This window comes from Melampsora larici-populina (assembly GCF_000204055.1).
Source record: "Melampsora larici-populina 98AG31 unplaced genomic scaffold MELLAscaffold_13, whole genome shotgun sequence".
Lineage (NCBI taxonomy): Eukaryota > Fungi > Basidiomycota > Pucciniomycetes > Pucciniales > Melampsoraceae > Melampsora > Melampsora laricis-populina.
In genome coordinates, this window is record NW_006768777.1 from 182,432 (window position 1) to 252,354 (window position 69,923).

The 69,923-nt window shown below is 40.9% G+C and overlaps 14 protein-coding genes across 14 annotated transcripts; 5 read left to right on the top strand and 9 right to left on the bottom strand.

Moving 5' to 3' along the window:
- Positions 1 to 910: 910 nt before the first annotated feature.
- Positions 911 to 1,520, bottom strand: MELLADRAFT_105301 (uncharacterized protein; the record flags this gene model as incomplete). The annotated part of the gene is made up of 2 exons (XM_007408805.1): positions 911 to 1,187; positions 1,243 to 1,520. 2 exons carry the CDS (start codon positions 1,518 to 1,520, stop codon positions 911 to 913), a joined length of 555 nt encoding a protein of 184 aa, XP_007408867.1.
- A 3,866-nt stretch (positions 1,521 to 5,386) lies between these two features.
- Positions 5,387 to 7,190, bottom strand: MELLADRAFT_71545 (uncharacterized protein; the record flags this gene model as incomplete). Its single annotated transcript, XM_007408804.1, has 7 exons — positions 5,387 to 5,822; positions 5,910 to 5,990; positions 6,089 to 6,265; positions 6,323 to 6,392; positions 6,470 to 6,579; positions 6,661 to 7,056; positions 7,134 to 7,190. 6 exons carry the CDS (start codon positions 7,033 to 7,035, stop codon positions 5,739 to 5,741), a joined length of 897 nt encoding a protein of 298 aa, XP_007408866.1.
- Positions 7,191 to 8,782: 1,592 nt separating this feature from the next.
- On the bottom strand, positions 8,783 to 9,955 carry MELLADRAFT_62125 (uncharacterized protein; the record flags this gene model as incomplete). The annotated part of the gene is made up of 1 exon (XM_007408803.1): positions 8,783 to 9,955. The coding sequence occupies one exon, from the start codon at positions 9,953 to 9,955 to the stop codon at positions 8,783 to 8,785; it is 1,173 nt and encodes a 390-aa protein (XP_007408865.1).
- Positions 9,956 to 12,289: 2,334 nt separating this feature from the next.
- Positions 12,290 to 14,861, bottom strand: MELLADRAFT_35211 (uncharacterized protein; the record flags this gene model as incomplete). The annotated part of the gene is made up of 9 exons (XM_007408802.1): positions 12,290 to 12,423; positions 12,517 to 12,706; positions 12,772 to 12,848; positions 12,928 to 13,002; positions 13,225 to 13,456; positions 13,530 to 13,597; positions 13,688 to 13,896; positions 13,983 to 14,154; positions 14,492 to 14,861. Coding segments are annotated over 9 exons (1,527 nt in total), but the record flags the coding sequence as incomplete, so codon positions are not given.
- Positions 14,862 to 16,099: 1,238 nt separating this feature from the next.
- Positions 16,100 to 18,321, bottom strand: MELLADRAFT_85148 (uncharacterized protein; the record flags this gene model as incomplete). Its single annotated transcript, XM_007408801.1, has 5 exons — positions 16,100 to 16,547; positions 16,630 to 17,051; positions 17,126 to 17,716; positions 17,824 to 17,894; positions 17,970 to 18,321. 5 exons carry the CDS (start codon positions 18,319 to 18,321, stop codon positions 16,100 to 16,102), a joined length of 1,884 nt encoding a protein of 627 aa, XP_007408863.1.
- Positions 18,322 to 19,109: 788 nt separating this feature from the next.
- MELLADRAFT_105306 (uncharacterized protein) lies at positions 19,110 to 20,053 on the bottom strand (the record flags this gene model as incomplete). The annotated part of the gene is made up of 4 exons (XM_007408800.1): positions 19,110 to 19,426; positions 19,465 to 19,583; positions 19,673 to 19,841; positions 19,942 to 20,053. The coding sequence occupies 4 exons, from the start codon at positions 20,051 to 20,053 to the stop codon at positions 19,110 to 19,112; spliced, it is 717 nt and encodes a 238-aa protein (XP_007408862.1).
- Positions 20,054 to 24,552: 4,499 nt separating this feature from the next.
- Positions 24,553 to 24,954, bottom strand: MELLADRAFT_105307 (uncharacterized protein; the record flags this gene model as incomplete). The annotated part of the gene is made up of 2 exons (XM_007408799.1): positions 24,553 to 24,659; positions 24,759 to 24,954. The coding sequence occupies 2 exons, from the start codon at positions 24,952 to 24,954 to the stop codon at positions 24,553 to 24,555; spliced, it is 303 nt and encodes a 100-aa protein (XP_007408861.1).
- Positions 24,955 to 29,217: 4,263 nt separating this feature from the next.
- On the top strand, positions 29,218 to 29,821 carry MELLADRAFT_85149 (uncharacterized protein; the record flags this gene model as incomplete). The annotated part of the gene is made up of 3 exons (XM_007408560.1): positions 29,218 to 29,527; positions 29,632 to 29,689; positions 29,794 to 29,821. The coding sequence occupies 3 exons, from the start codon at positions 29,218 to 29,220 to the stop codon at positions 29,819 to 29,821; spliced, it is 396 nt and encodes a 131-aa protein (XP_007408622.1).
- Positions 29,822 to 40,100: 10,279 nt separating this feature from the next.
- On the bottom strand, positions 40,101 to 41,898 carry MELLADRAFT_62129 (uncharacterized protein; the record flags this gene model as incomplete). The annotated part of the gene is made up of 6 exons (XM_007408798.1): positions 40,101 to 40,411; positions 40,487 to 40,605; positions 40,687 to 41,076; positions 41,154 to 41,451; positions 41,533 to 41,685; positions 41,775 to 41,898. The coding sequence occupies 6 exons, from the start codon at positions 41,896 to 41,898 to the stop codon at positions 40,101 to 40,103; spliced, it is 1,395 nt and encodes a 464-aa protein (XP_007408860.1).
- A 1,394-nt stretch (positions 41,899 to 43,292) lies between these two features.
- On the top strand, positions 43,293 to 44,569 carry MELLADRAFT_74588 (uncharacterized protein; the record flags this gene model as incomplete). The annotated part of the gene is made up of 7 exons (XM_007408561.1): positions 43,293 to 43,507; positions 43,578 to 43,706; positions 43,790 to 43,824; positions 43,916 to 44,002; positions 44,082 to 44,150; positions 44,221 to 44,273; positions 44,367 to 44,569. 7 exons carry the CDS (start codon positions 43,370 to 43,372, stop codon positions 44,387 to 44,389), a joined length of 534 nt encoding a protein of 177 aa, XP_007408623.1.
- Positions 44,570 to 53,219: 8,650 nt separating this feature from the next.
- Positions 53,220 to 54,345, top strand: MELLADRAFT_123513 (uncharacterized protein; the record flags this gene model as incomplete). Its single annotated transcript, XM_007408562.1, has 7 exons — positions 53,220 to 53,357; positions 53,432 to 53,554; positions 53,636 to 53,670; positions 53,754 to 53,840; positions 53,908 to 53,976; positions 54,043 to 54,095; positions 54,180 to 54,345. The coding sequence occupies 7 exons, from the start codon at positions 53,220 to 53,222 to the stop codon at positions 54,200 to 54,202; spliced, it is 528 nt and encodes a 175-aa protein (XP_007408624.1).
- A 623-nt stretch (positions 54,346 to 54,968) lies between these two features.
- Positions 54,969 to 56,129, bottom strand: MELLADRAFT_35280 (uncharacterized protein; the record flags this gene model as incomplete). Its single annotated transcript, XM_007408797.1, has 5 exons — positions 54,969 to 55,216; positions 55,294 to 55,481; positions 55,614 to 55,703; positions 55,781 to 55,941; positions 56,064 to 56,129. Coding segments are annotated over 5 exons (753 nt in total), but the record flags the coding sequence as incomplete, so codon positions are not given.
- A 6,159-nt stretch (positions 56,130 to 62,288) lies between these two features.
- On the top strand, positions 62,289 to 64,005 carry MELLADRAFT_85153 (uncharacterized protein; the record flags this gene model as incomplete). The annotated part of the gene is made up of 8 exons (XM_007408563.1): positions 62,289 to 62,316; positions 62,404 to 62,549; positions 62,634 to 62,788; positions 62,852 to 62,925; positions 63,013 to 63,145; positions 63,212 to 63,322; positions 63,407 to 63,651; positions 63,725 to 64,005. 8 exons carry the CDS (start codon positions 62,289 to 62,291, stop codon positions 64,003 to 64,005), a joined length of 1,173 nt encoding a protein of 390 aa, XP_007408625.1.
- A 1,746-nt stretch (positions 64,006 to 65,751) lies between these two features.
- MELLADRAFT_105313 (uncharacterized protein) lies at positions 65,752 to 67,399 on the top strand (the record flags this gene model as incomplete). Its single annotated transcript, XM_007408564.1, has 8 exons — positions 65,752 to 65,957; positions 65,979 to 66,059; positions 66,169 to 66,178; positions 66,250 to 66,271; positions 66,391 to 66,523; positions 66,598 to 66,708; positions 66,792 to 67,036; positions 67,122 to 67,399. The coding sequence occupies 8 exons, from the start codon at positions 65,752 to 65,754 to the stop codon at positions 67,397 to 67,399; spliced, it is 1,086 nt and encodes a 361-aa protein (XP_007408626.1).
- Positions 67,400 to 69,923: the final 2,524 nt, after the last annotated feature.

The window sequence follows — 69,923 nt, forward strand, 5'->3', positions numbered from 1 at the left end:
CCACGAAAATTTTTCCAGATCCGAGATCCGTGGATGTCCTGGATATCTTTGCTGGCATCAAAAGGACGTCTTGATTCGACCAATGATTTGTCAAGCCATTCCTCAAAGAGTGGTCGTGAGTATTGACGTGCAATCCACTCAGAAAGGTCTTGAAAAGCGTAGCGTCGGACTGGAACTTGTTCACCTCGGACGAAGCGTAGTAGACACTGCAAAAATAATGTATTTTTCCAAGGTGAAAAATGATTGACATTAATGCACAAAATGATTAATAATGCAGAATTAATGCAGAAAAATGCAGAATTAATGCAGAATTAATGCATTTTTAATCATTTTGTGAAATAAATGTAATCATTTTTCACCTGGGAAAAATACATTATATTTGCAGTGAGAGGCTCTCCGCAGGTCTCTTCTTTATGATCTTGCTCTTGCGTGTCCGACGCCTCTCCGATTTCAGTGGTAATTTCGATGTTTGCGTCAGATGAATCAGCAGGTCCTCCAGGAACATTTTGAATTCGATGATTACACCAGGTTGGTGTTTTGGCCAGGGAATAAAGGGCAAAGCAGCTTCTACAGCAATTCATATAAATCAGGGATGGATCAATATGAAGCCATCTAATCGCAGTGGTGATAGTACGAGGAAACCTTTGAAACATTGGAATTTCTGCAAGAGTGAGTGGAGTGGCGTCTTTTTTGGTTACTAGACCGTACATTATCGAAAGTTCCACTGATATGCGCATCATGTCCATCAGCCAGGCCGATGTTAACATTGAGGCATGATCAAATACACTCATGATGACAGCAGTGAGTACAATATGAAGGCACACTGGATTGAAAGATGATAAGTTAAAGACATGAAAGCGGTCTTCAAGAGGCAAGAATTAAAATCAGTGAGTTGGTCAAATAGTACGATTCAATTAGGAACATACTTACTGGTGTCATATTCTTGTAATCCGTTTTTTCTTGCTGAATCTGCAGCATTGCATACATCTTGATCCACAGATTGTGTTTCGTTGCGCAAGGGAGCCACGGGAGTGTCGTCAGATCGTATATGGATTGATGGTGACGATTTTTCTGTAGTCTGAATGTTTTCCCGTTCCTTGGAATTGGACGTGGATGGTTCACACGATGAAATGATTTGAGGGTGACTGAGAGATCGATTATGGGCATGGCTCGGTGCGGAGACAGATCTATTTATAATTGTATTCATCCCGAGATTGCGTTCTGTCGACTTCTTAGATGAACCCAAACCCAGACGGCTTAGAGGCGCTAGAAGCTGATCTCTCTGATCCACCGAGGGTGATTCGGTTGAGCTTGATTGATTTCCCATCACGTCCCGCGGATGTTGACTCAATTCGTGATCGCAAGTCGGCACGAGAATGTGCTTCTTTACTCGCTGGACAAACCTCCACACCTCGCTGAGAGTTTCCATGGGCGTCGACGAAGATGCCTTTGTAACAGCCGTGACTCTGGCACTTACAGACAACTCTTCTCGGATCGATTTTCGATTTTGGTGAGATCATGGTATGATTTGACTGTACTAGAGCCCAGATTGAAAATGTATAAAGTGGATGGGCGGGTTGATTTCGAGTAAGACGTTCTGATTCAAACCAGCCTGCAAAAGCCAAATCGAGCGTGCTAAGAGTGGTGGATGTTCGCGTCCCACTTCTTGGTTCTTGGGTACTCAGCAAACTCTTCTGATTCGAGAACACTTTGGAATAGGATGTAGAGGTTGTCAGGCTGATGTATGTAGGTCTGATGACAGTTCCAATTGGCTCATATCGAACGGAAGAAGTGTATTTACATACATTAATTGAATCATTTAAGTTACGGTACAAGATACATCTATGTAATGAACAAGCTCATCCACGCAAATGAATTTCATGGGCTGCAGAAGGTGGCTGCAGCAATCAGAGTGCAAGAGATTGCGAGAGATTGTTAGGATAATCTGAGCAAGATATCTTTGAGCTGCAGCCTGGCAACGGAAAAGATAATTCCACCTATTTTTCTTTTCCCCTTGGAAAATATTAATTTTCGTGTAGTGAGAGTAGCAGCATAACCCACCTCAGGCCTAGACAAAATCTCTCTATCCTTCCAATCTGGAGCCACTTCTTCCAGATGCAGTTGATGATAACTTGAATGAAAACGTCCAATCCCTTGGAAATATCAAACAGAGGAATCCAAATATCATTTTCCTTCTGTGTCCTACCATCAGTCCACACCTATTATTCATTCCCTCTCAAGGTAACCCTATGAGACAAAATCAACATAACAGAAATCCACCCTGCTATAAATTCTGGTGAAACAAAGTCATTTTCAGCTGAGGGATATCTGGGCACCAGAGGTTGCACAACTGCCTGTGTGCTATTGTTGGCTGTCACTCTCATGAACAGTGGAGCATTGAACAAGGGATGAAAGTGACTGTACTCATCAGGTAACTCCGACTGTGCTGTGTTCTGAAAATGTGTACCATGGCACAGTTTGTTGATGCATTTTTGCCTTCAACAAAGAAGTGATGCTGTAAGATACCTTGTTCTTGCAAGATGTCCCAATAACTATTGGAACGCTTCTCCGCAGCATGTTGACCTTCTAGGTCCTATATAATAGATTAGCTTCAGTGCTAGAAGAAACAAAGATGAAAAAAGGAATCAAAAGAATAACCTAGAATGAAGAATGAATTGAAAGAAATGTCATAATCAGCTTAGTTTGAAACCACAGTAGTTGGCAACAAAAGGAGCCCTGCACATCAAAATAAAATCCATTGATGGTCATGTAGGTATGCTGGAAGTCCTGAGAAGTTCAGCCGTCAGTGGCAGCTAAGATTCACCCTGGAACTGCTGCAAGATTGTCCATGAGCTTTTGTTCCAAGTTGTGACATAAAATTTCAGCATTATTTTTCTTTCTTGTGCAACCTGACAAGTGAAAAGATGGGCCAATTGATCCCAAAGCATGTTGGATTTCTTCACCTTCAAAGATTGAGAAGGAGACACTTTTTGAAATGACTGCTCTGACAAGCAAGCTTCAAATATTCTTCTTTTGGGTGGCCATGTCAGCAGGATCTGAATTGGGAGGAATTGCACCTAGGGCTCCATTGATATAAGCTTCCTTCAAGCCTGGGCATTGTCTTTGGTGTTTGTGCAGTTTGTGGTTTGGAAGTGTGTTTAAACCTGGGGTAGAAATTATCAAGAGAGCCAAGATGAGATTACACAATTCTTTCAGTATTGGCATGGCAACTGATAAACAAGTTCAGCAATACTCACGGGCAGTGGAGGCAGCAATACATGATGGGAATAGGGCCATGCTGACCCCTGAGGCACTTCACCAGAAATGATGGTAAACTTGGGCTCCTGTATCAAAAACTCATTGTTAGTGAATGTCAATACTTGATGCAATGGAAAAACCAAAAAGAGCACATCAAATTAATAGTAGATATCATATTGTATCCTTGCATCCTTTGAGACCGAGTTATTCCCTCCATCTTTAGTGTCCTTTTGAGCAGTTGTTGATTGCTTCAAGGTGTGGATGGCCTGACGGGAGGATCAAGACCCTAATGTGACCCTGCAAGCATATGGGGAGGTCCTGTTTTCCAAATGTGAAGTACTACCGCTGGCTGGAGATTTGCCCATGATGTAATTCAGCAAAGTAGATAAAATTAGAGAGTAGATTAATTGTGTGGGTCAGAAGAAAAACAAGGTAGTAAGTTTATCTCACAAGAGAAATTTGACAAAGCTCTGGGAGAGATTTCTTGTTGAGAGATAGTGAAGCTTACTTATAATTACCATGGGTCTGAGTCCCAAAAAATTTGCTTCAAGCACATGCAATCCGATCTTGACCCATATCATGTAGATCTAGTGGAGTTTAGCCACACCCAAAGCAAACTCTAGTTGTTCAAGTTTTCACTGTTTATCAATCCAGTGGTCAAATTGGTAGAAAGAGGTCAGTTTAGATAACTATGGCTTGGACTGTATGGGGCTTTAGCTTTGGTAATGGGTTGCTTGGATGAGTAATACTGATACAAGCAAGGCTAAAGTTGGGAAGACAGTATGAGTACAACTGCCTTTTCATGCAGTTCAAAGACAGTACATGTACTTGTCCTCATTCTGCATGAGAGTACAATATCACGTGGTACTCTTAGTTGAAGTACCTGTATGATTACAGGTACTCCATTGGGTCACAAACAACTTGAACTACTAGTAATCATGAATCTAAGTAGAGTCCCATGATACTCAAAGTGGAACCTCTGTTCATGACTTACAAGGCTCAAGAGCTTCATTGGCTTTTTTTCTAAAAATGATTCCTCAAGCTGTTAGAAACACTCAAATGACAAAGTGAGATATGTTTGAGGTCCTCTCATTGAGGGTGATTCAAAATGATCACCAGCAGACCACATCTCAAAGTTTATGTTTCTTTTTGACTTTCATAAGACCGATTCATTTGGGTTTTCTGTGTTTGTAATTACAAAATGAAAAGACCTGGTACACGGCTTTGTGCTTCTTGCTGTCATCCACCATATTCATGTGAGTACTGGTCACTTTAAGCTGGCCAGTACAGCTCAAAACAATAAGATGACTCACCAAAGAAAAAATTACTTCCATTGAAAGAACCACAAAGCACACATTGGTTCAAATGCCCAAGGTGGCTTGGTGCATGTGCACATCATCATGTGCGCACAGTACCTGGTACTGTGTGGAAATTGGGTTTGGAAATTACAGCCATTCCAATATTGCTGATTGCACCCTTTAAGCTTTATTAAAGAAAAAAAAATGAGTTCCAGACCCAAGTCCTTTACTAGAGAAAACCTTGAATTGGGCTGTGATACAACCAAATAAAAGGGTTTATCCAGTAACAACCTGGATTTTGAGCTCAAAACCTTTTTTGTCATTAAAAGGGTGTAAGAATCAATATTGGAATGGTTATAAGTTTTCACTGGATAAGATGACTGATCTTGTGTACCAAAATCTGAACATCACACAAGTCCTTTGTCGGAGCAGGCTGGTACATCTCAAATCAATACAATTGTTCTAACCAAACCTCTCTGAGAGATCTGCCCCAAGATGGCCCCAGTCCAACTGATTGAGGGGTACAAATAATGCCAATTTCCACCAAAAGAAATTGAAAAGTCAAGAATTTTTGCCAAATTGAATCCAAATTTTGACCCTTTGACAATGTGCCAACATGGCTTCACGAGTATGTGCCTTTCTTGGGTTCCCATTTGTTCAAACTGTCCAAAACAATTCATGTTTGTGAAATAACATACCATAAAAAGTACCCAAGTAGTAAGTAACCGGTCAACTTTGGTGATGTCAACTGTAGGGACTTATACAAGTTGGACAGATAGAGGGCAAAACCAGACAGTGGAGCAGACTGAGAATGCTCCGAAATGTGTTTTCTCTGGGATAAAAATCTCAAACTCCATCAATATTCTTCTGTACCATTGTATCATAATCACATGTACTGTTTTCTTCGAGGGATTCTTGCCTCATGGTTTGTGGAATTCAAATCAAGTCAACATGTTTCATCTATGACCAAACATGACCAAAGAAAATGTCAAAGTGCATATGGGTCCACCCACGTTATGTTTAGCGTGCATGGACCAAACCAATGAGATCTCTCCTCATATAAACAAGAGTATAAGTGAGTGAGCCGAAAAGAAATTAGTACGTGCGAAAAAATACTCAAGGATGGCTCTGTTAAGCATGAAAGTGTGAAAGGAAAGAAAGAATGAGGGAAAGAGTGTGAGATCAAGACAAGATGCCCATCGTCTTCCAAGCGTCTAATAAATCTCCTACTACAAAAGGAACACCTTCCTTGGGAGCGCGTAACTCCTAGGATAAGTTTAACAAAACCGATTCTTTTTAGTGTTTGCTGGTCTTGGCATGTTCGAGAAGGGGTGAGCAAAAAAAGAAATCTACCTTGGGTTCAATCAGGTCAAACTCCCCACCAAATTGCAAAAAGTGGGCAAAGAGAGAATTCAGATGACCCTCAGAAGATAACTGCGATCGTGGATATGATCCCAATGATATCATCAGTACTTTGGGTCTATTCAAGGAGTACAGGCACGATAGGAGGTAGCAAGATTCAAACGACGCACGTGTAGAAAGTGATCAAAATGAGCATGATAGAGGTGAGCAAAGATTCTCAGGAATTGGGTGTATAAATGACGAGCACAAGATGGAAATGTGTTGGAGTTGAATTCACGACCAGCCTTGGTCGGAAAGGTACCCTCGTCTGCTAATAGCTTCTCAGCCCATGTCATCACGTAATCAATCTATTTAAATAGATGGTCAGTGATTGATGATGGGAACGATATAGGAACTACTCTTACATATTGAGGAGCAGGAACTTTGACTTGTTTTTTCGTACCGCTAGTCGCACTGGTCCAAGTATAATCCATTCTGGGAAGTAGATGATGATAATACAATATTTAAGAAGACGAAGGATGATGGATTCTTGTATCAGAAACGCAACCTACCCTGGACCGGCAGACATAGTAGGGCAAGAAGTTCCAGTGCAACATTCGGGGGTCACGGATAAAAACAAATTGAGCGAGTTGAAAAAGTCGACCAAGTTGACTGCAACCCACTGGATATTAGTTGAAATCATTAAAATCAGCCCTCGCAATCCGATTGGAACCTTCAAAGGCTAGGCAGCAAGCAGACTGACCTCATTGACGTCACAGTATCTCGGTAAAGAGACAATGGTCCGAAAACTACCTTTCACGAGGGCCGCCTTAACAAATGGGTTGCACAAATAGAGAGCTTTTCCACTAGGACCACAAGAGGTGACAGCTCGTTGAGGAGAGCCATTGCCGGTCAAGGAAAGATTGCTTAAGCTATTTGGAAGTCCACTAGCGTATTGGTTAGGATCAAAAGTGGCGGCAGCTGGTGAAGGGGGAGATCGATGAGAAGAAGCCGAAGAGGTTGGGGGTTGTTGAGATACTGTAGAAGAGGCTGGTGGAGCGGTGGTCCCAGGTTGATTGGGCTTATTGGAGCTAGATGACTTGGTAGAACCGATGCCGACTCGATTGAGAAAAGACATGTCGATCTGTTTAGAGGCAAGCTATACGCTTGAACACCTTGTCAGAGATTGTGTGGATGAATTAATGTTCAACTTGGTAATAGAAAGATAAGTCATACCTTTTCAAGGGATGGTGTTCGTGATCGATTTGAGTATGTATGGTGAGCTGAAGCTTGAGACCGAAGTTGTTGCGTGAGAGTGTTACGCTTGCCCTCCAGAGTCCAGTCAATCAACCAAGTCGCTATGTACAAGCTTAAGTACATAACTAAATTTTGGAAATCATTCAATTAAAATGTATTCAAGCACTCATCACCTCAAGGCTCATGGTGCCTCAATAAATCGTTATGTGGAAGGACGACAAAGTCTGATAATATATATCAATAAATTGAGAACCAAGAAAAAAATCGAAATATCGTAAAGAATAAAAGCTTTCTAAATGAGAAGAATGGTTTTTGCGTCTTTGGGAGGCAAATGTTAGAATGTCAGTATTGAATGAAGCTTATGCTCTTTTTCATAAGATTTCTTTCAAAGTGAGTTTTGAATAAATTCGTAAATCTCATCTTCTGAGCCTGTTGCTTAGTGCCCCTTATGGGTACGAGGTTAATCCAACAGAGTCTCATGGCTGCCGACGAGCCAGGTTCCTGGTGGGGCATCCAGCCGGTCGACTCCGCAGGACGCCACGGCTCGAGGGACTTTCGTGGGTCCAGCGCTGCTCCCGGCACGGGTGACTCGTGAGTTCATTGAGATCACGCACGAGTTGGTCAGAAACCAAGTCTGTGACGCTCTGCGAGATTTCAATGTTCTTTGCGCCATCTCTTCCGTGAATGTTGATTTCCCAACGATTGATCTGACACTATCTGACCTCGTGACGACGTCTCAAAGACACGGGTGACACAAATTCGCTCCTCAATTGATCACGGATTAGTGGTCAAGCTCGATAGAAAAACACCATGAGGCAGATGTATTTGCGGCATGAGGCGAAGATTTGTCGTCGAAAGACAGCTATACATAAGCCTGCCTTTCTGAAGAGCCGCTTTAGGAGCTCTAAGCACCACACCAACAGTTTTTCTCCGCCATGACCGCAACATCCTACCTCCAGAGACTCGCCTCCAGGGAAAAGTGTTGAGCTTTATGGCAGGATCCATTGCTAAATCGAAAACTCGTTCTGTTTTCTTTCAATCATTATTGATATCAAAAAATTCCTCTCAGTAGAAATGAAGACAGACATGAAATACATTTTTTTGCAGAGATATATTCCTGTAAAAGGAGGTCTCTGTAAAATATCGCAATATCTCGAAGTATCGATAATGATCATTTCGAGTCTGGCCATAATGAGCTGTTTCTTGTAGAAACAGCTCGGAAAGAAACGATTCTAATCAGTATGAAGATCATTGTAATAATACAATCATGATTGGAATTTAACTCGCCGTTCAAAACAACTAACTGCCAGGTGGTTCGGGTTGATTTCCAGCTCAAGATTCCACAAAAAAAGATTCATTCAAATGAAATCAAGAACAAAAAAGTCAAGGCTTAGGTTATAGTAAACTAAAAGAAATAATTCAATCGACTCACGATCAATCTCAAAGCTCAACTTTGAATGGGGTTTTTTTGATTCAAGTTCTTGTCTTGTATTATCATAGCGCAAAATCCAAAAAAAGAGAAGAAAAATAATTGAAAACCTGATAAGATAAATATTTACAAATCATCAAGATGTTCACAAGAAATCCAGCTTTCATAACTAATATCAAAAAGACACTTATCATTTTTTTCAGCATGCAGCAATCCCGCTCGCTCCTGGTGGTGGTGGTGGTGGTAGTGGACCTTGGGGAGCAGGTGGGCCATCTAGGTGAGGTGTACCTTCAGGGGAAGGTGATTTGTCAGGCGGCGGGGGTTGTCCGCGATGAACAGTTCTATAGTGTCTAGCACGATCACCTTCCCATGCTAGAACTTTCCTACAATCTGGGTACCTACATTGGACTTTCTTTTTACCTAAATGCATCCCGTCAATGTGTCTCTGCATATTCTTTATCACGATCATCTTGCCACAACCGGGCCAAGTACAAGGCGCTTTTTGCATTTTGGGCTTCTCAGGATCTCTTTGCCGTACCTTCTTGGTTTGAGGTTCAAGTTCGGTTTCAGAGGCCTTGTGACCACGCTTGCGGGAGGAAGAGGCGACAGGCAGTTGGGAGGTAGAAGCGACAGGAGGTCCAGCTCCTGGGACAGGCCAGTTCGGGGAACCAGCCCCATTTGGATTTAACAGAAGATGAGCGGGGTTAATGAATTGCGGTGGTTCTTGGTTGTAGTGGGTTAGGGGGGGTACAGGGATGTCATTGCTTGGTGCTCCTGTGGGGTTGATGCAATTGGGAATGGCGAATTCGTAAATCCAATCCAGGGAATCAGCCCCAGTAAAATCAGTAGAGAGAGGAGCGGGGTCTACGAAGTGCTCCTGCTGTTGATGATGAGGAACGGGAATGTCAGTGGATGTGTTATAGAAGGGCGCACTGTAGTCAAAGAAGTTTGGGTCTGGATGGCTAGGATATTGGCTAGAGGATGGCACAGGGATGTCTGGTACGATTAAGTTGGTGTCGGGAGGGATAAAGTCAGATTGTAGATGGTGAGTAAATTGTGATTGTGAGGGATTATGAGTGGGATGAACTGGAATGTCTGTCGTTGGCGTGGCTCGTGCCGGGAGTGGGATAACGTTGCGACCCGGTAGAGCAAGAGGAGGGGCAGAGCGGGTGGGCAACGCCAAAGGTACTGGCTGAAAGGAACCACTGGCATCTTGATCTGTCTTCTCAACATTGTCACCATCTTCAGAGCCCCACAATCCATCCTCACCAGTAGCATCGGACGAATCAGAAAACTTGTCAGCCTGGACAGTTGCCAATGTCTCTTGCGTACCTGAAGCGGAACCTGCCGCGTTGAAAGTCGTATTGTGCATGTTGTTATTAGGGGTGTTTAGAGCGTAAAAAGGTTTGCAGGTAGATTTATCTTGAGGTTTCTGCTTTGGATTTGCGTTATGAGCGTTGAACGTTGTGAACGTGATGGAGATTGCGCTGGGACAAGACTTGTCTGGAGAACAAATCTCACCGTCATCTTGTCGTCTTTTTATACCCATTGATTCAAGCCCAAGCTGATCCCAACACCTCGCGATGTGACTATAGACGAAAGAAAACGAAAAAGCAAGCTCAAGTCGTGCTATTGCTTCATCTACCGGCTGTTTGTTTGCAGTCTTCAGCTTCATTTCTAGAGGCTTTTGAAATTTATCATTATTTCAAGACATGCGACATCAAGATAATAAAGTGATTTAAAGCTCATCCAGACAGTCGACATTTTGTGCTGAGACAAGAGAATTATGAATCGCTGAGAATCTCGCCATTGAGGCCAACAAAAATTGCTGGGAAAAATATAAAAGCAAAGTACTTGAAGCAAAAGCAAAAGCAAACGATAACTCAAGCTTATAGCCAGCAGCACTGCTCGTATTCGCAGTCAGCCGTACAAAAGGAAAAAAGACTATCCGTCGTAATGTATGGATAAGCTCACATAGATAATAAGCTTGACTCGCATTAACAATGTAAAGGTTGTTAGTTTTGGATATCGAATTGAGCAAAACCAGCAGCAACATCTTTCGGTTGTTAATGTTTATCATTAATAGAACTACTTAAAAGTTCAAAATACGAATCCAAAAGCAAGCTAACTCATTCATTCCAAGGAAATGGGTAACATAATTTTCTCTTGCTACGTTGAACAGAAAGACTTCTCATCCAGGAGGTGTACATATTTACAAAACAAACCAAAACTGGCTTGAATTTCAAGTTGAACCTGAGCAATTATCGCCTTCCAGCAAAAAAAAACTTCAAAAGCTTCAATCCTTTAACTAGAATTCTTTCACACCTCAGTATTTCACATTTGTCACACGATCAAACAAGTTTTCTAAAAGTAAACTGATCAAATTTCCAGTATACTTTACCCATATATGACTTCCACCTACATACTCATTGTAGAATATATAATAAAACCTCAAACCCAAAAATTCTCAAATAATTGACTTATTCATATACATAGTTAAAATATATGCTTTTAAAATTTATTGAAAAAAAGACTAATCATAAAAAACTGGAATGATTTTCATGAAAAAAAAACCCATAGAACCAAAACCAATCACACATTTCCATCAATGTCATCATGACCAATCATTCAAAAACATTTTACAAAACTTGCCTCTTCATTGACTACTTTTTTGTTTTTTGTTTTTCACAATCCACATACATATAAGATTTCAATTCTATATATATATATATATATATATAATCATATAATAATTAATTATATAGAAACCAACAAAAAATCATTTGTTCTTTACAAAATTAAATTCATTCATTCCTACTCCTACTCCTACTCCTACTCCTACTCCTACTCCTACTCCTACTCCTACTCCTACTCCTACTCCCTCTCCTTCTTCTCTCTCTCTTTCTCTCAAAAAGAATCACCTTTCTTTCTATCTTAACCAAACCCAAACAAAAAAATCAAAAAACAACAAATTCAAACCAATTGAAAACCAAAAAAAATCAAACAAATCCTCTCAAATCCTATACTTTCCAATCATCAAAAAAATTAAAGTTTTTCATTCATTCAATTCATTATCACTCATCGAAGCATCCGAACTTTGATCATGTCCCCAAACCGCAAAAGTTTTAACTCCCACCATCTCCGTTTCTCTCATCCCCATCTTCTTTCCAAACCCATCATCATGACTTCTCGATGATGATCCATCCGGTCTATTCATCATCATCTCTCGTTTATTTTCCTTTACTTTCATCTTCACCTTCACATCACTTAATCTTCTAATCAAACCTTGTTGGTTTTGAATCACTTCTTTCAACCCTTTGGTTCCTCCACTCTTCAACATGAATTCGGCTTTGGATGATGATGATCCTGATGCTGATACTGTTGTTGATGTTGTTGAAGAACATGGATGATGATTGATTCTAGGATGTTGTGATTGGTTGGGTTGGGGTGATGTAGTAGTAGACGAGTTATTAGAAGTAATCTTACAAGCACTTTCAATCTCTGAATTCAAATCATCTATATCATACTCTTCTTCTTCCTCCTCCTCCTCTTCATCCTCTTCTTCTTCTTCCTCTGACTCCTCCACTTGCTCCTTTCCTTTTCCTTGAAGAACCACCTTCTTACTTCCAACAGGTTCCATCCCCTTCTTTCCTTTCTGAAGCCTACTCTTCTCTCCTCTCACCTCACCATCTTCTTCAACTACCACAAATGATTTTTGTCTTTCTCTTTCATTCCATTTCAAGGTTCTAGAAATCGCATGAAACCAATCTGTAGATTGATTATCAGCACAAACCGTCGGAAATGGATAAGCTGATGCGGTCACTTTAATATGATCTCCCTCTAAGACACACACACACCCCCAAAACAAATTATCCAAATATCAATCATTAGTTTAATCGTGTTGGTACCATAGGAATCCATGATCATACTCACGTCTTAATTCAATTCGACCTCTACCATCAAAAGAAGCCCAAGCAGTTGATCTCGAACTATAAGGTACACAGATCCTTAAATCTATACTTTCAGGTAACAACATCGGTCTAAAACTCAATGTATGAGGACAAATAGGTGTGATCAATAAGGCCGGAACTTCAGGATGAACCAATGATCCACCTGCCGATAACTGAATCAAACATTCATCAGGGATTCAACTTGAGAACAAAGAGAGAGAGAAAGAGGTGACTAAACTGAGTAAGCTGTTGAACCAGTAGGTGTGGAGACTGTTAAACCATCTGCTTGAACTGTCGTCATATGATGATCATCACCTACCAACCCAGAGCCACCGAGAATTTCAAATTAAAATATATAACATTTTAAAATTGAATGATAGATCAAAAGACTCACCAAATAATTCTAATAAGCTAACATAAGGACTAGGTCCACGATCCACCACAAGTTCATTAAGCACTTCAAAACTTTCTTCAGGTCTGGTACTAAAACACATGATCGGTTTATCCTTCTTTGTCTTCTTCTTCTTCTCTTTTTGATCTTCATCTTCATCTTCATTCTCATCTCCATTCAAATTCATATTCGAAATTTTTGAAATTCCTCTCTGACATCTTTCCATCCTTTCATCTCCATTCTCTAATGCTTCCCAACCATCTCTTCCAATCTTTTCCATCATGATTTGTCCTGTCTTACCACTCTTGATGGCTCTACGATTTTGATCATTGGCTCTATAAACTGTACATTTGAATCTCATTCTTAAATTCACTCGAACTCCATGTCTCATAGCTTGAGTTAAAACTGTAGGATAATGTGAATAATCAAAATTCGTTAAGAATCCTAATGATCCTAATGCGAATGGAATGATAGGAGGTACTACTTTTTGAAATAACCATGATGCAAATAAAACAGTCCCATCTCCACCGAGCTAATAAGAAACCCAAAATGATAATCAGTTCATGAACTCTAAACTTTCAAATTTGTTCAACAAGAACACTTACCGTGATGACAAAATCAAATAATTCAGGTGATTTATTACACATCTCAGCTGTCCAATACCTTAATTGACCTCCATCCTCTTCTGCAGTAAGATTCACATCTTCAGAAGAAGAAGTGGTTGAATTCGAAGATACCGAATTAGCTCTAGAAAACCTTTTACGAAATGGATGTCGAGATCTTAATGGATTAAAGAAATGAGGGTATTGAACTTTAATCGAATTTAAATCAAATCGTTTAGATCTTTTTAATTGTGAATCTACATAGACCACCAAAGGTTTTCGTTCAAGTTGAGTAGGTTCTGAATGATTAGGTGATACAGATCTAAACGGTTTGGCATCCATTAACCAGATCGCTAATTCTCGTGTGAGTCTGTTTGATCACACACACACACACGCACACACTAGGTATGAGTCTGTGTGATGGGCAATCAAAGAAAGAAAGAAAAGAGACTAAACTTGATCAAATGATTATCTCTAGCTTTAGTGATGATCAAGATTGATTGAACATGTCCCTTGATCCTAGCACGAGCAAGAGTTTTACTCATCTCTCTTACACTAGTGGCAGTTTGAGCAAGTTGACGAGTCAAGCTTTCATGCTCTTCCCCTTCTGTCAGTTCTCCTTCATCATCTTCATCGTCGTCGTCTTCATCATCATCATCGTCGTCGTCGTGGTCTGCTGTATGATTTGTTAACTCGAGACGATTGTGTGCGCGTGGAGTGTTAGGAGATAATAAAGAATGAGCAGATGGTGAGGGTAGTGGATGCTTGGGGGGGATTGGTTCCTCAAGTTTGATAGAAGGTACTGATACAGTATTTGAAGACGAAGAGAATGGTTTACTGAATCGTGAATCTTTTCGATGCGGTGAACGTGCTTGATGATTAGGCAGAGCTATTATTGAAGATATAGACGGTCAGAATAAGTATCCAAATCGAATCTACCAAGATTGCCAAAAAGAGAGACTCACAGAAATTGGAATCTAAATGAGAATGAACAAAGCAAGGACTAGGTAAACCAGCTTTTTCAGTCAAAGGTGACATTCTTCGATTGTGTTGATTGAGAGTAGTAGGTAAAGTAGAAGTAGAAGAATTGGTCGACACAGATGAGACTGAATTGGATCGATGATTGGGTCTATTCTTATTTTGATTTAAATTAGAGCTAGTCAGATGATAAGTAGGATTGAGATTACTAGAAGGATGTAGTAAACTGTTACTGATACTATTATGTCTAGTTTGACGGTAATTAGATTGATGATTGAAATGAGAATGAAGTTGAGCAGATGAAGAAGTTAATAGTGAAGTGGATTGAGTTGGATTGCGTTCATTAACATTTGACATGGATCTTCGACGGTTGGATTCAGGACCATTTTTGTCGGATTTACTAGAGGTGATGTCCATGGTGAATGATTGATCGTTTAAAGCCAAGTTGTGATCTTGATTGGTGAGTGGTGATAAACTAATTGTAGTGTTTGCAGATTCGATCAAGTTTAGATCAAGTTTGGTTGGTAATTTCTTTCTGATCAACCTACGACTTGATTTGATATGATGATGAACTTGATGGTCTTTTGATTGTAAGATCTGATTTGATGGAATCTCATGTTGAAGTGATGTTAGTTCTCCTTCTCGTCTGAATATAAGACCACGATGATCTGATTCTGAAGAATGTCGGTCGGTTTTAAAGCTCAAAAGTGAGAACTGAGATTATGTATTTATCATGACGGCAAAGTAAATATGTAAAAGATCCAAATGAGAATTCAATCGAAACTCATCCATCACACTTTACATACAATTCAACATGAATGGGGACTAACCTGTTGAGCTTCTATCTCAGCATTCTCTTTATCATCCAATCTTCCCATCATCATAAGCAAATCATCAACAAAAAAAAAACAAAAAAAACAATCTAGAACAAAAGAAGAATGAAAGTCCATGTTGGCTTTGGAAACTGACTCACTTTTTATAAGAGACTCTGACCAGATCCAAGATGAGTTTCACTAACTACGGTAATCTAAATCAAATCGACTTTCATCATCTTCATCATGATCTTAAACCTGAATTTAATCGATTCTCATCATCAAAGTTGATCTTGACAACCACCCCAAAGAAAGAAACAGAGTCACAGATCACGAAAGATACGAGTTCCTAAACACTCCTTGTAAGAAACTCAGAAAAGAAATCATCAAGCGGACCACTCGAAAACCGCGCTCGAAACCCATCATGAGATGACATGAATCAAGGCAAGAGTTGTGATGAGAAGGTAAACTGAAGTATGAAAATCGAATTTAATCAAAAGCTGCTTCTTGACCATTTGATGAAGTTCAATGGTTGAGAACAGTAGATAGCGCATATATCTACAATTGTGTATTTTAAAATTGGGAAACCCACTTCAAGTCGTGATGAATACGAACTGGATGAGTGATTCAGTTGATTGAACTGAAATGATCACATAAGCACTCCATCCAATTCAAGATGATTCAACTCATCATCTTAATCATCCAACTCTCACCAAAACTGAATCATCACTCTTACAAAGATTCCAAGTCAAGAGATCATCAATAGTATTTCAATTTGATTGATCAGATTTCAATCAACACCAAACAACAATGATTCTTAGCTTCCTTAATCTTTTTCCAACGACCCAACCTATGTTCTTGTCCAATCCCAACCCCAATGCCCAACTTTCCAACTTCTTCTTTCCCATTCCCATTGGTATCCTTTGATTTCTTAAAAACGAAATCTAAACTATTAATGATTCCAATTCCAATCGGAATAGATTTAATCAATTCAAACTTTCTAATCTCATGTTTTCCTTTACCTTTGATTAGTTTCCAAATCTTTAAATTTCCATCCCAAGAACCTGAACAAAACAAATCACTAAATGATAAACTTGAAATCGAAGTGATCCATCTTGCTTTAATAATCTTTTCTTGGGTAGATTGATTGATAATTTCTTCTTCGGTTCCATGTGCTAATGATTCTGTAAAGATTGCTTTCTTTTTATGTGTACTCCAAAGTGAGATCGAACTAAACAAACACACATTTCATCGAGAAGAATTTCTAATCAGTCTTAGGCTTGGGGAAAGAATTTCTTATCGGTTTCACTTACCCACTATCACCTCCACTTAAAAACATTGTTTCATCAATCATACAAACACAATCAATAGATCCTTCAACAAAACACCTAGACTGATCTTCGAGTTTCTTTTTCTTTTGTTGAACCAGATCCACTTCATCTTCATCCTCATCTTGATCTAATCCAGCTCCATCAATCAAATCTCTCAATTTACTATTTCCTCCACCACGAAAGACTAATTGAGATTCATCTAGAATCTTCCAATACCTACACGTTCGATCTCGTCCACCCGCTGAAACCAAGGTTTCTTGATTCAAGGATGAGATCGATTGGATTTGATCTTGGTGTCCAAACAGCGTTTCTGAATAAGTTAAACTGTCTAGATTATAGACTTTGATCATTCGATCGTATGAAGCTGTATAAAGTGTAGATGTACCTGATCTAAATGAAATAGACTAACAAAATTAGAATTCATTCATTAGCTTTCAAATCTCTCTGTCTCTCTTGTTTTTCGGAAAAAGACTCTTACAGAAATGATATCTTTATGACCTCGAATCCCAGCTTTCCATTTCCTAACTCCAAAAGCTCCATTCATATTTCCTTCATTATCTTTCAAATCAGTCAAATCCCAAACCCCTAATAACTTATCTTTACCAGCACTAGCCAAGAATTTCCCATCATCTGAAACATCAATCGTTAAAACTTCACCTAAATGTCCATCTTGATCTCCTACTTCAATCTTAGATAATGTCTTATGATGTTGAGAACTTTGTTTTTTCTTAAACTTTTCAATCTCGCTTTGTTTTTTAGGAAGATGTGGTTTCATTATACATCTTTTTTGGATCATTGGATTTGAACTGGTTGAATTTGTATTCCAAATCGAACTACTATCGTATTGAATGATTTGTCCTTGTTTATCGGCTACAAATAATCGGCTTCCATCTTTACTTAATTTTATACAGGTGATAGGTAACCTATGATGATTTCTTCCAGTTTTATATACTTCATATGATCCTGTTGTTGTGCTTGTGCTTGTTGATGATGATGAATCGGTGATCGGGTTTAATTTGTTGGATAATCTTTCTCCTAAAAAAGTATGAATCCTACCACTCGATTCTGCCTATGGATAATCATCCAAAAAAATAAATTAGTTAAAGTTGAGGGTTTTCGTGTTAAGGTTTGGATAGTTTGATTTCTTTCTTTTTTATAAAAGATGAATCTACTTACAATATCTTGTTGTAACCTAGAAGAAATAATTTCCTGATCAATTTCAGCAGCATCAAACGTTCCATCCTCACCTACCAAAAAAACAAAAAAAAACAAGAATCAACATCAATAGAAAAGATTAAGTTTATAAACCAAAAGAGTCTTACGAAGTTGTGATTGTTTAAGATCATTCAAATAATCTTGAGCTAATCTTAACCTTTTCTGAGCCGGTGTTTCATCAAACTCTTCTTCTTCTTCTTCTTCTATTCCATCATCATGATTTTGTTCAAAATCATCTGATGGGTTTCCTTCTGATTCTGATTCGATCACGTCATCTTCTATAACCTTTTTCCGTTTTTGCTTTGATTGATCTACGTTAAATGATGTGGATCGGTTTGGTTTTGAGCCGGGTTTGGGGTTCGGTTTGGTTGAGGTTTTCGGGTTGGGTTTCGATTGAGTTCTTCTGGGTCTTTTTCGTTTGTTGGGATCTGAATCTGATTGAAAGAATGGATCACCCATAATAATGAATCTTCAAATTTTGAGTTTTAAATATCAGTCTTGGAAATTGAATACGTGGTTTGGGTCTTGGTCTTGTGGTTAACTTTTTTTTCGTCAAGTTGATTTCTTAGAGTCTGAATTAATTTTGGTTAAGGCTGCCTTGTGGGTTTTACATAACTTTTTTCAGTTTGTACACATTTCAAAATTACATACAGCTGGACTTGAAAATTGAATGATCTGTGTATATGTCACATCTACATGTGTAATCCCATGTCTTAGCTCGTAATTAACCCATACTTTTTGTCTTTTTCCTTTGGACAAATCCTGAAAATTAGATTCATCAAAACCAGATGGGTTTGAATGAAATTTAAACCATACTTTATGTTTCAAATTGTTTGATAGAAATCAGGCATGTTTTTGGATGGATTCCGAGGCAGTCAAAAAGTTATTGGACCAGTAGGATCATCAAGTTTTTACACAAATTCTTCAGAAGCTTTGATTTGAGTACTTGATTACCAACTTTAACCAGATGATCTGTTGACAAACTGGCTTATATCAGAGCAAGACTTCCAGATGATAAATAGACAAAGATTCATAACATGAAAAGAAAAGAAAAGAAAGGTAGGTGAGAAGGAGACAAAGAGAATGAGCGTGAATGTGCTACTGGCACAATGTACTTTATTGGAATATACTATCCATGTCAGTTCACAGATGCGATTGTAAAATCTAGCCTATGCCTAGCTATAAAGTAAATAAAATGTACTGTGTTTAACCATAAATTAGACATAGTACCCCATTATTCAGATTTCTTAGGCATGCCTAGCCTGTTCAGCTTCTTTAAGCATCACCCCCAGCGCTCCTCGTAAGTTTGAATTCAAATCTTCATCATCTGATTGTGTTAAAGCAAACTCTAGGAACCTGAAAATCACATTCTTTTGATCGTTTGAGCGTTTTGAGGTTATCAAGAATTCTTCCATGATAGAGTCTAAGAGGTTTTCATCAGTTTCTTCAATTAAGATTGATAGATTGCTTTGAGACTTGCGAGTCTCTTCTGTTGAAATCATTTCGAGATAGAATGGCATGTCTGTTTTTTTGGTCACATTGGGATTGAAAGGTATGATCAGATCTGGATTCAAGAATTTCAATTTATTTATGATGACTTACGTTTTACCCAAAAGATTATCCCATCCACTTCGTCGGAAATCGATTCATCGTTCAGTGGATCGTAAATCCCATAATTCATTTGTCTTTGACTATCGCAAAGTTTCTCTAATGAATCGAAACTACAAAACCAAAAAGTTTTCAATCAATCAACTCTAAAAAAAACTCTACTGTTTAGCTTTGAGGAGATTCTTCATTTCAAGAGACTCACTCTTCATCTAATGATTTGATAGATGTAACCAGTTCTTGGGTGAGATCTTTGTATTCCTTACTCAATGAATTCTGGACCATCACTTCCATCTCGTCCAAGGCCATGAATGTGTCTTTGTACAACCAGATGATCTGAATTGCTTGAGACTCAAGAATTCCCTTAACAATACCTTTCACAGACATGTACAACCTCATATCTATCATTCAGAATCAGATGGTGTGAGTTTTGAGCGTTTTGATGGGCAAAGATCATAAGAATGGAGAACTGACGTGAACCCCATGCTTTATAGAGCTCTACCTGATCATCTTGACTCCACGTTTTCTCCAGTCGGATTCCATATTCTCCTAACTTTTCTTGTTCATCTCTTGTGAAGATATTCATGACCTTTTTAGGCTTACTATAAGACCCAGTGAAAATGAAACACGATTAACACCATACATAGAGAATAGTATGTCTGGATTCTAATTATCTCAACTTACTCTTCATGTTCAAGTAAACGAATACACCACGGGGCAACTTTGAACTGGGACCACGTGAAATGTAAGTTGGGTATGATCACGCCGAGTGGTTGTGTAGAGCAGGTGAAAGCAGCGTGAGTGCGGCTACGTGGCCCTCACCCAAGCTTCTCACCCATTCTACACATGAGCTTGCTGTGAGCAGCAAGCTCACATTATGCCAATGTGATGCACCAGCCTATCAGCGGGTGAGCTGATGCATGTGAGCTTGGCCTATCAGCCAGGTGCTCAGCATGTGAGCTGGGATGTTCAGCACAACCTCCCATCCATCAGCACACACTCAATCTTTTTGAAACAATACAAAAGGTACGAACTTAACCGGGTTTGAACCCAGGAACCGTACTCAGCCCGGCCCTGAGCCCCCCACACTCGGGTACTGGCCTTATATGTATAGATGACTTTAAAAAAATCAAAAATTGAGACATCAACCCTTTTCACCCGACTTCAACTAAAATTAAATAACTTCAACACCACTACACTCGACTCTTTAACAAAGTAAGTCCTTTTTTTCTCTTATCTTTTGCTTCTTTTCCTTGTAACTAATAACTCACCCACTAAAAGAAATCTTCTTTTGCTCTTATTCTAACTAGGATACTCGTGCTATCAGCTTGAATCAATCCCTTTTCCTGTGAGCCTGGTTTGTCTTCTAGTTTTCATTATTTGGTTTTTTAGAAAGTATTTTGAAGTATCTTCTTGTTTCTTTCCCGTTCATCCTGATAGCTTCTACTGATTGATTTCATTCTTCTCCCTCTTTTGGGTTGTTCTCAAAGTCACAGTTCAATTCGATCTCGATTCCCAATGTGTAAGTCATTTCTGTTTCCTTCTTTCATCTGTCTTCTCCTTCCTAATGGGTTTCACATACTAACTAATCTTCTATTCTTGTTGACTCATCTACCTCTTAGCTTCTTTACTCTAGACTCCTCTCAACCAAATGTTGATGTAATTCTTAAATTCGATTTTTCTAGTTGCAGGTATTTTTCTTTCTTTTTTCTTCTTCTAATTTTTCTCATCCACCAAACAACTTCCCATATTTTTTTCCTATGTAGTATCACTAGGTTTCTTAGCCTTCTTCCCACCCAAATCGATCCCTTTCCTTCTCACTCCAAGTAAGGTTCTTCTCTCTCTCTTATCAATCTTCCCTTCTTTCAGTCTAACAAGCGTTCACCACCTTTTATTTCTCCCCTTCTTTGATACCTTTTCACTTCTAAGTTGTTTTAAATTGACCTAATTATCCGCTGTTTAATACACCAACTGACATCAACTAGTAAGTCGTCCTAATTCTCTGTTGTTATTTTTTGGATTTCTTTGACTCATTCATTCATTTTAGTTGATTCTCTTAGCTGCTGATTCTAGCTTGGGTGTTAGTATATCCTGTTTTTCTTTTTCTTTTTTGATTTTTTTCTTCTCTTTGTTTTGTAATTGATCCGATTGTCAAATTTAAAATTTATGTAATATAACTAAGAAATCCTTCATAAAGAAATTGAATTAACTTGATGAGAACCCAGAAGACGCGCTAACTAAGTTATCCTTGACACGCTGCCCCTCATTTGTCTAGAACAGCCTGAACCCAGCATAAGTGTAAAGGAGAGATCTCGAGTATAAAAAGAGAGTTGTTGAGAGGTTTTGATTTCCACGCTGTTCATTGAGTGAGCCACCTCACCTTGTTATGATGTGAGATGACTCACAATATGACACGACTCACCCGCTCATCAGGTGAGTTATCATGTTGTAGCAAGGTGATCAGATTGGGTGAAGGCCAGACTGGCTGGCACATGTAACTCATGTCGGGTATGACAATGTAGACAGCACGTATTTCAATGGCAGAGTCAAATCTCACGTGAGTGTCACGTGCCATCAGCCCCGTGGTGTATGTTCTATCATCTTATCTTCATACCTGATAAGTAGACTTGGAAAAACATTTCCCCATACCTCTTTATCTAACTCTTGAAATATTCCTTGTTCTTTATGTAAAATAAAAAAAGTTTTTTGAAGAATTGGTGTGGTCATCAAATCAGAAATTTCAAATACGAATCCCCAAAAATTCTTAATAGTTCTTGATGGATTTGTCTTTAAAATTTCTTGAATGTATTCTGGCCAAGATTCTATGTTGGATTGTAACATTTTATTCATTAGCTTTAGGGATTCTAGACCATGAGTATCTGTATTTCGGTTTGATTAGTTACATTATCTGGTATGGTTTTGACTTTTTGGAAATATGACGTACTAGGTGGAAGCTCAGTTGAAGGAGGACAGAGGAAGAAGGGCGCAGAATTCTTCCTATGGTCTAGGGGTAAATCTAGATACTTTATAAGATGATCCTTTGAGCTTGGTTGAGTTGAGCCAGGTGAGATATACCAATCTTTATGATACTCTTTTGTGTATACATTTACGAATGATATCCCAATTATGCCACAGATTTTGTCTCGTTAGTTAAAGTGGTCCTGAATCTTGAGAAGACAGATACTTACCTACGGCAACCAAACCTGGGTCCTCTCCAAAGTCAAACGGGTTAACGGCAGATGCGGGGGTAAGAAGATACCACCATTGTAACATGATATGTGTACAAGTCAGAATCAGTCTATTCGATCCTTTCATGGTTACTTAATAAACGTTGAAATATATTTCAAGAATTGTTGGTAAGTTGGAAAATCACTTCAATAATCATATGTATGCAAAAAATGGAATGAAAGCCTCCGATATCAAGAGATGGCAAGCTTTTCATAATTTCCTTGGCAGCTGAGCCTGCGAGCCAAAGACTGCGAAGACACAGCCAAAAGATTGTATGAAAATTACAACTTCTGAAGTCACACATTTCACCCAGGACCAAATTCTGCGCTTGCGAAGGTTGGCTTCATCTTGCACAGCTTTTGCACTATGCACACGCCGATGAATCAGAAAACTACGCATGCGAGGTCAGAACTTCGTTGAACCTTTGAGCACAAGTTTTGGTGGCAAGTCAAGCTAATGTTAAGCTGTCTATGATTCTAGCTTGCCTTTAAAAGATTCTGATAGTGTTTGAACGGGTGAAATGGTACAAACACATACCAGATCTCGATTTATTGTTGTCTATTCTACACAGAGCAAGGGCTATAATCAGATGAAAGAGCAAGTAGTGATTTTTACGAAAGCATTCAACATGGTTTCGATTTTTCTTTATTGTTTTTAACATCATAATCTTCAAAAACCCGTCATAAACATCAAATTAAGGGTATAATTTGTAAAAAAAAATTGCTTTTGGCCTCATAGTTTTCAAAAGCCTGTCATAGCCATCATGGAGGCATACTTTTCTAGCCCACTTCATTGTCAACATAAGTTATACAAGCTAGTCACAAATATCAACAAGTCAGAGTGATCAAGCACTTGAGTCCTCTTGACTTCTGTCATTTTGCTTCCTATGAATGTAGGCTCTTAAGATTTCAAACAAATAATGTGAAGATATCCAAATTTTCCACAAAGTATTGTAGGCTAATCAAAATAAATCTTGAGGGGTTTCTTTAAATTCACTGGTCAAAAAATGGCAAACTGTCTTTCATTTGTTGGGCTTGTCCTGCTAGATCGGCCATGAAAATTTCATCCATGCAGAAAACATTACAACTCCAATAACCATACCAAGAACCTCGCCTTATGGCAGGCTGAGGAGCAGGCGGCTGTACTTGTGGAATTTCCCGGGAACAAGCCTTTTCTTTCCAGTTCAGACCCTCAAGCAGGTCAGAATGACAAAGATCCAGTCAGCCTTGTTGATCTAGGGTTAGATACAGTCTTAGCAAAAATATTGGTCATTTTGAGACATCAGTGTTCAGAGTATAACGTGTAGGTTACAAACTAATTGATATAAGCCTTCGAACCTTTACTTGAGACGGTTGATACTGCATGAAATAGGAATTGAAGCAGGAGGCATCTTAAAAGACTGCGATTAAATGAGGAGCGATTCAAGGTCTTTGAACGCCACAAGCGAGACTGAATGCTATCAGGCACTTGGAGTCAACCAATTGGGAGCTTTGAAAGTTCATCAACTGGATAATTTCTTTGCAAACATTCTCATACTGAGTTAGAGGTAAACCATCGATTTAAGTAGGTAAATAAGTACATATGCATCAATGAAAACGATGTGTTTGGAATAATAAATTATCGATTCTCCATATAAGACATAATTCACGGCACAAACGAAATACCTACAAAAGTTTTCACAATGATGTGAATAAAAGATTGATGAATGTGAGAAGTAGATTGGAAGATATCGGTTGAATCTTACCAAGACATCACGTTGATTCATCGGTTATGATCGATATCTTTAATCCGTTTACGTTCGATTGAAGCTGCACTGATTCGATGTCCACTAGCCAACATGATCGCCTGTTTTTTGGCTTAGGCTTTATATCCTACTTGAAATAAGTTGGTCACTTCTCTAAATACTGAGAATTGGCATATGAAGACCAAGACGATGAGATAGACGTGTCCCATGGCTATTGGACCTATCAAGTTTCATAAAGATCTTCACGTATCAGTATTATATTAACCATTTTCAAAAAACCAAACGAGGCGTATAGTTTGATTGATGGGTACTCACCTACAAAGATTCCTACCATGACTAGACTTCATAATTACTCGAGTCAAGACTGCTTGCCATTTCTTTGTGGGATTATGATCGGCTCTATATTGTGCGACATTTGCTACACCTGTTGGTGTGGCCAAGAGAGATGACTCGGATGTTTTTTGACGTTTATGAGAGAGATTTTGTTCAGGTTGCATCGTACTTGGCATTGCCATCGTAAGAGTTTTGGGAGTCTCTTCCGAGTTTGGATCATAGATTTGATTCCATTTTTCAGCTTGATCAATTACCAGAGTCGAATCTCGTTCTGATTGATGTGCTTTTAAATCTTCTGGACCTTCTCCTGCTCTTGAAGGCGCACTTTCTTCGTAATCGTCTTCTTCATCATCTAGATCGGTACTACTTGAAGAACTAGATAAACTATATTGACCATACTCACTGAGCTAGAGCTCGTAAGGCTTTGAATTTCTGGTGGTGGGAATGGAGGTGGAGGTGATGGTGTTCGAAGTGGTTCGACTGGTTCGGATTTTGGATCTTCATGAAGTGATTCGATTGTTTTGTAGGAGGGGGTGAAATTTCAGAAATCGTGGGGGTAAGGATAGTTCTACCTGATCGAAGTGTTGTACCATTGATTAAAGTCACAAGAGAAGTTGAAAGTTCAGTTGGACCAGATAAAGTAGAAGTACCAGCCGATTTACGAGCTCGATCACGAGCAGGGTTGTTTGGCGCGTCCCTTTTTATTGGAAGTTGAGATGGCAGTAGGTGTTTGATGTGATGGAATGATCGGAGTGGTTTGTGAATCAGTTTCTGAATCTGATTCGATTGATTCGACTGCCACTAAGCTCCCCATGAAAGAGATTGGGTCAGTATATTATGGGACGATGAGTTGAACGAGGATATCGACTTACAAGCTTGAAATGAACCACCAGTTGAGAAACCAGGTTTGAGTGAATTGGTGGTTTGATTTGATTTTGGCATCTTACTTGATTGATTGGTTGGTTGATGAAGTGCTATGTAGTCTACTGAATGATAATCTGCTGAGCTGGTATTTCTTTTGAATGGTCATCAAAAGCTTTAAGTACTACTTACTTAAACAAACATTCAAATTTTAACATTCATCTGGATCCATTCACCCTTTTGGTATTTTAGATTCAGGATTACTTCTCAAGTTTAACGAACCCCTTATTACATCTCTTATAAACAATCCATATCATCTCAAGTAGCCTCAATCCATGCAGTTTTAATAACAAAACAAATCATTACCCATCTTCAATGACGTATGTCTAACGCATCCCAAGAGAAGATGGAAGGATTTCAATAAAGAGCTGTGAGGTTCAGCTTAAGGCTATCAATCAACTTTTGATTCATTCGTACTACTCTTGATCGCATATTGGATTGTTTCCGTGTGATAAATCATAACTACGCCTGAATACGCATCAATAAGAAGAAAGCTCCGAGATAATAGCAAACAGAATTTGGACTCCGTGTGATCGGAAATCTGGGCGGAAAATCCTTTACTTCCTCTTAGACTCGTGTATACCTTGTCGATGAGAGAGGGCAACAAACAAATCATTGTCCTACTCATCTAGCGTAGGGCTCTTCAATCATCTGTGAATCGGATATAATGCAGATATCTCGGAGAACGAGAGACTCAGTGCGAGATATTCCAGTCGAAACTCACAAACCAGCCACTTCAAACCGAACAATTCCTTACAAGCAATGATCACTAGGATTGTTAATCCCACGAGACTTATACTTCTTTGATGCATAACTGAGCTGTGCTAAAATACAATATATGACCATTCCGGATCAAGGCAGATCTTGAAGCTTTGAAATATCTTGCCTTCTTTTTGGAGTTCTTGAGATGAGAAGATCACAGTGATCTCAATTATCATGACTCGACGTGAGTCTGATCAACAAAAGTCAATTTTTGTTACTAGACTCGCTGAGCTGCCTGTAGAAATCATACGACTTCATCAACATCGTATTCAGTACACTGAAGAGTGCTCTATAAGTGCATATTCCTTTAAGTGCATGAGAAAACCACCCGCCAAACTGTATGTAATTAGAGGGAGTTGACTGTACCGGACTGGACTCTGAGATCAAATCGATACATTGAAATTGACTAGCTTTGAGGATATAAACGCTTATTTACACCACCAAAACTGCCACAAGAAACTCCCACTCAGAAACTCAAAAGATCCCATGATGTTTAAGACATACACAATTTAGAACTTCCTCCTCCAGTCTCAGTTTGGAAGTTTGGTATAAATACAAAATACAGGACTGGACTCTGAGATCAAATCGATCCATTGCAGTTGATTAGCTTTGAGCATATAAACAGATTTTGCACCACCAGAAATGCCACAAGAAACTCCGACTCAGAACCTCAGAAGATCCCACAAATCGTAAATTTCTCCAAAAATAATGGGAAACTCTTTTAAGACATAAATGTTTTTCCCAGTTTTTGTTCAATGTAGACCTTCAAACTAAGACTAAGGTTTTAAAACTTTACCATCTTGTTCTCCAAAAGGCAATATCAGACTACTAAAGCCAAGAAGTTTGAAAAGAAAGTCTTAAGTTGTCAAGAAAGGCTTTGAGTTTATTTCTTGTCGAGTAATTTTACAGATCTGATGAATAACATCTCGTGTCAGAAAAAATCATCTAAAATAATCAATTGGTATATGAAGACTCGCTACGTGACAGAAACCCAGGGGAAAAATCTAATGTTCAGGACCTCTGAATCTTTTCCAGTGCTTATAGATAAGATTATCTCTTATGGGTTCCTGATGGGGTGAAGATACGACACAGTTGTACCTTGAACAAATATCTCCGGGTATTCCTACCTAGCTGTTTAGTGTTACGATGGAACGCTCCGTTATGAAAAGCATATGACAACTCCAATCAATAATGGAAAGCTTCTCTGGCTGAGAAGAGGGGATAGTGAATGTAGCGAATTTAATCGTGTTGTGAAAGTTAACTTGGATATGAACTTTATATATATATATATATAAGCAAATTCCCTCCTGCCTCCGCACCTGTTGTTTTTGTAATGTGGTCTTGAATGATAAGTCTGACCGATAATCATATACAAACCAATTGTAAAGAATAAGTTTCAGTTGAAGCAAGGGCTATTATTTTTATACTTTAATGAATGACTCCTTGCCCCTTTCAATCCCAACTACTTGTTACCATGGAATACTTGAGGGCCAGCCATCTGACCAAGTCGGCAGATCCAAGAGCGACACATGCACAGTTCCTCACCTATATGGTTGATTTTTCATCATTTGTTTTATCAAAAAAACAGAGAGAGTTATAGTGATCAAGCATTGCGGATCCCGGATGTATACCATTTACTGCTGAGATGCTTAAGCTTTGCTGGAGTAAAAGGTATGGTGCTTTTGGCGTAATCTTCGGATTTTGAACTATTCAGTGAATCTCCTTGTGGATATGAAGCTGAATGAAGCGCGATCTACGATATGAAAGAGGAGCATTGAAAAATGAGAAGCAAAATAGATTTTTAGCCTAGCTACCTGACATTTATTCAGCTCTTTGAGAAATCAATGAAAAGCTATCGGACCTGTGAGAATCGGAGATGATTTTGATGATCGGAACACGAGTTGAGTTTGAAGATTGAGAGAGAAATATCTCTTTGCATGTCTTCCCTTGAAAGATTCACCAGAAAAAAGGTCCCAGCTGCAGATAGAGGCAGGTAGTACTAGAACGCTCGGTCAATCGTCATGGGAGTATTATGAAAGCTCCACGATCCAAATTAGTGAATGGACACGTTAGTTAAATAATCCATTCGGTCTTGAGGGAAGCGTGTTTTTCAACCTTGGAACTCAAAGAGTTTGAATTATCAAAATTCATGCATAGAGTGGATTGACGCCAGCTGGAGGTGGGTATCAACAATTGAGGTAGAGAAGGGGCAACTATATCACCTTTATCACATTATTATCTTTCTATCCGACACAGACTGATCAGCTCGCGTCAATCAGTACATATGTATTTCTTTGCGTGTATATAAGCTTTATGATCCAAACAAAAATAATGACTCACGTGACGCGTGTTGAAGCTGATCCGGCAACTCAGTATCTGAGCCATATAAATACCGCTCATCTTTCAGAGCGATCCGAATTTCACTTCATCATCCGTACCACGAGCTTCCGATTCCATTCCTCCAATCCCCCTTTCACTTTTCTTTACCTTTCACTTCCAATCTCACTTAACAAACTTCTCCGATTTCAAAAATGTCTCTTCCCCAGTTTAAAAAGATTTCCTTTCGTGATAGTCTTCTCGCTTTTCCATTCTATTTGGTCGTTGCCTTCTGTCTTCACGCCGCCTTATTAAACTTTGGTCATCTCGAACTTCATCCGGTCACCAACTTCTTCACCGTCTTTGTCTTCGACATTATCTTTACCACCTTCACCTTTCCTCTCTTCTACTTTCTCTACTCTTCCTTCATCGATTTCTTATCCTGGATGATGGATCGTCGCTCTCGTAACCAAGATCTCGACATTCCTCTCCATCGATTTTATCCTGCCATCTCTCCACCTATCGCTTGTTTATGGGCTCCTTTGATTAACGTTACTCGTCCTACTGAACCTCCTTTGACCAACTTACCACCACCTTTTCCCATGCAGGACCCCGACTTTCTTCGTACTATCTATGAGCCTCGTCTTAGAGAATATGTACCCCCGATTCAATTATTCGAGGTCTCTGAATCATCTGAAGTCGAAGTATCGAGGCCCTTTGTTCTATTCGACCTCTCAGACACTACCTCTTCACCATGTATGTCTCCTTCTCCTTCTCCTTCTCCTTCTCCTTGTCTTTCCCTTCCTCTTCTCATTTGATCATTTACTGATTTGTTTGATTTTGCTCGATTTCAATCACAGCTCAATTTTGTGCGGTGAATGTAGATGAAAACATTTTGGGCTTTGTTCTCTTCACCATGTATGTCTCCTTCTCCTTCTCCTTCTCCTTCTCCTTGTCTTTCCCTTCCTCTTCTCATTTGATCATTTACTGATTTGTTTGATTTTGCTCGATTTCAATCACAGCTCAATTTTGTGCGGTGAATGTAGATGAAAACATTTTGGGCTTTGTTCCATTGAATTGAGGTGAGCACTTCTTTCCTTTCATTCTTATGAGTTGTGTACTGATTTCTTTCCATTTCTTCATCATGTATAGTTTGATCTTGACTATTTCACATCCTCTCATTTTCTCTATTCCTCCATGTCTATGATCTTTGGACATGAGAATTAGCGGATCCTTCCGTCTTTGCTCGTTCACTTATGGAAGAGCAAGATGACTACGCCGTAGGTCCTGGTGGTGAAGGAATGCACCAGGATGATAAAAATTGTAATCAATTTCTCTCTAGATGAATATCTTGTTCAAACTGCCTTATCAACTTCTTCACGTACAATCCTTGTCTTTATCATTTTTTGTAAAACAGTTTTTATCTTCTCTCAACTGTCAATCGTTTCTGAAAAAAATATACATGTATTGGTTTTTTGTTATTCATTTTGGGTCTGCTTTATTGATAACTCGTTATTGTTTGTTACTAAACTCCTAAAACGTGCCCAGTTGACCCGGTTTCCAAAATGATGAGAGCCTCAGTGAACCTTGATGTAAGTTAGACTCGCTCTGAGATTTGAGAGAAATATCTTTGTGTGACAAGATCTGATGTCAATCGTTGCAAAAGTTCCTCAACCCACTGAAACAAATACCCTATCTACAAGTGTCTTTGGGAATCAGAAGATTTGAAGATATTCACTGTGCGTAGCTAGAGTATCATACCCTCGAGAAAGCGTTTTTATCTTGTGGAAAGTAAACTCCTGCCACTGGAGCTACACCAAAGTTGTATCTTGCCCTGATTGCAGGGTCCTCGATTCAACTTTTCAAATGAAATGATATTTGACTTTTCATAGTCTTTTTTCCGTTCAATTGAGGAGAGCACTTCCAACTGAAATCACTCCTGCCTCAGGGATAATCATCATGTATTGCTCAAGTATTCCTCAAACAGAGGAAGACTGGCAAACTGTTTGCATATATAGATACTGCTAGAGTATCAGACACACCAGAAAGGCTCTTTATCTTCCTTGCAAGAAGCCAAAAGTTAGCTACCGGAGTCCAGATATACTGAATTCAACTCTTCATCTGATCACACATTTCCCAAGGCGGCAAATAAGATGGTTTTTGATGATGATATCAGACTAAAATATTGGTTGCTTTGAGAGACCAGTGTTCGGAGTATAACGTGTATGTTACAAACTGAGTGATATATGTCTTCGAACCAATTGATACTGCACGAAACAGAAATTGAAGCAGGAGACATCTCAAAAGACTTTGATAAGTAACTGAAGGGCGATTCAAAATCTTTGAACGCCAGAAGCAAGACTGAATGCTATCAGGCACTTGGAGTCAATCAACTGGGAGCTTTGAAAGTTCATCAACTAGATGATTTCTTTACAAACATTCTCTTCCTGAGCAAGAGGTAAACCATCAATTTGAATAGACTAGAGAACATGTGGGCATGCCCGCCACGGTGAAATGTGACAACAAGCCAGTAAACAACCGCACCTTGTTTCCCTGCTCTTGAAAGTACTGGTGACTGTTTTTACAATAAGTTCTGGAAAGCCCAGATCCAAAAGAACTAAGAAGCCTCATTTAACTATTTGCATCTCCAACTCAACATATGTATGTATGTATTTTTAGCTTCCCAGGAGAGACCATAACAAGGCGTAACTTCACAAGACATGTTCAAGACCATAGCTCACATAGTTTAAGCTCCATTCTCAACCCCAACACCCTTCAACCAAGCAATTTACTATTTCAATCATCTCTTGCCCCACACCCAGCAACATTGTACTATTTTGATTTTTGCTTGGCCCATGTTTTGCAATAAAACTACAACAAGTTGTCTATAACAATTTTACACCAAGTGTGCATTACCCAACTGTGTTAACTAACACTGCAAAAATAATGTGTTTTTCCATGGCGAAAAATGATTGATTCTAGCATTTAAAATGCCTTGCTTGATATTGGCCCAAAAAATCTGAAAAAATCTGGTAAGGCAAAATGTGCTATTTTCTTCCAGTTGAGAGATTTTGGTCATTGTAAAAAAATTCTAGCACTCAGTTTGGTGATGTTCAAAATTTTTGTGGAACAACACATAAATATGCGGCACCAAAGCACTGAATTCACCCTTCAATATTGCCAAGAAAAATCTGAAAAAAAAATTACAAGTGGAGGACAATATCCCCTTTGTTGAACGTTTTTTTCAGAATTTTTCTGGCTCAGTATGCAAGTCATCACATGCGTGTAATTTTAGGTACTTAAACGCTACTGCCATATGTACAAGGCTCCAAAACCACCAAAAAAAATTTTTGTAGCACACCAAAGGATGCAAGATCATCTGTACATGGTTTGGAGACAGTGTGTGGAATTTTGATGCCCCTGTGAACCAAAATGCATTTGAACTTTATTTGGCAGACTTTTAATGTTCTAACCTGCATGTATCCAAGACAAAGGCATCAAAAAATCCAAAAAAAACACCACACATCACAAAGGGGATTTCTGATCTCTCCTGATTTTTCCGGATTTTTTGGACTTCTTTGAGAGGGAAAAAGCTGGTAAAAACATTAAAAATTGCTTGCTGGGTTCATGCCAAGTATGAGGCTTTAAGCAACCCCAAAAAAACGTTGCAGGACAAAGAGCGTTGTATCTCTCTCCAGATCTTTTTCCAAGCGTTTTGGGCCACAACTGGGCCCACAATTCCAGGTACAATTTTTTGTCAATCATTTTTCCAAAAATGCAATCATTTTTCGCTGGGGAGAAACACATTATTTTCACAGTGTAACTGGACCAAATTAGGGAAACTTTCATACCCAGCTTGTAGGTCAGTGAAGAAAGTGATAACCTCCGCCCAATCATTTTCTTCCATGTTTTCCATTATCAAACGCTTCAGTGACTTAGTATAGTTAGGCTCCTGGGAGGTGACATCCACCGAGTTCACAAATTCCCGCAATCCTGTCACCACCAAGCTTAGAAAACGGATTGAATCAGCTTGCCTGAAAGGACACGGAAGTGGAACCTGACAAAAGCAGCCATAGAGAGACACTCACCTACGCAAATTGTCACCATTGGCCAAGTTGTGGTCATTATCTGCCAAATACATTCCATTCAAATTGCAAGGCATACGATGTTCATGTGGCTTAGTCTTTAGGTGATGAGTTTGGCATGACTGAGGTCCTATAATTTTACTTTTCACTTCCTCAATACCACTTAATCCATGGTCTTTGCTTTGTGATGTTGATAAGTAGTCTCTTATTTGTCCACTTTGACAACACTCAACTACCAGTAACTTTTTTATATTCATAGTACCAGTAGGACAACTCCCCGCGTAATGCAACAAAGACAGGAATCCGCTAAATCATGCACCATGTATCTACAGTTGCAACCCCAGACCCTATCACATAACTTCAGCTTGGAATTGACTGGTCTATGGATTGTTCTACCCGCATTATAATTGGTCTTACATTACCTCCTCTCTGAACAAAGTGGTGACGGGTTGCATTGTAAATCCCACCCCTGCGACATATACAAAAGTGAACCTCAGTGACATGTAGCTTCCTCTGAACCCAAACCATTTTCAGTAGTTGACTTGCAGGTGATATGAATAATTTTTGAAAATTTAAAGTATTTCGAGATGAGAACAAATTTGAGACAGTTGTGTGTGGGAATATTTTGGTTCCAAGGAACAGAAGACTTGCTTTATTCACCTTCTTATAAGGGAGCAACACTGACTCACTTTTGGTCCTAAAATGATTGAAAAGTTGAGTTCTAAAGCCCAATGAAATTTTGAATCTCCGGCCACTATTGTTGTTCCATGCCTGGTGTATTGTATGATATTAATGTTATTACACAAAAGATTTCTTAAGTCTTGCCTGGCACTCCAATAACGTCAACACGGCATCAATGACTCACAATGCTACACTTCCTTTATAGTATCTGAGCCCCTGTCCCATGCATTGTTGATCTACACAATTCAAATGTGTTGCTTTTGTCTTGTGTATCAAAAAGCAAGTTACCTTGTTGTCTTTCCTTTGACAAGTCTTGTCCCACTTCACATAATCATACTCCAACTCCTGGTAATTGACGTAAAGTTATGACCTTTCCTTTTATCCAAATTCCAAGCAAAAGAGCAATCAATCCTACAGATTGGCCCATCATATGATATCGGAAGACAATTGAAAAATAGGGGTTTTGTAAATTCAAAAGAAGGCAAAAGTTGGTCGAGAAAGGGTAAGAAGTTAGAAGTTGTGCAGGTCAATGGGCTGGTACGAGAAGTTCAACATTTTCAAGTTGAAAGTTCTAGATCAAGGGATGTTGGTAATTTGATGTGTTTGATGGCATTGGAGTAGGGTCTTTTATACCAAAAAGTAGGGCCGATTTGAGGAAGGATTGATTTAAGATTTACACTTCTATGGCCAAAAGTCACAAGGCCGAGACGGTGTTAAGGTACAATGCAAACAATGCAGAGACTATTAGGGTGTGATGCAAAAGCGGTAACAGCAGCACAAGAAGGAAAGTAAAAAGTCCAAAGAGAGGTACTACAAAGCAAACCAATGATGGATAAAACAATGGTGACAAAGTATTATGATGATGGTTCGCAGCCCAGTCAAAAGAAAAGGGACAATGAAAGACATGAGAGAAGGCCAAGAACAAAGAAAAGCAGGATTGATGAAAAGCACCACCAGGAATGCGGGGGGATTGCCCGAGTGGGTACCGGAACTCATGCGGGTGGTCCTTCTTTTTGATATTTAGATAAAGTAAGCATAAGCTGAGGTACAAAAATAAATTTGAATCAACCTCTGAAAGATGAAAAGCTTTCCATGATGATCTCTTCATTCTTGATTGACTGTTTCTTCCAAGCCAAATCCTGGCTGGGTTGGGTATGATGTTTTTTTACTTTCCAAAGTCGATTTGAGAAAACCAGCCAGTGAAAAGAACTTCTTGAGGGAAGTGTGTGTACTGTTGATAGTAACAAGCTTCACAGACCAATTCCGCTTGTTGTTCTTGCTGAACAGTAAGCTGGTGGTGCATCTTCAACTTTCCAAAAACACAGGATAGGTTCTTTAGATAATGAGAGTATAATCATTTAAGGTGTCATTGCTCAGAGGCTTTAGCGTTAATTCAATTTTAACAGGTGTACATCTCCAGAACTTTCTAACCATTCTTCACCTCCTTGTTCATCAAACTTGAGTCTTGAGTGATTATACTCTTATTATCTGGGGAACCTGTCCCCTGTTTTTGGAAGGATGAAGATGCACTTTGACAGCTTGCTGTGCAGCAAGAATAACAAGCTGAATCTGTCTGTGAAACAAACTTCACGGACCAATCCAGCTTGTTGTTCTTGCTGAACAGTAAGCTGGTGCATCTTCAACTTTCCAAAAACATGGGATTGGTTTTTTGGATAATGAGAGTATAATCATTTGAGTTTTGTAATTCAAATTGTACTCCCCCTTTGTGTTTTTACTTTCCTTCTAAATCAATTTTCACGGAAAACTTCTGCTTGTAGAACACAAAGGGTGTCAGGCCTTTTAATCAACTTTAACTCATTTGTGAGAAAAGTCATTGACCTGTTGACTGAGCTGGTTGAGTTGAGTGACAAGAGCAAAGTTGTTCACCTGTTGACTGAGATGGTTGTTTTGAGTGACTATATCTGTCACTTAAAACAACCATCTCATTCAACGGATTAACAACTTTGCTCAGATATCTGTCACTCAACTCAACCAACTCAGTCAACAGTTTAATGACTTTGCTCACAAGTTAGTTAAGTGAACAAAGATTTGTAATGATGATGTCCAAACTCATGGAAAAATATTTATTCATAATAGAAATGGATGAACTTAAATGATTATAAAAAGGTTGCAAAGGTTTTCCGAACTCCTTTTTTGGTCACAATTCACCCTCCCTACTTCAACTACTTTGTTTGAGCTCCCTTTGTTGCTTGATCCTTTTCTGATTGAATTCTGATGAACACCTTTTATAACCTGCCTCTTGCATTCTTTCCCAACAATGCCTGAACCAATACAACACAGAGGTTGATATCTTATTGGTTTCGTATTGGCAATCTGACCCAAAAAGTCAGATTTTCTCATATTGGTTCAGCCTACCCCACATGTGGAGCCCCTTTTTTCATGTCGGGTAGCGGCAATACAATATCCAGGCTTGAACCAACATGAGATCACCTCATAAATTGACTGCTTTGAACCCCAATTGCAGTTGAATTGGCACTTTTGCTACAAATTCCATACTGTATCGGCTCTTATTGTTTGGGCTATACAATATGAACTGCAAGATTTTTTTGGTCTTCATATTGTATTGGGTATAGGTTCAGATATGTCTGTCCCCCAATGTGACATGCAAAGTGTCCAAAAAGTCGCATTGTATCCAATTGGTTTGGGTGTTGTTCCCAAATCCATCTTCCTTGGGCGACCAGCCCTGATTCCCCACCGCCAACATATTTACCTCAGATTTTTTAATCCGAGGCATCCTTGAATGCAAAACCTTGGACAGAAGCTTCCCAAGTTTTTGATCTGAGGTAATTCTCAGGGCAAAAGAATACCTTGGACAAAGTCTGTCCAAGGATTTGCCTCTGATGATGCCTCAGATTTCTCAAGCCAAGGCATGTATGCTGGCAGTGCCCATTTGTCAAACATGTCACAACTTCCACTCACGTCATGAGGCATATATACACAGCCATCATATATGCAAGAATATGAGGAGTTCTTGGACTTCCACTCCAAGGGAAGCTCCGGCCAAGGATCCAATCCGAGGCAACTGCAATGGCCAAAATTTGCCTCAGAGGTATTCTTTGGGTGCCCTTTTCCTTGGGGGGAGCATCCAAGGACTCCTTGACATATGTTGCTGAGGCAACTATGAGGGAAGTGCCGGGTGGTCTGGTAAAAAACAGAAAATTTTTACTGTGATACATCCCATCTTTGAGAGTTGAGGGCACACAAAATGTTTCTTGAAGGTCATGGGTCCCCCAAGTTTGCCGGTCAGCAGCCACATAATTTTTGTTTTGGTCTGGAGACCTGTTGAGATGTGTGCAGGCATCATCTTGGACTCTTTTTAAGCTTTCCTGAAGCTTCTCTGAAGCTTGCATGAAGCTTCTGTGAATTCTTTCTGAAGCTTTCATGAATCTTTCATGATGCCATGGTAATCTCTGGCCTGCCAGAGCCTAGCATCTGGAGGCTGTGATTGGGATGCTCTTGAGCATGTAGGCGCCCTATGTAATGATTTCTCAGTCACCAGTGACAGCACATCTTCCAACCAATCTATGGTGCGCCTTTTGGGAAAAAGATCCAAGCATTTAGGTATTCATCGGCCATTTGAATTGAGATTCCATGGCTGTATGTGCCATGTGATCAACCTGGTGGCAAAAGATTTTCCTGAGCAAATGGGCAAGTTGACTGACACTGATATAGCTGCATTTGAGACTGCAAGGATGGCTGACTCACAAGAATCTTTTGCGCCTGACAAGCTACCAACAACAAATGTCAAAAAATGCCTCAATGACTTCCCCGCAGGAATGCAAAGTTCTGCTTCAGTCCTTGACCAAGCCTCTTTGGATGTCCATGGTCCCATGCAAGACAATTTTGATCAATTTGACTTTAGTCAAGATCCTTTTCCCAAATCATTCAATGAAACTGTCTCTTCCGCGGACACATCCAATCCCAAGAAGAAATCTACCGTGGTCAGCCGTCTCAGAGCGTTGGATACCCACATACGCACAAGCCCACTCAAGCTCAAATTCTATGTCACAATTCAAGACAGTGTCCAAGAGCCTGAAATCCTCCCTCTTAGCTGCCCCACTACCTGTTGGAATTACTTTTGGATGTTGTGAGTGTTTTGTGTTCTTATTTATTTACATTTTCCCATGTTTGAAGTATGAATTCAAACAAGCTTGATTGCTTTGTAGTTCCAACACACCCTAGCCCTCAAGAAGTACATTCAACTGTACACTTCCCCCGACCCAAAATGCGCCAAATTTGACATCTCTCAATCCAACTGGGGATTAATTGAGTATATGTGGCTCATACTCAAGATGTTCAAGTCCGCAAACCAACTCTTTCAATCTAACAAGCCCACCAAACAATGGGTACTTCCAACTATGAAGAAGCACCAAAATGTTCCAGGTGCTTAGGGTTGCTCTTGCGAACACACCAAAGATAAGTTAGTTAAGTACATGTATCACAAAGAATTGAACGTCCAGACTTTGGTGCCACTTTGCTTGACCCCTATAATCAAGACACAGTGTTTTGTGATTGTGAAGAAGTTGAAGCGCAAGCAAAGAGGTTTCTTTGAGAAGAATACAAACTATGGAAGCCCAGCCCTACCAAAACCGCATGTGAGAAAGCTCCACCACCCATTGCTGATTGCGGCCCTGTAGCCAGCAAACTTCAGGTAATTTACTCCTTGTTGGGCAGCCACTCCAATGCCCCTATCAACAATGCAAGCAATGAGCTTGATGAAGTCTACTGTTACTGTTTGGGAAAGGAGACTCTCCTGCCCAACAAGAGTGTTGGACAATACTGGACAGTAAGTAACCAATTTGTCTTTGTCTTGCATGCACTTTCTGACATATGTCTATGTTTCAGTGTATGGCCAAGCCTGGGGCCCTTCTCACTTTGGCCAAAATAGCCCTCCAACACCTCACCATTCCTGCATCTGGGGCCTCAGTCGAGTGAGTGTTTTTGATTTTGGGGAATATAGCTGTTCCGTCCAGAGGCTGTCTCCACACCAACATCATCTGTCCTTGTCCTAATCTGGCACTGGCCCACCAATGATGATGCTTTGATGGATTTAGAGGACTAATTCAGATGGTATTACAATCAAATTGCTTATGTTTCATTTCACATGACCAAAATTTTGCCAAATACAAATCAAACACCCCCATTATTCCTCCCTTTTTCCAAATTGTGTTCAGAAAGACATGGAAAACTCCCCAAAAATTTTATATGTTCCATATTGCTTTATTTTTCTAAATACATTTGTGATTAGACAAAAAGAATAACCCATTGTTTATGTGTCCTACAATTACCACAGGTTTGTGGTTCAGTGAGAGTGAGGAAACCCAGAAAAAAAATACTTTTGTTGCTGCCCCTTCAAGGGCCACCAAAATCGCCCCCAGAGTAAGAGTATTCATATGAGTAATGAGTACTCACACACCGGGTACATGTGATTCTGCTCACTCAGAGCAGAATTACACGTGAGTCTGGAGACTTGGTGAGTTGTGCAATAACCATACAGCTTGTAGATGGGGGCATAATGAGTCCCGTCCTCAAGGCAACCCTGACTTTATGTACAGCTAGAGTATTGTGCTCTAACTGTCACTGGATCAGACGCTACTCAATTTGAGTTTGTCAGACCCTGCAACCAGATTATGAGCGTGAGTTTCCCACACCTTCATCCCTGGATACAACACAGATGGCCTGGCTTCTGAAAACATTGAAGAACACTGGCTGATTGTACAAGGAACCTACACAACTTGGGGTAAGTTTAGGTGGAGAAATCCCTTTCAGAATCCTACTGTTCATGATTGTTAGTTGTTCTGTCACCCCTCAATTTCAAGTTGTTTGAATTTTACCTGATTGCACCTAGTGCCCGGTGCATCTCAGTCTTCAGGACTCTATAATAAAAGGGCATACAATGGTATTAAAGAAGGTGGAAATACAAAACAATGCTCTTCCTTTGATCAAACGGTAACAAGACACTTCCATTGATTGAGGGCAAGTCTTGAGGTGTATAATTGGTTTAGAGTACAGCATGAAGTAGGAACTGGTATTTTCATCACAGGTTTGAACAGGAGCTAAACAGCAAAATTCAGTCTACCACTAACAAAGCTGATGTAAAGCTCAAACCCCAAACCCCCAACCCCCATTCAACCAGACTTCAAAGATGAATTTTTACAACACCTCAGAAACAGTTGATTGACAAAAACAGAATTTGTGGTGTAGTTGTATTTGTGAACTCACACACCATGTTACACAAAACTTCCACAGAAGATCTAGATTAAGTACATAAATTCTTAACTTTTGGTGGAAAAATGAGGGCAAAGTGGCTATACTTAGCTCAAAATGATGTCAGAACAGACCCCAAGATAACCATTAGACAACCTTCATAACATTTGAAAAAAGATAGTTGAGAATGTGAAAAAAAGAATCAGCACACATGGATGATGTACTACAATCTACTTTAAAATATTTTCCTATCATACTTATGACTGTCAGATCTATCCTGTATAACTAGAAAGTGGAGAAATGTACCCTGTTCAGCTGCAAATAAGATGTACACATCAACCTGTCTTAGCCTTCTTATCTAAATCTACCAGCTCTGTCTCTTCAGGCTCTCTAGGTGCTTTATGCTTGACCCCTAGCACTCTTTTAGTGATTTCTTCCAAATTTTCATCATCTGATTGGTCTTGAACATATGCTAGGAACCTATTTATCACATTCTCATGATTTTTCCAAGATGATGCACTATTCAAGAATCGTTTCATGACAGAGTCCAAGACATCTTCCTCAGTGTATTTGATCAAATCTGTTATGAGGAATGGAGACTGGAAAGTATCTTTGCTTGATATCATCTCCAGATAGAATGGCATGTCTTTTTGTGTATGTGTTTTTATCAAAAAGAGGAATCAGGTATGTAATACACTCAAAGGCCTAGAGAATTACTTACGTTTTACCCAGAAGATTATAGCCTGGACTTCATCAAAAAGTGTCTTCTCACTCTTTGCGTCATAAATACCAAAATATATTTGTCTTTGGCAATCACAGAGGGCTTGTGACAATATAATACTACAAACAAAGAAGTTTCAAATTAGCCTTGACACCTGATGAAGCCTGAACTATTTGAGGAGATTTTCATCCAAGACACACTCTTTTTCCAATGACTTGATAGATGTGACCAAATCAGATGTGAGAGCTTGGTACTCTTTACTCCATGAATTCTTGACCATTACATGCATCTCATCCCAGACATTATGTGTGCCTCTTTTCAACCAGCTGATCTGAATGATTTGGGACTCAAGAATTTCCTTGACAGTGCCTTTCACAGACATGTACAAACTCATGTCTTTTATTGGGTTGTTATAAATTTTCAGCTTTGTGATTGTTAAAAGTGAGAGAAAAGATGACTCACTCAATCCCCATGATTTATACAACTTGACCTCATCATTTGGGGACCACTTTTTCTCCAGGCGGATTCCATACTCTCCTAACTTTTCTTGCTCATCTTTTGTGAATATATTATTGACCTCTTTAGGTTTTCTGTGAGAATCACCAAAAATGAAACACAATCAGAACTATGCTGAAGATAAGAAGTCAGGATTCTTTGCCCAATATACCTTTCATTTCCAAGTAAACCAATATGGTCCCTCAGCTTTTTTTCATATCTGTTTGCTAAACCTGAGATAAAATTGGAACATTTGGTTTTTTCCAATTGTCCTGTCCTTTCTTGCTCTATTTTCAAGATAAAAAGGGTCTTCTGAAGCACTGGTGTTGTCATAAAATCTGAAATGGTGAACATAAATCCCCAGATTTCTTTTACAATGACTGATGGTTCTATCCTCAATATTTCTTGGATGTTTTCAGGCCAAGTTTCCATGTTTGATTGTAACATTCTGTTCATCAGCTTGAGGGACTCTAGAACAAGTGAGTGTATGTTTAATTTTTATTAGTTTTTATATGCTTTTGGTCTGTTTTGGTTTTTGACATATGACATACTAGGAGGAATATTAGTGGAAGGATTACAAGGGAAGAAGGGTGCAGAATTCTTCCTGTCCTCTAGGTTCTTATCTAAATACTTTGCAAGCAGATCCTTTGAGCTTGATCTGGTTGAAGTTACACCAGGATGGATATACCAATCTTTATTATCCTCTTTGTTTATGGAAATGATGTCACAAGCAACAACCCAGATTTCTCTCATTAGCGCCAGAAATCCCAATTTTAAGTAGGTAGCTACTTACCCACAGCACACAAACCTGAATCTCCCATTTCAACTGGGTGGACAGCAGACGCAGGAGTGGCAAAGTACCACCATTGCAGCATAATACGGGTGCAAGTCAAAATCAGTGTATTGTATCCTTTCATGGTTGGTTATAGATGTTGTGATATGATCTGAGAATTTCTGGTAACTTTATAAGAACTTCAAAGAGCAGATGCAATGTATATGAACAATGCCACTGAGAGCATGAGGTGGCAACGAAATCTATAATACTCAGGGAAGCTGAGCAGACCCTGAAACCAAGACAGCAAAGACACCCCCATAGAATATCATTGAAATTACAATTTCTGAAGTCAAAAATTTCATGCATGATCAAAGTTTGGGCTTGCGGGGCTTGGCTTCATCTCACAGCTTTTGAACAGGCCAATGGATCATAAAGCTATGGATCTGGTGTCAGAGCTTCATTGAATCCTTAGGCACAGGGTCCGGTGGTAAGGCAAGCTAATCATAAGCTGTCTGGCATCTAGCTTTCATTTGAAAGACCCTGGTATCATTTGAACCACTGAAGTGGTACTTGTCCCAGATCTCTATGTTTGCTGCCTATTTTATGCAGACCAAAGATGGCAATCAGATGAAAGAACAAGGATGCTGGTGAGGGGCTTAGTTAAGCTTAGACCTTACCTGAATCTTTGAAACAAACAATGACATACTGCTGTGCTTCGCTCTTTGTTTAAGAAAGCTTGAGTATCTTTATTCGCAGACTTGCAAGTCGTTTGGCTGCATAATCTCGGGATTTTGTCAAGATCTTTTGAAATCGACTGAATGGCTTACCAATTTGAAGACATCGATGGAGCGGTAAGTACAAAGAGAGATATGGAAATCAGGTTACAGCACAGATCGAATCACATGAACCAAACTCATGATCAATCAAACATCAAAATCATACATCATGAAAAGAATCTATGGCTTATCTGTACTTACCCTTGAAGTTGGTGAGGTTGCTTGTCTGCTGTGTTCGATTGTCGTCAAGGTGCACCGCTCCCGTTGATTTTGATCCCAAGTCCGAGCTTTTACCTGATCAAGACCTTCACATTTGAATGAATTTGAATAGTGGCTGATTCAGAAACTTTGCACTCTTTACTGATCATTTGATCATCATCACAAGCTCAATCGTCCTAGCTTGAGCTTTGTTGGCTGATAATGAGACAAGTGTACCGCAACTCTTGATGATCAATCAATATCGACCCCGCACATCTACACAGTTGGTTGTTCTGAACAAAGAGACGTGTTGGGAATCGAACGCGACGAGATAAGGAACATCACAACTTTGATGGTCAGTGCGAGTGGAGAAAGCCCCTGAAAGCCCTTATAGAATCCGTTGGTTGGTCTGTCACCTGTCAATTTCAAGTTGTCTAATTATTTTCCCTGATCGCCCCAAGCGCCCTGTTCGTTTCAGTCTTCAAGAGTCTACATCACCCTATAAATACCTTGCTATCTCTCGTCTTCAATTCCTTCTTCATCACCATTAATTATTCCATCACTTTTCACTTTTTCACTTTTCAACAGATATCAAAACTTTTATTCATCACCATTTCTTGTACTACATCTAATAAAACAATGCTTCACAAAATAGCCCTCATTGTCTTGTTGCAAACTGTAGCTCTCTTTCAAGGATCTCAGCAAGCTCTTACTGTTTCAATCGTGGATAAGAATAATTTCTGCCTAGTCGTTCCCAAGGATGCCCACACCAATATTGTTAGTCTCTCATACACAATATGAATTTTGATATCTGTTCAGCTAAAAATCGCTTTTGGCTTCTCTACAGGGAGACTCTGAATACCCAGGAGGAGAGGCAGTTTGGTGCCAAGGTCAAGGTCAAGGTGGCAGTGGAACCTTTAATGGACCTTTCTGGTCACAAGTAGAAGTTGCTAGACCAAAGCAGGGCGTGGTACAGGTAATCATCGAACTCCTCAAGATTCAGGGCGTACTAGTCGGATCCGATAAGCTGATTAGTGATTATGTTCCTCAACACCTCAGATGACCGGATGTATCAACATCAATAGTTCAGATCGGTAAGCACAAGCAATTCGATTCATCAGATGAACCACTTTTCGTGACAAGGCTTCTTTACTGAATTTCAAAAACTTTTCCGATTAACCCTAGCTTCAATGCAAATGACGGGGGCGGTCAATATGACTCCAACGGTGGTGATGGCGGAAGGGGAAATCCCGCTGGCAGTGTTTGCAAACAGTGCGCTTATATTTTCAAGACTCCCTTTTTTTGTATTTGATTCATTGCTGACTTTGACTAATTTGTGAAATAATGTCAGGTACCCGGTTTATGTAGAGCTCATTGAGCCAGCTGCTAATAGGGCTTGTATCAGGTGTTGTCAAAACGCGTAAGTCCTAATATTCAGCTTGATTCTATATCCTCACCGTGAACACAAGTAACGATTCCTTCCTGTTCAGCGCGGATTGCGACGTCTCACGAGATACCTCTGGTTGTCCAAGTGTTATACCTGGTCAGTCCATCTCACTACGAATCTTGAACATAACTGAATTGTAAATCGAATCATTTTTTACTAATGACAATTCCATGTACCTTTGATTATCAGGAAACTACTTTGGATGCGCATAAACTTCTCGTTCGACTTTCTCTTATTGATTTTCTGTATTTGAATTATTTATGAATTAATGGACAATTTTCTTCAATATGATTTGATCCTATTTCCGTATTTTAAATAATTTACTCATTTTTATTCTTGCGCGTGTTGTTTGCTTTGAAATTGCATGCCTAAATCGGTCCTTCTTGCTCTAAGTTTGATAGCCCATCTCTTCGAATGAGGAACATGATTGGAAAACTCCACAAGTTTAGACTTTGTTCTTGAGTATCTTTGTGGATACTGCTTATCATGTCCAGGAGCTGCAATCTCCCCATTTCGGGGCTCCGATCTGCATACCCCAGGATACTTTTCAAAGGTATGGATAGTGAGTTTCATGTTTTCTGATATACATAGATCTACAAATCCATCAAGAAAGTTTGTACATAGCTCCTGCTGGCTCTGATGCTAACATGTGAATGCAATTCGCAGTCGTTCAGTGAGGGATGTTGCAGAAAAACCTTAAGCGGTCGAGGTTCTTGACCAGAATGTCAATGTAACACGGTTATTGATTGCTACGCTGCGTTGAGTATCCCCTATGCCATTTTGATTAATATCAACAGCGCACACTTCCGAGATTTGCCCCTATTTAAGGCCTAAATTCCCTGCCGAAGTGATCACCTACCGAGGTAATTCACTGACGAGTCCTTTCTCGGCAGGAAAAAAGTTTGTACATAGCTCCTGCTGGCTCTGATGCTAACATGTGAATGCAATTCGCAGTCGTTCAGTGAGGGATGTTGCACTTACCCACTCACCAAGAGTGGCTTGTTGAGTTGATCAGCTTGTGTTATCAACCTGGCTTGCACTGCCTTTTCTCTGATCGCTTGAAGACTGGGCTGAAACGCGACATACCTTTCTTACCAGCTCTTGACGCACAGCTTCTCCAATGATCAAGTGATGGCTAAGCTTAACTAAGCCCCTCTCCGCGCGGCCGCGTCCGCGCCCTCGAAGAGGGGCTTACCGCGGAGTCGTGATTTTTGGCGGAGGACTTCCAAGATTTAAGTACTGTTATGTACTTCTTTCAACTTTCCCTCGACACCTCTGGCCAGAAAGTGCCAGCCTTCTCATATGTTGTTCTCGAAGCTTTTGTACATATTCTGATACCACACACTTGTGGTTTACCCTGCGGAACCGTTTGCATGTTGGGTGGTAAGCTTCTTTGGATGTGCACTGTATGTATCAGTCAAATACCACGGAAAATACCCCGGAACGGTTTTTTGGGACAAAACTCCAAATATGTGGGCAAAACCCATTTGCGTTTTGTCCTTGGTTTTAGTTTGGTTTTGTATGGGATGGCTGAGCACGGTGAGGTTAAGTACGCGTTCTTGTGGTTACGCGCTTTTGTGGTACACAAAAAAATTGCACAAAAAAATGGGAGGAGATTTTGGCGCGCGGAGATTTCCTTAACTACAGAGTGACCGCTATCGCAAAATGCAGCCTCAAGAAATCACAAACAGCCAGCGACCTCCCTTCGAGCAAGAAAGCAAAATCCGCCAGCGTCCCTTCATCGAGTCAATTGCTGTGCAGCTATGTTCTACTGCAAAAAGTCAGCAGACCTTCGCTAAAGAGGTATTTTACTCTTTTTTATGTGCGGATCACCCTGTTTTAAAAGAAAGTCGACAATATTGGGGTATTGAAAGGGGTTTGAACTCCACTTTTCAAATTGTGCGTGCAATCAAGGACCTCACTCAAAAAAGTGAGGAAGGCCGGAGTGCATGGTGCAAGTTTATTTTGGGCGAGGTGAGTGTTGTTCTTTCTTTTTATGGTGTTATACAAATTAATGATAATGTATGTCATAGGCGCAGGAACAAATTCAACAGGAAATGATGTCCAAACCTCGAAGTTTTTATAGTTCACAAAAAATCACAACCGAGTTCTTCGAGCTAGGCCAATTAAACGCGCGTGATAATATGTTAAAGGCCTCAATGCCATTCTTGTGGAATCTTATGTATCATCAGTTATCTCTTAGATCAAACAATCGTGTGGCTCTTATGGTGCCTGCTCACCGCAGCAGCGTTTGGGACACGTTGGAAGACGAACATTCCGAACATGATCCAATTGCTGAACCTGGCCTGGCTACTGAAACAGTTGGTGAGAGGGAAGCCCGCCATGATGAGGAAATGCTATATGTTCCAGAAGACAAACATAAGGCAGAAAGAGACCGTGCAAATCTGGCAAGTACCACCCTGACTTACTTTACAAACATCACGGTCACTCAACTGACCTCATATAACTGTTTTAGGTTGCAACCACAATATGTGGCATGGTCTCGTACATGTCTAATTATAGAGATAACGCGCTTCAGCTGCACAACGCGTTGACTTTCATTGCGACTGGAGTGTCTGATAGAGTTTTTCAATACTTGAATACTCTAGGCCTGTCAAGTTCTCGAGATACAGCTTTACGAACTTTAAATCATCTCAAAATTGAGCGAGAACGCTCACTGCGATCACTTATGGCCCAGCCTTATACTATATGCCCAATTATCTGCATCGATAACTTTGATATCTTACAAAGGGTTCACAATACCCGAGTAGAGACTGTGTCGCGTCTCTTCCATGGCACATGGGGGTATATTCAGTTTTTACCTAAATACCTAGAAAAAGATATCTCGAATGAAAGTCCGAGCACTCACCTTTGAAACTACCATCAAACATTAGCTGAAGCTCAGAAATCCCTGGTTCGGTTGGACATTTTCAGGGAGAAGGCGAGTGATATGACCCAGTGGGAGGCCACTTTGAAAAGTCAGCTAGCCACGGTCATGTACAAATACATTCTCAAGGCTGGAACAACTCCCTCACCCAAAATCGCTACAAGCCCACCTCCGGTAGACCAGATCCCAGTAGACGATCGACATCTGTTTCTGATGAGCCTAATGGACGCGGCCGACAACTCCGCAGATGGGGTTGCCCAAGTGTTTGATGAAATTGCTTCTCAATGCGGGCTGACCCTTGAAGATATGTCCAAATGGATCAGGATTCTCCAAGGAGACCTTGGGACATGTCAGAACATTGAAAGTCTTCGAAAGAAGCGTGCTCCCGCCGGTACTGTCGTAGGAGGACTAAATAGCATTCTGACTATCCCTGGTGTTTCCCATATTATGTGGAACCTGGCACAAGGTATTCTATCACATCATTGGGGTGATACACGTGACTCTAAAGACACTGGCGCGTGGAAGGCATGGCAGTATTTGGGTGGTTTACAAGGGGCTCAAGCTAAACTTCCATCGAGCATGGATTTCGGAACCGTTATGAAAGCGCTCCACTCGGTTCACTACGCAACTTTGGTATCGTGTTTAAGGTGAGTCTCCCTTTACTGTATATTGGTCATAAGTTAGATGACCGATATTTTATGATTGTTTCTCCAACGCGATGTAGGCACACAATGTCACAATACGAGACTCCTCCTGACCTAGCAAAGGAAGGTGTGGCCCAAGAGCTCATTGATAGATGTTACAATGACTTTTGCACCTCAGAATCTTTGAGAGCGTGTCAAAAGAAAGGCGACAATGTTGGTTATAATTTAAGGCTTCGGATCCGTGATTTTGCGACCGTAGTTGAAGCCGATAGTGCGACACACGCGGGAGATATTGGAAGGTTAATGCTGATGTGGAAACGGTGGTCAATCATGGCCCATGGCTTAAAGGGGTTGCCTTGATATGCATTGCATCTTACTCGTTTTCTTGTCCTTGTGGAACAGGACTTACCTCCTAAGTTGTCTAAATTAATACTGCATAGTTTGCTTATACCATCTGGTCAGCGCCCAGGTCATTTTGTAGGGAATGATCTTTGGCTGGAACACCAAAATTTTTGGCTCAAACACCATTTCAACCAAACTGTGAGTAAGCGCTTTAAGCCCTTTGTTCCATCAGTTAATTGAGAAGGTGTATATGTTTTTTAGAGTAACGGAACGGATATTGAAAAGCTGATAGCTATTTCAATTAACATTACATTTGTACGTTTGTATGTTCCAAAGTTTTTGGAGGAATATATTGAATCAAAGATAATACTGAAAGAATTTTCTTTATTCCCAGCTACGACAACTGATACAGCAATTAAAAATTCGAAGCGGTCTCAAACCCGTGTTCCAAAACCACTACCATAATCTCTCGGAACAAACTCTCGCAAACTTTATCCGCTCCTGGAACTATCAATATGTTACTTCAAAGAATTCGACCGTCAAAAGTCAGTTTACCGACACAGTTCTAAGCGGAACAATCGTTTTGCAAGATAACATTCTGAAAGACCGGAAGACGAAGGAGGTTTCTCGATATCGATGGGGGTCATTAGGAGATACAGTGGTGGATGCCAAAGGCAATCGTGAAGACACACCTGTTGAAACTCAGGGATAGCTAAACCGCGATCTTGGTTCTTTTAGCTGATTTGCCCTTCTTCCCCACGTATGGTGGTGGTTTGCGCTTGGTTGCCTTAGCACCAGTGACCCCAGACCCCGCAGTCGTCAAAAGGTCCGCCTGCAAATAAGGAGTATGTCAAAAATAAGACTCTAGTCAGTATGACAAAGTTATATATCACCAAATGTAATTGAAACCATACCGCTTTGTCCTTTGTGCTTGCGTCTTTTGCCTTAGTGACATTAGAGGCACCTTTTCGCTCGCTTTTGTCTTTGCGTTGTTATACATTGTCATTTCTTCTTCCGAAGGGTGCAAAACTGCAATTGAATCGGTGCTTGCTTTCCACTTGTGAATTTCGTGAAGTATTGCTACATATGTGTTTGGAAGTGGTTCACTACCAAACACATCATCCAGATCCAGTCCGTCTAAAACAAGATCGTAGTTGAAACATATGCTCCAAAGTTTAATCGGTGAGAACAGGTCATCGAGAGTGTAGAATGAATCTTTAGGATATTCTACATTAAAAATAGTCCTCAGATGTGTTTGAATGCGCAGGAACAATCGAATCCGACGAATGTCTTGACGTAGAGGGTGGTCATTGCTCAGGGGTCTCAATGTCGTAGTAAGGCCAGTATCCTGACGTTCTAGATCCTCCGAGTCCACTTTGAAGTCGGGTTGTCCAGGTGGAACGTCCTGCTTGAGGACCAGCTCGGTGAAATTAGATTGATTCACACTACACAAAATGTAATCTTTACCGGGCGGTAAAGAAAACTAGTGACGTAGAAAAATCCTGAGGCAACAGGAAGAGAGCTAAAAATCTGAAAAAATATGCACCTTGCTCCTAGATGTTGGGGCGTCATGATGAGTATTTTTTTGTATTTTACACACAGATATTGGTTAATGTACTAACAATAAAGGCTGAGAATCATCAAAAACCCACCTGTAACAATACCTGAAATTTGGCCCATGGTTTGAAGACAGGATTTTGAAATCTTCAAACATCAATAACTTTTGCAGTTCTGAATCAAATCACTCAATTTTAAGTTCATCAAAAAGGTGAGTCTTTCCTCTACATTTATCATTCAGACATTAAATCTTTAGCCGGTCTGCAAAAGATCCTACAGAGCGTTTTGTTCCAAACTGTTTGAACATAGGTAGAGAGTTTAAATTACCAGATAACACCCTACTACCTTTATAAAGTGTAAAGAAGAATTGTTAAGCTTTTGAATGAACCAATAATCAAGTTATTTGGAGCAAAATTGCAAAAGTTATTGAAGTTTTTAGACCACAAAATATTTGTCTTCATAATCATGACACAAATTTCAGGTACTGTTACAGGTGGGTTGTTGATGATTTTCAGCCTTTATTGTTAGTACATTAACCAATTTCTGTGTGTAAAATTAAAAAAAATACTCATCATGACGCCCCAACACCTAGGAACAAGGTGCATATTTTTTCAGATTTTTAGCTCTCTCCCTGTTGCCTCAGGAGTTTTCTACGTCAGTAGTTTTCTTTACCGCCCGGTAAAGATTACAATTTTTGTAGTGTCAAGATCTTCTGTTGCGCTAGGAAAAAATTAGCTGCATTTGAATCGCAGTTAGAGCATAGGCACGGTGCCATATTGGCATCCGCCTGCCTTTGAATTTCACTCGTCACGGCTGGGTCATTTGTCGATATCGGTATGTTAGTTACACCTAGGAATCGATTGGAGGAGAAACATTAGGATAGACAACAGCAAATCAAGGTGAAAAGCAAAGCAAACTACTCACCTTAGTAGAACCTCAAAAGCCACCCGTAAACATACCTCAGTGTTACACATTGCGTGCATATGATGATCGTGGTCTTGAAGACTCGGATGAGGCAAAGCCGAAAGTGAATCCTTGTCAGACTGCGACAATTGATTGACTATCAAAAACGCAACAGCTGGTTGACCGTCTCGCCCGCCTCGCCCGGCCATTTGGATCACCTCCAGCGGATCCAGCTGACCCATGATGATTACCCTTCTCACACAAGTCCAGTTTTGGCCTAGACCAAGAGCATTAGTACAGGTCATCACGGAAAAGATCCCCTTCGCAAAATCTTGAGCACGTCGAGTCTTATCAATGGGACAGGTCGAGGCGTGATGATGTCGTACTGAGGTACTCAAGCCGTTGGAAGATTCAGTTTCGTTTTGGCGCGCCGAATTGATTGCTTTAAGGGCTAAGTAGGTGTTGTTTTGTGTATGACAGTACACCAGAGTGGGTACAAGCTCTGAGTCGGTTACCGTCGTTTTAGGTGCAAAGAACTTCTTTAGCAAGTCCATTGAAGAAGCTCCGTGCCTGAGCGTGACCCGGATGAAACGGATCCCAGGTCGTACTAATTCGCTTCGATGAATGTCAATGCTATCTCTAGTGATTTTGAGACTTGCAAGGATTTGGTCGAAGTTGCGAGGAGGGCAAGTTGCTGACATGAGCAGAGTTGGTACTGATTCGGTGGCTAGAAAGCGCTCCACTAGGTTTCCGTATGAAGGCCGAAAAGCCGTTCGATCTTGCTGTATCTGAAATGATCGGTAATTCTTGATTCGGCCCGACAAGGCAAGGCCCCAACAGTAGATGAGGTGAGCCTCATCTACAACCTTGAGAACCAAACGGTTCTGGAAACCCTTGGAAAAATAGAGACGTTCGAATTGAGAGTTATTCAAGAAGATTTCCGGGGACTATTAAGCACATGTCAAGTGTGGTCAGCTCAGCAATGATCCAAAAATGATTGGAATCAAGTTCAGGGCTTACCACATAAATAAATTGATATTTTCCGGCAAGTACCTCTTTGAAAGCTGCTTGCGTGAAGGACGCCCGTGTCAGATTGATAGCAGATAGACCATTTCTAGCCTTTTCTTCAACCTGTCCAAATGCCCGATAAATAGCAAGTTAAGTTGAATATAGAACCGAAGACAGAGAAACATTTGAGACACTTACTTGGTTATCTCCAAGCGCGTCTAATGGATTCAAAGTCAAGATGATAGGTGCACATGCTTTGGTGAACATTAGATAGAATAACTCCGGTATTCGAGACTTGCCATAGCCGGTACACGCAAGGAGAAAGACGTCCCGTTTTCGAACCAGACTCATGGTTGAGTCAACTTGTAAGGCTCGAGCAATCATTTTGAATGTGCTGTAAAATAAATCTCGTATCACTTTTTGTTGTTCTTCATCGTCTTCCTTGAGTAATGACTTTGAGATTGATGGGCGGAACTCTTGAGGGTTAGCTTTGGTGGCCGCTGGCGATGTGACTGGGATTCTGCCAACATCAGGCAAAGGTGGAATAATAGCACTGCGAGAGCGAGTAAGCATGACGTAGTTGTTGGTTGGAGGGCAAGTGAATGCGCATCGATGCTGATGGTGGCGTCTTATCAGTTATGTACGGCAGACGCGTCCCCCCCTAAGGCTTACTGCTTAAGGATTACTGCCATTAGGTCATAAGACTTTCATGGCCTACGACAGTTTCTACCCAGCATAAGGTTATGTCCGGAATCGCACGAGGTCAAATCGATCAAATCAGATTGACCGCCTGTACACCCGTTCTTAGGCTGTTACAGGAAGACGTAAGGAGCATATTTACTCATGCCTCCCAAATATGCAAACCGAGTCTGTTTCTGTTGAAAGTAGTACCAACTTATGTAGACAGATGTAGAGAACAAGATACGAGAAACATGGAACTTTTTGTGGAGAGGTTTTGAGGTGAAGTTGAAAAAAGTACATAATGGTACTTAAATCTTGGAAGTCCTCCGCGAAAAATCGCGAGTCTGCGATAAGCCCCTCTCCGAGGTCGCGGACGTGGCCGCGGGAGAGGGGCTTAGTTAAGCTTAAGTGATGGCCCAAGATGACCCCCACAGAACAATTATAGGAAAGCCGAGTTTACATTGAGTTCAACATTCGAATGCGTCAGCATGCGCACCAGATTTCAACGTCCCGAATTTCGAAGGTCAGTGAGGGTCAGTGTCAATGCGAGTGGCATAAATTCCATCCCCACGTGTTGTACCGGGTGGGTAATCAGTTACCCCTCGGTATGAATTCATCGCCACCACTCAATTTTGAGTTTTTTTCTTATGATTTTTTCTCGGGTGGATTTTTCTCTCATCGTTTTTAAAATTTACATAGCATGTGCCCTGTAGAGTTCAACATTTGAACGAGGAGGTTGATCAGACCATATGGTGGGGAGAACAATCGATACATTGACCTGCGAGCTCCCGAGCGTCCGTGACACCTATAAATATGTAGCCTCTTGGAGTCTGATTGTTGTCCATCTGTCTCCTTACTGTCATCTATATACGCACTTTGCCCTATCTTTATACTTGGCTCCTATATTTTTCAATCTTATAATCACTAAGAATCTCATCACATTCGACTCTGTCTCCAACACCCTTGATTCATCCCAATACCTATTCCATCACGATTTTTGATACTACCCATAATAGAACAATGAATCACCACATACTCGTCCTCCTTGTCTTGCTCCCAGCTCTGGCTTTGACTCAAGCCAAGAAGGACCTTATGGTTTCAATCGTGGATAGGTATAGTTTTTGCCTCATTGTTCCCAAGGACCCTCACACCAACATTGTTAGTGCTTCACATCTCACATCAATATCAGTGTCTTCTCAGCTGACAATCTTGACCTGGGCCTACATATTTAGGGAGATTCAGAATATCCTGGTGGAATGTCACTCTGGTGTGAAGGTATAAATCGCGGACAAGGAAAATTCAATAAGTTTTGGCGCCAAGTTGAAGTTTCAAGACCCAGGGACGGTGTGTTACAGGTAAGTTTTGAAGCTGTCGATAACGAGCTCTCAGATCAGATTCACTCAACCCAAGTTATGTCGCTCTTTTTCAAACTTCAGATGACTGGTTGCTTCAATCTCTGGAGCTCAGATAGGTAAGCATCAATGTTTCAGAGTGTTCAGAGACTCTAATTGTTGTGCGGAAGATTGTATACTGAATTCCATAATCTTTTCAAAGGTTCAATTCCGGTGATGGTGGCGGACAATACGACTCTGACGGTGGTGACGGCGGAAACGGAAACCCAGCTGGAAGTGTGTGTAAACAGTGAGCTTATTTCCAGAATATTCTTTATTGCATTCCTAGAGCTTACTTACATGGGAAACAACGATAGATACCAACACTATGTGCAACTTATCGAGCCAAATTCTCAAAGGGCTTGTCTCCGGTGCTGCAGGGACAAGTGAGTCTTTTGCAACTACCTCCACCTTCTCAATGAGATCATAATTAACCACTCCTTTCTTTTCAGGAATGATTGCAATGTCTCACGAGACACCTCTGGGTGTCCAAGTGTGATACCTGGTCAGTTAATCTCTCATCAAGCCCTGAAGGTCACTGGATGAAAGATTAAGCAATTACTGATAATCTTTTGTGTCCATCACTCAGGTAACTATTTTACGTGCAACTAAATGGACATTCGGCTATCGTTTTCTCGGTCTTGCTTTTCTTCCTCTATCTGTATTTTTATAATCTTATGATGGACAATTTTCTTCGATACGTGACATTATTTTTGTGTTTCGAATGATTTGGGTTTTCCCCTGCATTTGTGTTGAGGATGCATGCGGTCACCAGACTCTGCTTTGTTAGTTGATGTTTAATGATTTATCTCGTCCGAAGAATTGATATTGACCGCAAGCATTCGTGAGCTTACCGTGTTCTCGGGTGTCTTTGCGTAATACGACAATAAGTTTGAAAATTTCGAAGTCTGGTCCACTGGGTCCAAAATATTCTCACATGATTTGAATATCAAAGGAGATAAAGTTTCAGGTCTTTTTGATATTTACCAAGGGCGCTAGGGTGGTATGAAGAATTTTCTTCTGTTCAAACCACATTGATTCTCATTAGGACGCATAGTACAAAACCTGACAGATGATTTTGAAACAAGCATTCGAGAAGTGTCCATTCTTTTGGATTTGAATGTAAGATTAGAGACTTATTTCCTTTTATAAGCTACCCACATATTTGCTTCGTAAACTGCGAAGAGTCAGAGAGTCATATAGAACGAGATTTCAGTTTGTGAGAGTGCTTGGAAATAATAATAGAAATGATAGTGTACCTGGTTTCAGGTTGCTGAAAGGATTGCCGGAATATGTTGTCTGTATTGTGCGATCCTAGCATATTCCGACATAGGAGAACAACTATCAGCGTTCCGAGAATGTAGCACAAGTTGGAAGGTTAGAGGATTCTTACATAGTTGGGATCTAATTCAAACCCCATTTGTTGACAAAGCGCTTTGATTTCATTTACGTCCAATTCGATTGACGTGTCCATCGGATTGGATGATCCTTCGTAGTGCCATAGTGTAGGTCCAAGGTTTACCCACATCCCTCCAGGTTTCAAAAGATGATGAATCGTTCTTAAATATTCGACAATGTTTTTAGCAGTATCAATGAAAAAACAAGTGAGGATAACATCCCAGTTGTCTGTTGATCAAGAAGAGAATAACACTATGAATAAGTAAACTAAAACTAATGATGATTCTTTCCTGGAATGTTGAGACCTTTTTCTTCGGGCTTTGTAAAGATTTCAGTGAAATCTCCCATAGAAATTCCAAAGTCTTCAGCATTGAATTCATTTGAAGACAATCGGTCTGGGAATTTGACTTCTGATAGCAGGTCCTCCTGACAGGTTTGATTTGAAAGCGAGTGAACAAAAGGATAAATTGACCATTGATCGAGACAAATAGCGCTTTAGAAGGTTTGAGCGGTATAAGATTGAAGTATTAGCAAAAACCATCAATTGTCATGGACTGGAAACGTATAGCACATCGTTTGCATGAAATTCAAGAGCAAAAGAATCAACGAAACTTTTCAACTCAACTTGTTGAGGACCAAATTTGAAGCCATGATCATATGATAAGATGATTCATTGCCTTGCGATACATATCCTGATATGGTGAATGGTAGGATACTCAGGATTAGCTGTCAATGTCTTGCGCGATAGTCCCATATGGATTTGGTTCATCATCATCAAAGATGTCAGAAAACGTGCCTCGATCAGCTACCTCCCAAGCAAGTCGACCCAGTCCACACCCTGGCACGAGGACGCGAATCTGTCTCCGATCTATAATCTTGGGCAATAACTGTTCCGTATAGCTATCTAGGGCCACGAGCATTGGTTCATAACAAGCTTCGCGCTCTGATGCCCCCTGTAAAAATTATCTCAGCAAATGCAGGCCGATATCGATTTCGAGAGGTGTGAATCCTAACGAGGCAGGAAGGCAGACATGGCGGATAGAAGGGTAGAGAAATTGACGCGCCTGGAGCTCACCAAAACACTCCAATCACGTACAAATTGCCGCAGAGTGCTTTTGACCTTGTCCGCTTCAAAAGATGTGACTTTTTCCGCTTGACTATCTAGTAAAGATCGTTCACGGTCACCACATGTCAGGGACGAGCGAGAGACTAGCTACCTATGAAGCGGATTGCAAAGTTTCTCATGAAGATCTAACCTAACTCGAGCTTTTGATTCTCAGGGCTCAAAGATGAAGAAGCAATGTGATTGGATGGGCCAATACCAGCTTCCTCGGCCTTGAAGACAATCTCATCTAACACATCCGCATTACGTCTGATCCGATCGTCGACTTCGTTCAATTTTTTGATGTAATTCGGAAGCAAACGTTGATCAGGTAGGGGAATTCGATAAAAGTCTTTTTTTCGTCGAGTATTTGCCGTTAATGACCATCTAGATTGGATGAATGCTTTGTGGTTGGTCAGTTGTTGAAGTGATTGTGGCACTCTGTGCCGAATGCAAACCAGAGTTTTTTGGAAGCTGAACGCGGTCGGAAAGCGCGATGACAGCAGCGTCGCGCACAGGATCAGTTTTGGATTCTACGACGAGTGTCCACTTTTTGGCCAACTTGCACGGGATATGACCCAATGTGAACCCATAGCTTGATCATCAATTTGAGAAATGTCCTTTGAAGCTTGACTACCGGGGGCAGGTAGGTGATCTTTGCGGTCTGACGATTCACCTTCGGTACTCATCAAATGATTTGACTATCTTACGATAGTATGAGCATTCAGAATTCAAGTTGGAACTAGAAGCTCCGCCAGGCGTGATATCCATAGGTCTGTCTTCGAGCATTTCTTCCGTATCGTTCGTCCCGGGAACAGCTGATCGTCGTTAAGGAACATCGAACCCAAGTGAACAAAGCTCGTCCAGTCGAGCAAAGATCACTGTCTTCCAAGTTCCAACCCACATACCTTGCATTTTCGATAGAGAATGTAGTCGAATGAGGTACTTCGGTTTCCGACGAACTTGATGCCCATCTCGAGAAGAGTGACATCTGTGTTCATCGATACATATGTGAAGTTTATAGGTTCACGCATTCGGGTAGGGCTATGACCCGGCAACGAGGCTGCAGGGCCGGGCCCAGGGCCGGCCTCGGCCCTGGGAGTCTCCAGAGAGCTGCCGGGCATCATAGGGCTGGCCCTGGGTCGGGCCAGCCTTATTTGGGAGCTACTTTGAGAGCTTGAAGGTCCGCTTGACTATTACTCAAGCAAAGAACCACCTAACAGGCTAACACAAAAAACAAACTAAAGAAAAAGAAAAAACAACGAGTGTAAAGAAAAAAAACATCACAAACAGGGAAACATAAGAAACAAGTTGACAACTGAGAATGAACGAGTGTATGGAAAGAAAACATTTTTATAATTGGAATAGAAACATTGTAATAGATTTCATTGTAATAGATTTACTTGGATGACAAAACAATCTCCCATGACTTAAGACAGATTTGTGCTTCAAAGTTTTGATTTGTCATAGACGCTCGATAATCCGACATAACTCGTGAACCAGCAGAAAAGATCCGTTCAGAAGGCGCACCTGAAGCAGGAATGGCCAGCATATACATAGCCATACGAGCTAGAACTGGCCAGTTAGATTGGTTGGTTTTCCAAAAGACTAAGATATCGGTTCGCTCATCCACAAGTGGGGCAAGAAGGTACTCCTTCACTTCGTCTTCAAGTTGAATGAACTTGCGTCGTTTGATAAAGTGATGTGGTCGGTCATCATCGTCATCGCGGACAGGTTCCGATTGAACAATCTCGATATCAGGATCTTGAGGAAGTTTGAATTTACGTGCTTGCTCGGTAAAGTAATCGATAAGTTGGTCTTTGTCAAAAGCAAGTTCTTCTAAAGTAAATGCAGTAACAGCATTGAGCTTTTGGCGAGGGTCGAGAATCGGGGCACATATATAAACAGGCTTCTTCAAAGCCAACGTGGAGTATCGGACCAATTTCTTGACCATAGGAAGGATGGCTGCCTTCAAGTTGGTACACTCAGACGTGCCCCATGCCTATGTTTGGTAAAAAGATATTGTATAAATATAAAGTGATTAATTATGAAAAGAACAGGAAAACTTACTTTTTCAAGCTTTTCAACAAGCCATTGATAGTCAGGCATTGCTCGTGAGAAAGTGGGATAGTCATCGCCTTTGATTTCCTTGATCATGATTGCAAGAGGTCGGAGAAACTTGACTAAGCTGCCCACCAACATCCATTCGTCTTCGGTCAGGAGGTAAGGCTCCAAAGATTCATTTATGTTACAATAGTACTGAAGGACCTTCTTGAGTTCAAAGAAACGCTTGAGAGAGTAGAAGGTAGACGACCATCGAGTGGAAACCTCGTGGATGAGTCCGACTTTTCGAGGCTGTGATGAAGTCGCAATACATTGGTCAAGAGCCTGTTTGAGCTGAGTGCTCAATCGGACTCGTTTGTGAAACCCGCGAATTCGAGTTAGGATTGAGTGGACTTCAAGATGCGGGGTAGGTTTGATTAGAGAAAGGGTACCATCAGGAATTTTGTTTTCTTGAGGAAGTTGAGGATCTAATGCACTAAGAGGATCGGGGGGGGCCTTGCTGTCAAAGATGGAGATACCGGCTTTGGCGACTAGATTGATAACGTGGGCGACACAGCCGTGAAGATTCTTTTCATGATTGAAGTGAGGTATGAGAATGTGAAGCTCTCGGGCCATGGTGATATTATTTGAAGCGTTGTCAGCAGTAATACAGTAGAGCTTATTGGTGATATTAAACTGATCTAAGGTGTGCTTGACCAAGGAAGCAATGTTTTTACCAGTATGAGAACCATCGATTTCCTTCAAACCTAGAACAACTGATTTCATAACAAAGTCATCGCTCATCCAGTGCGCCGTGATTCCTAACATTGGTACACTTCGAGGTGAGGTCCACGCATCACAAGTGATGCTGATAAAATTGACCGAAGAGAAAAGATGACTCAAACAAATTCGAGCAAGACGGAATTGGGCAATGATGCCATTGGTAATGGCAGTTTGCTTTGACAGGATTGGCAAAACAGCAGGGTTAATCCAGGATACAAGCTCGCGGAACTCCGGCGCATCCACAAGCGATACTGCGAGCTCTCGATTGACGATAAGACGGATGATAGCGTTGGTGAGGTTTTTCCTGTTGAGAGGTCCAAACTAAAAAAAAACGAGATCAGTCAAAGATACAAAGAGGAAACATCAAAAGAAAAGAAGTGAAAACTTACATTGGAATTCTTACCAGTAGCAGGGAAGGATGTAAGTGTTTGTTGTGAGGTGTCGATCGGAGGTTCAATACGATGAGCACGGGAGAGGTGGCGGGCCATTGATCTGGTACTGGAGCTTTTATCGATAGCGATCTACTCATTACACACAACCACAGGCGCCTCTTCTAAGTCCGGACTCGGAGGCTTGTCGATGAAGCCTTTGTTGGCACGGCAGACGTTCTTGACGGTTTTGTCGGGGAGCGTGACAGTCGAAAAGTACTGCCACACCCAAGAAGTACGGTTTGTGGCAGTATCTTCGGATTCGGCTGCACTAGCAGCAGCTGAGACCGAGTCAGATGGCGTGATCGAAGTTGTGCTGGAGGTGGTGGACATGGTGTTTAAATTGGTGACTTGAAGACTTTGGCGAGACATGGTGATCGAAGAAGATGGGTATGGGGCCTGGGGTATGGTATACTGTATGGGTAAAGGGTACTGGAGTGGGGTTAAGGTGGAAAGAGGTTGGAACTCGCCTTTCACCCTTTGTTTAACGGGATTTTAAGCGCCGGCCCCGGCCCTGAGTGGCCCTGACACAGGGCCTTTGTCTGTATCATTAGGTTAGGGCTACATGCTCGGGCCTGGCAACAAGTTGGTTCTGGAAACCCTCGGGCAGACTCGGCCGGGCAGGGCCAAGGTCGGGTCATAGCCCTAATTCGGAGCGTGTTGCGGCTGACAGTCGACACCCCATCTCCTTAACCTAATCGCCCAAGTATTTACACTGCAATACTCTTGCGCGCAATTCGACAGAGCACGTCAAGTCACCTTCAAGATCAGTCTCAAGATCAGCTTTGAGGACACCATCAATTGGCCTGGTGTGCGTATTGCCAAGGAAAAGAAGGCCACATCCACTGTGTTCAACTTCAAAGACCTGCTTGACAGGTTGGGCTGTTCATGACAATGTGCTCATTAGCAAAAGCTTGAACATCATGCTCTGCTGTGGAGATGCGGTTGGAGATATCAAAAATAGTATGAAAGAAGTGGTATTGACCAGCGACCTGGCTAAGGACTTGATATGAAAGTTGCGTGTTGGGGAGATAAATATTGGTCTCACCTTGCTTTTGGACATAGGAAGTTGACCTCTTGTTTGGTCACTCAAAGATCACGTACAGGCAATCTAGTTATCAAAGCCCACAAAAACAAGTTTTTGGATAGAAGGAGGCACAAATTTGTGAACAGGACCAACCCATGACCTGTCTCTTTTCAGTTGATCTCCAAAAAGTAGGTGAAGAATATTTTACTTTGCAAGAGACACCTTCCATATCAAGTCCTCCACCAGTGGTTGGTCAAGACCATTTCTGTCATGCATGTTTTGATATTTCAAATCACCTCTTCACGCCAGAGCTTGATTTTTTCAAGGTATTGCCAATGACGCGCATCTTGATGACACATTCCAACCTAATACACAGGCGTTTGGCGTTGACTACACTGATCTTATTGGATAGAGCCTTCGTTGCACTGTCTATACAAACAATTGACTAGCCAATGTTTTCCTTGAAGCCACTCTTGAACCAGGTCTTGATGGTCATTGTATCCTCTTTGTCAGATCACAAATGAGGAGTGTCCAGATTCTCGAGCAAATTCCCGCTGGACTGATGAGCTGGCGTTGCGGGTCCACTTGTAGCTTTGGTAGTTTTCTTGAAATACTCAAGATCAATGACCTTGAACAGGAATCAAAACACTGAATTTCATACATCTATCCGTCCGTCCATATTATTGGCTTTGGACAACATGATTTGTGCAGATAAAGATATGTGATCGGTGATTCAAAAAGAGAGTTCGGGTCAAAATCAAAAGACGATATTGATTGAGAGCAACTGTGATTCGAAATACTCTGAATGAAACGAGTCCAATTTGAGACAGATACAGGTGACAGAAAACAACCATCAATTTCAAGGGGACTGGCCGGGTGTAAATCAGACATGCAAGGCCGGTCTCGCAGGGGTCAGGGTCCCTTTCTGGATACGAGTTGTTGCGGGATCTTGACTTGAGAATGCGCTGGCTTGATATAGGAAGCCATGGGGATTTGAAGATGGATTGAAAATCCCTGCCTACGATTGGGCCATCTTAATCGTCTCGGCGAACACCTTGAGCTAGGTTTTTGAACTATTTCGCTGGCTGCCGCGGCGCGTTTTTTCTCTGAGAAAATCGCATCTTTTGTCGGAGCAGCTTTTGGGTACTTTGCTGTGATGATCCTATGAAGTGAGATAGTGGCAAGCTTCCAGCTCCGATGTGTAGCACCATGGGGTGACCATGACTTGCAACTTCAAGCAATAAATCGAAGTTGAGCCCCGTACGCTTCGGGAAGTGCGGATTACAATATGGGCACAACAAGCCCCAATTTTCAATTGATCCTTTTCCGTGACTGGAAATTTTTCACTGCGACCTGTTTGACTTGTGCTCTACAATAAGCTAATCTCTTGTTCATTTGTCTGAATCGTCGGATTTTGGTCGGCTATTTACAACTCAGATAAGATGGTCAAAGTCAAACATCACGCCTTTTACTCCGCACTCTTAAAGGGGTTGCCACTTCGTAAAGGTGAATTTTAATTTTGATCGCGCTGCTTCGAATCAATTTTTGAAAACCTGATAGCTCAAGAAATTGAACAACACATATTTGTACATGAGCAGTCAACCCATTCATTGCAAAATTGGAATGGAACAAGTCCCTATGAGGAGATTCAATCTGGCTATTCATGAGGCGGGGAATATCGACACAGACAATGATACTGTTCCACCTTATGACGAGGGAAACGGTCTTCCACCTTATGACGGAGGATTCCAGGCTTGGCGGTTCTTGTTAATTGCTTTCATGGTCGAAGGTGCCGTATTCGGTAATAAAGATCTCATAATCCTTCTATCCAAAAGAAAACACAAATAACCCGATGCGATTTCAAAAGGTCCGCCGATTTCTTTTGGGGTATTTTTGGACTATTCACCTTATTCGGACATGAACAAATCTCTGGCTGCCTTCATAGGTTAGTGAGCAAAGATCAATAAAAATACTCATCTCATTTCCCTGAGCTGAAGATCAATGACTGACTCCACAATCATTGAACAAACAGGGACTTTGTGTAGCGGTATCCTTTATTGCTTTGGAGCAGTCTTGACCCCGCTAATGGACAAGTACCCGTGGATCATCAAATGGGGGCCGACGCTGGGCACCATAACTTGTTCAGCTTCTTGTTTGATCGCAGGATACTCCAGCAAGGTGGGAAACATCATTTCATCTCATAATCCTCGGAGGATGTGTGGCTCAACTTTGTCACATACCAAATGTTTCCACATTCAAAAGCCTTGGCAACTCGTATTATCACAAGGCTTTTTATACGGTTTTGGGGGAGGTGATTTTATATCTATCATAACTGACAATGCAATTCGAAATAGAAAACTTACACAGCCTTGTTTTTTGTGGTCGGATGATCACGTGCCGATTGTAGCATTACTCTAGTAAGCATAGAGGTACTGATCTAAACCAAGTCAGCCCTATCTATGACTCAGTTCTTTGGTTAGCTATCCAGCTTTTGTCTTTTTGGCGGAATGGTGGGTCGACCGACGGGGACTAGCTGGAGGCATAATGTTTTCAGGTTGATTGATAAGATTGAATCTCTATTTCAAAGTGAAGATATGATATTGGTATCGATGAGTTATTCATACTGACCTATTCTGTATAGGAGCTTCGGTATTTGGCCTTTTATACCCACCAGTCCTAGAATGGTCTTTGAAGAACTACGGAACTGCTATCACATATCGAGCATTTGCAGTATTTTGGTTGATCATAGTTTTACCAATGATGCCATTCTTTCAGTGAGATAAAGATCCTTACATTTTTGCCGAATCTTTTTCTGAACCGCCACGTCTTTGCTTAACCAGTGGTAGATTACCTATGGCTCACAGAAGGAATCCTCAAAAGTCATCTATGACTCGCTATCTCAAAACCCCACTGTTTTGGGCATTCATGTTAGTGACGCTTATTCAAAGCCTGTGAGTACGTTTTCGGCCATGATGTATTCAGGTATGGTTGGGTTCACGAGGCTGATGGATTCTTTGCTTTTGATGTCTCTGTAGGGCGTTTTTTGTGCCATCATTATATATGCCGGCCTATGCAACTATAAAGGGTCTTCCAGGAGGACTTATTTTAGCTCTATACTCAGGTGCATGTATATTCGGGCAGCTGCTAGTTGGCACTGTCAGTGACCACTTCGACAGCAGCTGGTTAATTGGTATCACCTCGATATGCAGCGGTATAAGTATACTTGGGTTGTGGGGCCACTGTAACGGTTTTGCAATGCTTGCCAGCTTTGCTCTCATTTGTGAGCTTATATCTCTGATGGGTTTATTTCAAATTATTCACAAATTCAAGCTCTGATGTTGTTTTTGAACAAGTAGATGGCCTCAGTGCTGGTGGATTCTCGTGTCTTTGGCAGCGTTTTGCGATGCGTGTAGCTCCCTCAGAACAAAAGTCTAGTAACCTGATTTCCTTTTTTGCAATTTCCCGCGGGATTGCAAATGTCTTGACTGGGCCAATCGCAGGTGCCTTGGTTCAAAACAGCTCATCGGCCGTGGAAGGTTATCAAACATTGGTCAATTATAGTGGGACTTTGATGTTGTTATCCTCGATTGGAGTCGGAATCCGATTATTATACACCACCAAGAACGTATCTTAGTCAATCAGCGGTCACTGCCTTTTAGATGGGGCAAAACACTGTGACCATCTGTATGCCATTCGAGTCATTGCTTAGGGGAAGAACTTGTATAGAGAAAGAATTTTCAAAGCTTTTGGGATCAAAAGGCCACAGATTTTTTCATCGACAATAAAAATATACTTTTTGAATTCACATACTCAGAATCTGCTGATGTTCAAAGGGGTCGTGTATAGAAAACGTATATTATTTTGTCTATAGAGAAATATTGTCTTGATACTGAGAATGAATGCCTTTCTAGGCTTGTCAAAATTTTCCAAGAGGAACCGACCTACCACAGGATCTGATAAGCTGGGCGTTATCGATGTCTCTAAACACACCAAAAGACAACCCAATTCCAATAGTTAATTGATACCATGTTATGCTGAATACAGAAAGAACTGATCTTATCATTTGAGATGAATCGCCTGAGTGAGGATTGGGATGATGAGAAAACTTTCAACAAATTTGTTCAAGTTCCTTGCATAAAATCGCGCTTCTGATCACTAATTTTTGTACTACAGACTAGGTAGACAAAACAAAGACCGGTTATTGGCACACTGCGGAGTGCCATTATTTCAAACTACCGCCCACGAAGAAGCGTAGACTTAAATTTTTACTCATTGAAGTGCGATTGGATTTTACATTCGAGCCATCTTAAACTGCCGATTGAGTGTAAAATATTATGTAACTCATGATGGTCTTGTCCTGTCTTGGCCTCAAGGCTTGAATCGCTATATACAGGGATTGCTGTGATGGATCATCTACATATCCTACTTGAGCCCCGCACGCTTCACTGAGCTCGATGAAGTGGGCGCACCCAGGCCGATTGAGTAACTAGCAAATGGTCTCCTGTCCATGGTATTTTTAGGGTCTCGATTTCATTCGATGCCTCAAAGTCATTCGCCAAGCTCTCCACAGCCCCCTTTAAGCGGACAATGTTCTCCGTTTGCATGGCCGGTCTTAATCCAAAAGGTTTCATACCAAGTTTTCAATTGGTTCTACTCCGTGACTGGAAAGGTGTTTCCTGCGACCTGTTTTACTTCTGCCTTATGATAGTTCATCTCGTTTTCATGTGTTTGACTCACCAGATTCTGGTTGATTATCTATTTAGATAAGAAGATGGTCAGAGTAAAGAATGTTATCGTTTACTCCGTATTCTCAAAGGGTTTTCCAGCTCTCAATCGCGAATCTTCATCTTAATCGCGGTCCTTCGAGCAATTTGTCACATTCCTAGAAAGCTCAAAGAATTATACAAAACATATTCCTTGAGCATTTCACCCCCCATTGCAAGATCGAAATGGATCAAGTCAGTATGAAGAGATTCAATAAGACTGTTGATGAGTTGGGTAATATCAGCACTGAAAATGGTACCTGTCCACCGTATGAAGAAAGAGAAGAAGGAAACACCCTTCCATCACATGATGGTGGATTTCAGGCTTGGAGGTTTTTATTCATTGCATTTATGATCGAAGGTGCCGTATTTGGTATATAATGATTTCTTTTAAAATGCCTCTATAGAAAGAAGGACAAAATAAACGTCTCTGAGTGCTCTCAAATTTTAATTTGATTTGAAAGGTCCACCAATCTCTTTTGGTGTGTTTCTGGACTACCCTCCTTATTCGGACATGAACAAGTCGTTAGCGGCCTTCATAGGTATGTCTTCAAGATTGATAGTATAACTCATTTTATCTCCCCTGAGCTTCACTCATTTCCTGATCTATTGGATAAATGACTGAATTCGGCGGTATCGGACGTACAGGGACTTTGTGTAGTGGTATCCTTTATTGCTTTGGAGCAGTCCTAACCCCATTAATGGACAAGCACCCATGGATCACCAAATGGGGACCGACACTAGGTACCATAATTTGTTCAGCGTCTTGTTTGGCTGCAGGATACTCAAGCAAGGTAGGAAAACTACATGATCTGATAATCCGGTAAACACCCTTGGCTGACAGCATGATATGCCGAATGTTTACGTATTTAATAGCCTTGGCAACTTATATTGTCACAAGGCTTGATGTACGGATTTGGGGGCTGTGAGTCTATAACAACTCTTCATACCTGGTCGTCAGTCAGTGTACTTCAAAACAAAAGCTGAAACAATCATCTATTATTCTGGTTGTTTTGATTGCATTCAATTTCTAGCATTACTCTAGTAAGTAGCAACATGCTATTCTAAACCTAGCAGACTTTGTTAATGAATATATTTTTCTGTTAGCTATCCAGGTTTTGCCTTTTTGGCGGAATGGTGGGTCGAAAGACGAGGTTTCGCTGGAAGTGTCATGTTCTCGGGCAAGGATCCCAACTCATTTCAAGAGTGAAAACATGATGCTGACATCAAAAACTTTACTAATCAAATTTGCACAGGAGCTTCTGCATTTGGTCTCGTATACCCACCAGTATTGGAATGGTCTTTGAAGAAATACGGAAGTGCTATCACATATAGAGCATTCGCAGTATTTTGGCTTGTTGTAATTTTACCAATGATCCCATTCTTTCAGTAAGATAAAAGTCCTTACAATTTTTGTGGTGGTTGTTGACCCCTTCTGTTTTGCTACATTTTGCCTTAATCAGTGGTAGACTACCAATGGCTCACAGGAGAAATCCTCAAAACCTATTTATGTCTCGTTATCTCAAAAGACCACTTTTTTGGGCTTTCATGTTGGTGACCCTTATTCAAAGCCTGTGAGTATCTTCATTCTCTTTAGTATTGAGGTCCAATTCTTTTACATAGATTGAGAAGAAAACTTGAAATTTCATATTTATAGGGCTTTCTTTGTACCATCATTATATATGCCAGCCTACGCAACTATCAAAGGACTTCCAGGAGGAATGGTTTTAGCTCTATACTCAGGTGCAAGTATATTTGGGCAGTTACTAGTTGGCACTATCAGTGACCACTTCGACAGCAGCTGGTTAATTGGTATCACCTCGATGTGTAGTGGTATCAGTATACTGGGTTTATGGGGCCACTGTAACGGTTTTCCAATGCTTGCCAGCTTTGCCGTCATCTGTGCGTGTGTTTCTTTTCCATTCATTTCACAGGATTCATAGAGCTTAAACTCAAAGTTCCCTCTCTTCGGGGTTGAAAAAATCAGATGGTCTAAGTGCTGGAGGATTCTCGTGTCTTTGGCAGCGTTTTGCAATGCTTGTAGCTCCCTCAGAACCAAAGGCTGGTAACCTAATTTCATTCTTTGCAACTTCACGTGGGATCGCGAACGTCTTAACCGGACCGATTGCGGGAGCCTTGGTACAAAACAGTTCATCAGCGGTACAAGGTTATCAAACCTTGGTATATTATAGTGGAACGCTGATGTTAATATCTTCTATTGGAGTTGGTATCAGAGTATTATACACCACCAAGGAAAATTTGTAGTCCTTCAGTTTTTTACAATGTTTTTTTGGATGGAAGAATTCACCTGGACCATCTGTTTTGTATTTTGGGTTATTGCTTATTGAAAGACTTTGTATATATAAAAAGTATATTTCAATCAAGTTGGAATGGGAAGATTTATTCACACAATAAACTGGTCCTGGCAGGAATGCAGAAGTGAGTCTACTCAGACTCACTCACTCGGGCGCCCGCGCTTGGTACTCAAGTTGAGTACCGAAGTACAGATTTACACATAGAGTACAGATACTCCCACGGTAATTTTCGGCAGAGTACGCAAGGAGGATGGGACTCATTATGGCCCGGTCGAAGAGTACTAACAAAGTGAGTTTACTCACCAAATGAGTAGACTCACTCGGATGTGTACTCACCGCGAGTACACTGCGAGTACTCACATTTAAAAAAATTGCCAGTCCTCATTATAAATGTGGACTGTCAAGATAACTTTTGATCATTCATTGGCTCCACAGTTCAACCACCCTATGAGAGTCAAGAGCTTACAAGACTGGCGGTATTTGATAAGGTAAATAAAGAAATCATGAAATACAATTCGGAACAAATTGGTTCTTATGATGATCGGGGATATTTCATGAAAGAGTTGAAGACAATTTCACCGATTTAAACAAAGCCAAAAGTGACACCCTTCTTTCAACCCATGGCATCAACTTCAACTGTAGCCTGGTCATTGCCGAGCCAATGACGGAGAAGGACAAGGTGACAGATGGTATCGGTGTAAAGTCGGCCTCGCGATGGCACGGCAATGTTTCCTGAGATTGAGAAAACCCGTTCAACCGAGGCCGCTGCTGCGGCTATGGTGAGATGTTGGAGGGCAATCCGGGCTAACACCGGCAGGGCGCCGGTGGTTGACATACGCTACACAGAGTGAACAAAATCATGTCAGTTGTTGATTTGATGCCAAAAATAAATCAAAATCGAGCTCCTAACACTTACAGTCCAAAATTGGCCAATCGTTTCGCCAGGCAGGACTGGATCTTCCCGAAGGAAGTATCGGTCAAGTTCGTCGAGTGACCGAGTGGCGTTGGTGGACGACGGAATGGCAGTGGTGCCCAAAATCGAGTAGATCTCGTCCAAGTTGTCGAGTTCAGGGTCATGTTCAGCAGGAGGGGTCGATTGTTGAGAAGAGCTAGGTGTTTCTTTGGGTTTCCAAAGGTTATACTCATCACGCAGCTGTTTCTTGGCTGAGGTGGCCACCCCGTCACGATCAATGTGGCCTTCAAAAATCTTGTCCCTAAAACGTGGATCAAGCAGAGTAGACACCAAAGTTTGGGCATTGCCCTCTTCACGAGCCAAATACTTGATGAGCTTCAACTCAGCGCGACGGCAAGCCATCCCCCAATTGCCAAGCACTTGCATATGCTTACGCAACACCTTTTGAATTGCCCAGAGCACCGGTAGGACCTTGTGTTTTGTGGGATCGTTGGATTGAAAGATTTGTGTCGCACGTTCAAACATCTCAAGCACTGGAAGCAAGTATTCAATAGTTGACCAATCGGTTTTCGAGATGGCCAATTTTTTTCGTTTTGGGTCATTGGTGTAGAGAGTCAGCAATTTTTTGAGAAGCAAAGACCGTTGTACCTGTTAAGACACGCATTGGTGTTAGCGCATGAGTATGAAGAGATTTCGATCGATGAAGCCAATGTAAAAACACTCACTACATAATAGAAGTAGTTCCACCGGGTGGGAGGGCAGCTCATAGGGAGAAGTTCCGGGTCATTTACGCTTTCTCGGATCTTGATGAAGGCCTCGAGTTCTTGAGGACTCTTGCGGATGTGAGTATCCAAAGCTCTAATCCGGCTTACGACAGTCGACTTCTTACGGGTGGAAGGTTCCACGGTGGGTGATTCCTCAGGCTGGGTTTGAGTTGCTTCGGTTTCGACTGACTCTTGCGCTGCCTCCATGTCATAGGTTGCTTGGACAATGTCGAAATCGTTTTGGGTTGGGTCGAGTTCTTCTGACTGAGAGTCGAGGTCCATCAGGATAGGTTCTTCCGGTTCGAAAGCTTGTCGGGGTTCGGCCATTCCAGAGTCCTCGTAAGCAGCGATATTGGCATCAGTCAACTCGCCCATCCCATCGAGGAAATCTTTGGCGACTAGGTTGATTACATGGCACATGCACCCATGAAACCGGGATGCAAAAGGCCAGCTAGTCCCCAACTCGGCGTATCAATCGCTCAAGTAACGCACCATGGAGCGGTTGGAGGAAGCGTTGTCACCGGTAACTGAGTAATGTTTCTGAACCGCTCCCACGTGTTCAAGAGCATTCCAATAGACTTGAGCCAAATTTTCGCCGGTATGTTTGCCTTGCAGGGTCTGAAACAAAAGGAAAAGCAAGCAAAACACAGTTGAGTAAGATCAAGAGGTGAAATCGGGAAAAACCATAAACGCAAGAGACATAAAGACAGTTACTGACCTTGAATGCAAGTAGCCGTCGGCAAAACTTGCCCTGAGAGTTAAAGAAGAATCCGTTAATTGCCATGTATGTGTGAGAA